Source organism: Ictidomys tridecemlineatus, chromosome 9 (genome assembly GCF_052094955.1).
Source record: "Ictidomys tridecemlineatus isolate mIctTri1 chromosome 9, mIctTri1.hap1, whole genome shotgun sequence".
NCBI lineage: Eukaryota > Metazoa > Chordata > Mammalia > Rodentia > Sciuridae > Ictidomys > Ictidomys tridecemlineatus.
Genome location: NC_135485.1, coordinates 51,016,269 through 51,088,357, shown reverse-complemented (window position 1 = coordinate 51,088,357; position 72,089 = coordinate 51,016,269). Strand labels below are relative to the sequence as shown.

The 72,089-nt window shown below is 34.3% G+C and overlaps 1 protein-coding gene and 1 pseudogene across 4 annotated transcripts; both read right to left on the bottom strand.

Annotated features, from left to right (window-relative positions):
* Positions 1-21,486: 21,486 nt before the first annotated feature.
* On the bottom strand, positions 21,487-51,841 carry Ythdc1 (YTH N6-methyladenosine RNA binding protein C1). Of its 4 annotated transcripts, none has more exons than XM_005331706.5 (17): positions 51,708-51,841; positions 43,957-44,058; positions 43,308-43,636; positions 42,760-43,186; positions 39,191-39,280; positions 38,674-38,727; positions 37,947-38,041; positions 36,438-36,546; positions 36,238-36,355; positions 31,822-31,906; positions 30,629-30,795; positions 28,044-28,126; positions 26,755-26,791; positions 26,619-26,682; positions 26,447-26,509; positions 24,680-24,814; positions 21,487-22,501 (listed from the first exon to the last, which is right to left on the bottom strand). In XM_005331706.5, the coding sequence occupies exons 1-17, from the start codon at positions 51,733-51,735 to the stop codon at positions 22,277-22,279; spliced, it is 2,211 nt and encodes a 736-aa protein (XP_005331763.1). In that variant the 5' UTR covers positions 51,736-51,841; the 3' UTR covers positions 21,487-22,276. The 4 variants fall into 4 exon arrangements, with proteins under 4 accessions (XP_005331763.1, XP_005331764.1, XP_021586329.1 ...); XM_005331707.5 differs by having other exon boundaries at positions 26,619-26,658; XM_021730654.3 differs by lacking the exon at positions 38,674-38,727.
* A 15,159-nt stretch (positions 51,842-67,000) lies between these two features.
* Positions 67,001-67,958, bottom strand: LOC101969788 (small ribosomal subunit protein uS2 pseudogene; annotated as a pseudogene).
* Positions 67,959-72,089: the final 4,131 nt, after the last annotated feature.

Genomic DNA, 72,089 nt, shown 5'->3' with positions numbered 1-72,089 from the left:
TATACAATTCAACAAGTTCATTTGAATTCTGTTGACTGAGTGCTATAAGTGAACAATATTTAATATTTTAATGCCCACAGTGACACTTTTATCCAGATTTATTTCAAGAATTTTCAGTGCAGTGCTATTTTCTGAATAAAAATGCTACTACATTGGTCTAAAAGTTACCTTTGAATAAGTGAAGACAAGAATAGAAAATGTCTAAAATTAAAGATGTTATGGAAAATCCAGGATGTGTTATTACTAACATTCATAACCATAACTTTCTTTCCTTATGACGAATGCTGTGTTTAAATCTGTAGCACTAAAATTTGAATGCGATTTATGGTTTATGTGGCTATATTTTCTACAAATATGAAAGTATTTGATATCCCACTGTTATTCTATGAAGGCAAAACAAGAAGTCTTGGATCCAGTGTTTTAGACTAAAACAATATCTTGATATATTCAAAATAGATTTAAAGATATTTTTCTGAATAAAGGAAGGGATAAGGCATAAAGGGTTTTGGTTAAAAAATAAAAAACATGGGATGTCACTTATTTGTATTATGCAACAAAAGTCATTACTTTATAAATGTATGACTTAGGGAAAGTTGTTAGGATTTTTTGTGAGTGGAACACTCATTGGGAATATCTGCAGGGCTGGGGATATACCTCAGTTGGTAGATTGCTTGCCTCACATGTACAGGCCCCAGGTTCAATCCCCAGTACCATAAGGGGCAAAAAAAAAAAAAATACACACACACACACACACACACACACACACACACATATAGGCAATGTGAACAGAAGCAAAGGACACCTTCTGACCTAATGGAAATCAAATGGGGAATTAAATATTGATATTTTAACAAGTTTAAAAATTCAGTTCATCCCATCTAACACAGATTCTTTCATTATTAAATCCCTACTATGTATATCTGTCATAGTCAAGGAAAACAAAAACATAATAAAAGAATAGTATTATACTTTTTCTTGAAGATTATTAAAACAAAGCTATTTTTTCTTAGTTAAAATAAATGTATTTACAATAATTCATTGTCTTAGCAACAAACTTCCATAACTTATAAGATAAAGTTTTTAACCTATCATCTGCAGAATAGGAAGGGGTAAGTGCAGGTTCATTACCAATAATGCCTTAAGAGCAAAAGTACAAATAATGATTCAATGCCCAAAAAAAATCTTTTAGCATAAATTATGCTGTTATTTTCAGAGTTTAAATGTAGATTTTAATTGGCCATTAAATAAATTCTATATTTTATTAAAACATTACACATTTAAGTATCTTAGTTTGCTTGCTTATTGACTGTGAAATTTCCTTATTGCCAAAAATAATAATAAGATATCTTTCTCTTTTTAAAGTATTTTTCAATCTGGAATAAATTTTCTATTCACATATTTGATTTGAGCAGAGGGACACGGTAAAAAGTAAATCTAAGACAATGAAAAAATAAGACAGAAAAATTTGTGTTTATTTGATAGGTAGGCAAATATGTAATATTCTAAGTTACAAATAGAAAAAGTCTAAATTATTTTTGGAATTTTAAACATAAAATATGGCCTTCTAAAATTTTAAAATTTGATGCAAACAACACTTTTGAAATAGATGAGACATCTGATTCCACATTAGAGGTATTTGATTAAGGATGAAAAAGAAATATATAGTTAAGAACAAATAAATATTGAACCTTGCCCAATGAAAGAAGGGAAAGATTTAGTTTCTCTGGCTTAAAAAACTTAATCTCAATTCCACAGCATGGATATATTCTTTCCCTTTTAGAATAACCCAAATGTAGGGTTTTTTTCTTCCTAGGAACTAAATCTCCTTAATAAGTTTACATGAACTCTCCTTTATAATATGATATTAACAGATAAATCATTTCCTTACTACTTTAAACATAATTGAGTAACATTCAGCCATTATTATAACACAATGAGAGAGCCAACACGTATTCTTTTACTCTATTCTCTATTCTACAAACAATAACTAAAATTAAACTACTGAGAAAAATATTTGACCCATCTCCCCTCAGATACAAGATATAAAAAACAAATTGTTCAGCTACCAATTCAATGTCCACAAAAAAATCAGGCACTGAAGCCCAGAGTAATTAGAGAACAAATCCCATAATGCCAGTATGTGAAACACGAGACAAGATCATGCCCCATAACTGTGATGATATAATTGAAACAAGAGGTTTTTTTTTTTTATCTTCAGAAGAGAATGTTTTGCTTTTATTTCCTGAGTGTACTAACTGAGCACTCAGACACTGCTTTTCTCCAACTATGACAGGAAAAGCAATAGACACATCCTAAAGATCTGCTTTGGTTTTGTGGCTTTGTAGTAAGATAATAACTTCCTTTTCTCTCTCTCTCTCTCTCAGTCCTCTATTCCCATTTTGAAAAGACTATATGAGTGGGCTATTTTCAATATTCTGGGAATGTTGGGTCTTCAGACAGAGAGGCTGGCTGGATCTTTGTCCACAATCTTTGTAAAGGGGGCATATTTCCTGGCCCAAAGGGACAAATAAAAACAGACCAAAGAAGCATTGCTCAACATTGAATTTGAAGGCTGGGCCCCCTACAGCAGATGGCTCTTCCCTTGCAGTAGGTCTCTTTTCATTGGTGAGTTTGGGAGACTAGTTACTGCTTTCTGCCTCACTGAGGTAGCTAAGGGAGACAAAGTTGTAGAGGTGAGAGAGACATGGTCTATCAAATCTTCTTCAGCATTTTGAAACAGATGCCATATTGATGATTAGAAGAGAACCTAGTAATGTTGAAGCTGAGGCACGAGGGCCTGTGGACCATGTAGGTGTAGAGCAGCACAGTGAATGTTCCTGCATATCTAATCCCATTACGTGAGCACCTTTGTTCAGCCAAAGCTCACAAAACTTCAATCATACTCAACAGTCATACCTCATAATGTGCCACTCAAAATCAGCCTTCCACTCAACCCAGTAAAAGGTGATAGAATTTCACTACCTAGTGAAGTTGTTTAGTATGGGATCTTTCATCCAAATGTGGTAGCTGAATGTGAGTAGAATCCCACATCCTGCACTGATAGCAATTCCTCAGCTGACTGGTGATGAGCAGTAATGCAGCTGGAGCACAGGAATGATCATTTCTGCCTTGGTGTTAGCAAGGTTGAGCCAGATGACAGATTTCCTAGGTACTCATGAATCAGTTCATGGGAAGGCAGCTGATGTCAGGCAGGAAAATGAAAGAATGCTAATGCAGTTCTTGGCACATTGGGGAGAAAGTTCTCAGGGCAGAACTGAACTTCTCTGACACATGTGATGTGGTAGCCTGCATTGTAGTAGTTTGTGAGCCTCTCAGAACCCTGTGGTAGTAAAGCTAGTACTGGACCTCCATGTCCAATAGGTAGAACCGCAGGCTGATGGACTCCCCCCAGTGCTCTCAGATGGTCTCCAGCCTCTGAGCCCCACTCATGGAGAACTGAGGTACTACAGAGCCATTCACATTGTCTGTTGCCAGTTCATATTGATATTGCAAGAAGTACAAGAGAGTACAGTGGTTGGTAGACTCAAATACTGGCAAAATTTTTTCATAGATTTTTTTTATTCTTCGTTCTCTAAAACAACACCTAGCACTTTGCTGGCTTCCCTAAACAGGACTTGGGATAGGGAATGGGATGAAATTCAAGCATTTTCCATAAGCAATGAGAAAGCAAGTTTTTCTATTGAATTGTTACTTTGAAATTCTAGCTCTATTGCATATAATGTCCACTTTTAAAAATAACTCTTTTATTTGCCTGCATTGAAAATCAGCAAAACTTTCCTATGTGCACAATTCTAAAAAAAAATATTAAAAGATGAATTTAACATCTAAGTACTCATAGAATTGGTTCACGGGCAGACAGTTGATGTCAAACAGGAATATTTTTAAAAATGCTAATGCAATTCTTGGCACATTTGGGAATAGGTCTTGTCTACACATGTGAAGTCATTGAGTACATGACCTTTCATCCAAATGTGATACCTGAATGTAAGTAGAGTGGGAAGCTCAGACTCAACTCACTAGAGGACATAAAAACACCACATTCCCCAATTTATTGACTTCACAAAAACCCTTGAGAACCACTACTTGTCTCAGCAATGATTTTGTCAAAGAAAGGTGGATAAAGTCTAGTTTTAATAAAAATAATATTGTGTAATCCTGTGCTTGAAAAGGTAAGGTTACAAACACACAACCTATACTTATGTCTCATCTGAAATAGAGCTTATTACCAGTGGGATTACCTACTTTCACATACTCTGGGAAAAGATGTTAACCTCAGAAACTCTGTGTCAAAAATACATGCTAGGAGTATTTCTGTCAGTAATGTACTGATAGATAATTATTTCAAAATCTGTCCCCATTCTCACAGATGTCATGAGAAGGGATAGAGATCAACTGAATACTGATGGGACACAGATTACTAAGAAAATACAAGGTCTGCATTATAAGAATGGTATGGATTGAAATAACAGTGTCAACTAGAGAGTTCTATAAATACATCTCAAGGAAAAGAAATAAATACCAACCTCCTTCTCTTAGTTAAGAATTTACTAAAGATTCATTCTGGAGAGCACTGAAAATGTGCATACTAAATATTTCCAAAAGAGACTCTAGGAGTGAAATCACAGTGAAATTATATAATAGCCCCCCTCACCAAAGATAACATCTTGAAAGCCACCATAGAAACACAACATTTACCTTCCAAATATCAGCAACTGAATTGTCAACAGACTTTTCATCAACAACAATAAGAGTTGCAAAACAACAGAGTAATACTTCAAAGTGCTGGAGAAAAGTGACTACCAAAACAAGATATGTACACAAAGATAACATTTAAAGGTACAGAAAAAAATGTAGACATATAAAATATAAAAAGAATTACCCCTTCCCTTACCTCATATTTTAAATCATGGTGCAATTTCAATGAGAAGAAAGTTAAACCTAAAGGGCAGAAGAAAGATATAAGAAGCCAAAATGAGAAAAACATCAATAAAGTAATTTTGTCTAATTATTGTAGTAGCATTAATCTTAATAATAATAATAATAATAAACTGCATAAAAGATTTAAAAAACTTGTGAAAGTTGTCAAAATCAAAATGGAGTTGTTCATGTCATGACCAACTATAACAAAAGCCGGGAAGTTATGAAAGAGGTGATGTCATGCACCTTTGCCTGATAGTAACAACTATGACAAATATTGCAGAACCATAACCTTGAGCAAAGGCTACCACAACATACTTTTGCTTTATATATATAACAAAAGCACCAATCAAAACTAAATAAGTGAAAGAAAAAGTAGTAGAGTAGAGAAAGGAGAATAAAGTACAGGAGGAGAGGAGGGAAAGTGAGGAACAGGGACTGAAATGGAGTAAATCAAATTACACGGATGTATGATTTTGTGAAAATGAACACAAATTCTATGTATAGCTATAATGCTCTGATTTAAAGAAATTACATATGATTTTTAAAAAGAAAAAAAATACTTCTGCAAGAATATCTGTCCAATGACTGATCAAACTTGGATTGTGTAACCTTGTTACTACTCATTGAGGATGCTGGAATTAAGATTTCACAATAAGTTTCATAATCCTCCTCGTTTTGCCTTTAAAGTTTTCCCTTTACCCTATGATTTTTTTATGCATATTTTAATATGCTTTCCATGTTGTTCATATTTCACATTGGATTATTCTCTGCTTACTTTCAAATACTATTTTTTATAGAGTCTTTATTTATTGTTTAGGTTAAAAATCTCTACATAAAGATGTAAAAAACAAAGAAGGGGAAGATAAGAATGTACTTATACCATGCTATTTGTCTAGCTATCAAATTATTTTTAATATCGATAAAATAAAATAATATTTGAATAAGCGCTGCAAAATTTAAAGGTCAACATTAAAAGTATAGAAATATTACTTGTTTTCCAAACTGAAAAAGTAAATATAAACTCTTTCCAAAACAGAAGAACACAGAAGATGAAAAAAAATAGATGAGTTTTATAAGACTGCTGTTAGCCATGTTTTGTTATCATATTTCCTAAATAAACAATACAAGCAAATAATAATACAAAATACAACAGCAAATTGGATAGGTGAAGAAATGTTCAGTATCAATTGGGATAGTGAGACTATCTTTTTTTTTCAATGAGAATAAAAAGTATCAAGATGTAAAGGATCCTAGAATTGACTTGAATGGGAAGAAAAATATTAGGATCTAGTCATTTTGAATGATTGTTTCACACTTATAAACTTTCTTACATAATAGATGGGCTTAGTAAGAAAAAGATGAAGACATACACCTGTAACGATAGTTGTGGAATGTTAAAATATTCTGTCAGTGTGTTAATTTCTAGGCTTTTTTAAACAGTATTTTAAGATTTTCTCCCATCTTCTTTAAATTAAAAAAAATCATTGGTAAATATTAGGTCTTTCTTTAAAGTATCATCTCACTGGGTAGACCAACCCCCAAAACCTTATTCAGGGTTAGGATGAGCTCTCAGGACAAAGAGGAAGTGCTCTCTGCCTTGCTTTAGTAAATCCGAAAGGATTAGGAAAAAAAAGAAACCAACACTTCTGCTTGCAAATTTCTTTAGTCAAGATCACAATCTCCCTAGTAAGAAACATGATTTTTTTTTCATATCTCTAGGGAAATTGTTACTAAAATAAGTGATTTGTAAAATAAGTAATTAGTCTCTTTCTTCAGAACATTTAGGAGACAAAGAATAGATTTTGCCACACGTAGGCTCTCTGTTGGTCAAATGATCCTCTTCACCAACTTCTTCAAATGGTACTAATAGAAACACCATTGCTTCCAGAGTCTATCTATTGTGAATTGTGCTGCTATGATCAGTGATATGTGGCAGTATCCCTATAGTATGCTCTTTTAAGGTCCTCAGGGAATAGACCGAGAAGGGCGATAGCTGGGTCAAATGGTGGTAACATGTCAGAAGAAGGGGTCAATGCACCATTCAGTGCCCAAGTTTCAAAACAAAGTACCTTAATAGTGTTACCCTCTATAAAGTCTGGTTATAGAAATTTCCAGAGTAAAAGGTGAACTGTTATGATAGCTCTAATATGTCTCAGAAGCCACTCTAAAAAATACACAGACTCCTACAACATGACACATGTCAAAATAAGAGTGGTTTTGGTTGATAATGACTTTGTCATTAACATCACTCTCAAAAAGAAGTATAATTGTAGGTGCAGTGTGAAGTTGGTAGTATACAGGTATTGCAAGTCTATACAAAAATAACAAGAACCTGCCCTGACATTTGCCCTTTTCCCTACAGGATTATCATAGCACTGTATACTTTAGAAACTTATTAGAAAAGCATTAAGTTTGGTGAGTAATTATACTGGCTATTACAGTTTGGATGTGAGATTCCCCCAAAAGCTCACATGTGAAACAATGCAAGAAGTTTCAGAGAAGAAATGATTGGGTTGTGAGAGGTTTAACTGGATCAGTGAATTAATAGGGATTAACTAGGTGGTAACTGAAGTGGTAAGGTGTGGCTGGAGGAGGTGGGAATTGGGGTTGTGGCTTTGGGGTACATATTTTTATCTGGCAAGTAGAGACCTCTGTCTGCTTCCTTTATCATTATATGAGCCACTTCCCTCTGCCACTCTCTTCTGCAATGATGTTCTGCCTCACCTCAAGCCCTGAGGAATGGAGCCAGCCTTCTATGGACTAAGACCTCTGAAATTGTGAGCCATCAAATAAACTTCTCCTTTCCTAAAATTGTTCTGGTTGGGTCTTTTAGTCACAGTACCCAAAAATCTGACTGTAACACTGGAACAATAATGTTGAAAATTATACTGAATTATATCATGCTCTTTAGGATTGATCAGTAATCCTAGCCATTTTTACATCACTTACATTTTGCTGTTCAGAAGCTTATTTAGAGATTCTTGAGTTTAGGTCCTGCCCAGTCAGTTAGCTTTAGAGAAAGCTGGACTTGGACCTGCCAATATCTAAAACTGAATGATGTAAGAGAAATGGTGGAGACAGGATTCTGCCTTTAAGATAGACCCTGTACATGGTAAAATATAGATCCATAGGACTCTCTTTCTAATCCATGAGATTTACAGTCCCCCTTTTAAGGAAGGTGAGAAAATAAGAAGTCTTATAGAAGTGTGGCATGGGAAGAAGATCAGATGCTCCTCACTGTTAAATATAGTGATAACTTATTTTTTAATGATACCTACACCTGAAGTCTTTAGGTATTTGCTATTTTTCAGTTTTCTTTATGATACCCCCTCCTAATTACATATGCCAATTTTTGTTTAGATTTGAAGATAGTTTAACACTCACATAATAAAAATATAAATTGATCACTCATAAGTGATCCTCCAGTTTAATAGGAATGCTTGAGAATTCCAAAATCATCAGTACCTCACTTTGGTACTTGGAATAGAAAAGTCTTGGTAAGGGCTGGGAATGCCACTCAGTGTGCTTGTCTAGCATGCTCAAGGACTTAGATTCCATTCCAGCACCAGGGGAAAAAATAAAGAAAAAAAATCTTGGCAATAAGGAACCATGCTTATTATTACTGTTAATCCTATGTAATACATCATTAATTGTTAAATGTCAGTTGAATAAAATTTAGCATCAAGATAATATTGGATTTTTTCCCCAATAGCTGTATTATTTATAAATTTAAAAATGGGGTCTATTTTACATTTCAAGGATTTATAAACCCAAAAATTATATTAATACACTATATTTATATCAAAAATTGTCACTTTCACAGTTTTTCTTAGAATTACCATTTAGTAATTTGTTTCTAAAAATAAGTTATTTTTAAACAGAATTAATTTTGTTCTCACAGATGGCCTATTGTCTAATAGTTTATTTGTAAATTAAAATTTTAAAAATAATAAATTAACTTATGAACAAGCAGGCACAAGTAAACTCCTTCCCCTGTCACTCAGAAAAAAGAAAGCAAGTTATTTTTAATTTGGAAAATGAGAGCTACCCCACAAAATAGATATATACAGCAAAGTGAATGTGTAAACCATTGGAATTTTTGTTTAGTTTTTTTGCATTGAAGTTAAAATGATTGGCTAACAATTTCTTTTTTTTTTTTTTTAAAGAGAGAGTGAGAGAAAGAGGGGGACAGAGAGAGAGAGAATTTTAACATTTATTTATTTTTTCTTAGTTCTCGGCGGACACAACATCTTCGTTTGTATGTGGTGCTGAGGATCGAATCCGGGCCACACACACGCTAGGCGAACACGCTAGGCGAGCACGCTACCGCTTGAGCCACATCCCCAGCCCCACAATTTCTTGAATATTCAAAATTTTCATTGATAATCTCATTTGCAAAAGGTTCTATTCATGAAGTTTTAAGATTGTATTCCACACCATGATTACATATAAAAATAGAGAGCTGGATATGGTAGCACACAACTGTAATCCCAGCAACTAGGAAGATGAAAAAGGAGGATTGTAAGTTCAAGGTCAGCCTCAGCAACTTAGCAAGGCCTTAAGGAAATTAGTAAGACCCTGTCTCTCAAAATAAAAAATAAAAAGAACTAAGGATGTGGCTCTAGGTTAAGTGCCCTTGGTTTCAATCCATATAAGAACTGAATATTCTTGAATATTTCCATTTGTCAATTTCATTAGTTCTAGTTAATATCTTAAACTCATTCCCTTATCTGTCATACTAAGTGCATTCACTATGTGATCTCTTTTTTTAAAAAACTGATTCTTTTTAGTTATACAACAGTAGAATCCATTTTGACATACAAGCATGGACTATATCTTGTACTGACCCTAGTACCTCTCTTTCCCCTCTTAATATCTTTCTTATTATCTTTAGAATTCTAACATGCTATAACTTGAAATTCAACTCAAATAATAAGATATTTTCTTTAACTGGTCATATCAAAGATTTGGTGGCAAGATACCTTAGGACCCAATACTCTGCTTTACAAGCAGATTCCCCAAAATTATTCTTTGTAATTCTCTAGAAATTCTGAAAACATAACACCATCGGACTGATAATAGTTCAAGAGAAAAGATTTGTTGAATATTTACTAATAGAAAATTCAAAAAGAATATTTAAACATTTTATAATTATTTTTCTAGTTCAATGGGGGAAATATAAACTATAAGAGTTAGTGTTCTTTATACACATTTACATTCCCTAGGATCAGAGTTCAAATTCCTTATTTTAAATGTAGTTACTTATCACAAAGAATTCTTCAAAAACTTCCTGGAATGTCTATCTCCTTGTTCTGCAACCTTTTACCTACCCCTTCTATGTACTGTAGGGGTATTTCAAATGCCACTGAAAAATAGATGTCCCTTTTTGTTATCTGTGACTTCATTTTCTATGGGGAAAAAAATCACAATCTTTATCATGAAGTCATAACACTTGACACTATGGAACAGCTTTTATCCTTCCTCTGATTCTGGCACCATCCTATTCCACTTCCCTGTGACTCAATTATTTCTTTAAAAGAATGCAGTTTAACATGAAGCATTTTTGTTTGCACGTTGCTTTTACCAGTATATGCTTGTCCATTTTTTCATCTACTAATCTTGTATTCCTTGTTCCAGTCTCATGTCACATATTACCTCTTCCAAGCAGCCTTCACTTTCCTCACAGTGGTCTTAGGCGCTTCCTTCTCTGAACTATGAAAGCAATTGTAATGCAGTTTTATATGTATGTTTTCTAGAAAAAAAAAAACTTGCCCCTTTTAGTGCCTTATAGTGTGCATCTCCTTTTATTTTTAAAGGCCCTTGATCTAACGGTCTTCTGAATTGACAAAGGAGGCAAACAGCTACAACCAGCAACCTATAGCCAAAAAAGTCTATGTGACAATGTTGCTGTGGACTGGGCAAGTTAGTGATTTTAACTTCTTTTTATAAATGGTTGTTTGATTCAAAAGTTTGTGAAGACAAGAAAATATAAATAGAACTGAGGTCAGTAGACATAATAGGTAAGACCTTTCCACTTAATTCAACAAACTTTCAAAGGGTGAAAAGATTATCTTTCAAGCTTTCCAAGACATGTGCCCTCTTGATTTCCCAAATGATTCACTCGTGGTTCAACATTAAGCAAGAGGAGTGATAGGAGGGGAGGGCAGGGGATGGGGGGAAAGGAAGGATAGTAGAATGAAAGAGACATTATTACTGTGTGTATATACGTGACTGCATGACCAATGTGATTCTGCAACCTGTACACTCAGAAAAATGAGAAATTATATCCCACATCTGATTCAAATGTATGATATGTCAAGGTCATTGTACTGTCATATGTAACTAATTAAAACAAAGTTTTAAAAAATCCTCAAGTAAATCTACTTTAATCCTGAAGTGTAATTTCATAACTTAAATGAGACTCACTGGAGCCTTAGCCTATTGATCTGAGACGATCATAAATCTGATGTTTTCAGAAACACTATTTCAATAAAATGCAAGTGAGTGTAACATGTTCCTGTCAAAGCAAAGCAGAGCATGACACTACTTAAAAATGGCATGAAAAATCTTATTCTGATTCTTGTAGCAGCAGAGAGACTCCTGTATAAACTGAATTCCACTCCAATTAAGACAAAGGCCACTGAGGTTTTTAAAGGGAGAACAAACAGGAAGCAAAATGAGACAATAGGTAAGTGAAGAGGGGAGACCAAAAAGTTTCTTCAGGATTTTTTGAAACGGAAAATTACAGAAGTGGTAAGTAAAAATTTACTGAAATGGCTTGACGAGTGTGGGTTGGACATTGTATATTTTGGGTTGAATCTCATTTGCTTGAACAAATATTCAGCATGGCAACTGAGGTCATCTTTAGGGCTAAACTTTGGTCATGCATCTTAGCATAGGGTTTAGTCAAGCTCTTTGTGCAGCATGGAAATTTACAGTTCACCCCTCATAATATACAAAATACTTTTCCATGGAAATATTATTTCAGAAATTCTGAATGGTCCTAACTAGCTACCTACCTAAAACTATACAACCCAATAAAATATTTAAGTAGAAAGACAAAAGATATTTTTACATAGTTTTTGAATATGCTGGAGTACTTCATTTAAATGTACAATTGTAATTGATTAATAAGACAACTTTAAAGAAGAGACTACTTCTCTTTAATTAAGACTGACAAGTGGGACCCAGCCAAGTTGAGTTGAGTTGAGTTCCTTTGGATCATAATGTAGAAGTTACCTTGTATTGTAGATGTCCCTCTTTCTGCGACATATAAGATGTCTCATTGCTTAACCTTATCTCCTCATAGGAGTTCCAACTACTACAACACCTAGGATCTTATAGCACACTGAAAAAATGAATTGAAGGTGGAATCAAGAAACAAATATCGACTGGGTATGGTGATGCATGCCTACAATTCCAGCAAGTCAGGACACTAAAGCAGGGAAGACAGCAAGTTTAAGGCAAACCTGTGCAATTTAGTAAGACACTATCTCAAAATTAAAAACAAAAAAAGGACTGGGGATGTAGTTCCATAGTAAGTTTCCCTGGGTTCCTTTCCCAGTACCCCCGCCCCAACACACACTCACACACGTGCGCGCAAAAAAAAGTCCCTAATATTGTGTGGAACAACTGTGAGATCCCATGATACAGGATGTCCAAAAGATCTCAAACTCTTGTCTTTAATAGCCTTTGAATTCAGAATAAAGTTTGTAAATCACCAAGAATAAAAGAAACCAAGAGCAAGTTTTTTTTGCTTGACAAGATATATGTTTAAACAACTGAATGGAATATAGACTTAATTAGTTGTTTTTGTAAGCTGGAAATTTTTTTTTAGAACTTGAGAAAAAAGGAATACTAGAGAATGACATTAGCCTATATATAGTTATATTGTATGCATGTATAAATATACAACAACAAATCCTACCATTGTGTGCAACTATAATGCAGCAATAAAAACAACTATGGAAAAAAGAAAAAAGAACTCTTCTTATGACAAAATTCATTTTAGCAATAATCATTAATGAAACTAATAATAAAATAAAAGGCATAATATCCAAAATATAATATAGATAATAATATACAAGAAAGAAATGCACTATTACTTTTTTTCATTAAACTTTAAACATGCAATCATGTCACCACCAAAAAATGAATAGTAAACTATAAAACAGAAAAAAAATATATGAGCCAGTTTTGGTGGTCTATAAGCAGGAGATTCACAAGTTCATGACCAGCCTTGGGAATGTAATGAACTCTATTTCAAAAATAAAAGGTAAAGCCCTTCTTAGCATATGTGAGGCCCTGGGTTCAATCCCCAAGAAAGAAAACAACAAAAAAATAATAATTCATGAGTGTTCAACTATATTATTATGTTTTAAAATAAGCAACTGGATATATACATATTAGTTTGAGGGAATAATGAATGACATCCCATGTTCTTAGTTAGGCAGAATCAATATTTTCAAAATGCCCATACCACTAAAAGCAATATACAGATTCAATGAAATCCCTATCAAATACCAATAACATTCTTTACAGGATTACAAACAAACAATCAAAAGACAATTCTTAAATTCATTTGAAACAACAAGAGACCCAGCATAGCCAAAGTAATACTAAGCAAGAAAATCAACACAGGAGGCATCCCACAATACCTGATCTGAAATTATGCTACAGAGCATAATTACAAAAAGCATTGGCATCAAAATAGATATGAAGGCCAAAGAAACAGAAGACACAGAGACAAATCTACATAGATATAGCCATTTGATATTTGACAAAGGTGCCAAAAATAAATCTTGGTGAAAATACCACCTCTTTAACAAATGTGCTGGAAAAAATTGAATAGCTATCTGTAGAAAAATGAAATTAGACTCCTTTCTGTCAATCTGCACAAAACTCAAATTGAAGTGGATCAAAGACTTAGGAATTAGACCAGAAACTTTACAACTTCAGGAAGAAAACAGAATCAACATTTCATTATTTAGGTGTCGGCACCAACTTCCTTAATAAGACCTCCAAAACACAAGAAATAAAACCAAGAATCAATAAGTGCCATCAAACTAAAAATTTTCTGCACGGCAACTAAAAAGTTTCTGCACGGCAAAGGAAGCAGTGAAAAGCGTGAAGAGGTAAATCTACAGAATTGGAGAAAATCTTGGCCAGCTGCTCCTCTGATAGGGGACTGATATTCAGAATACAGAAACAACTCAAAAAACTTAAGACCAATAAATCAAATCATCCCGTCAGTGAATGGGCAAAAGTACTAAACAAACTTCTCAAAAGAAAAAACACAAATGGCCAACAGATACATGAAAATATGTCAAATATCTCTGGCAATCAGGGAAATGCAAATCACAACTACACAAAGATTTCATCTCCAGTCAGAATGGCAAAGATCAAGAAGACAAACAATAAATGCTGGTGAGGTTGTGGGGGGAAAGGTACACTTGTACATTGTTGGTTGGACTGCAGACTAGTACCCCCACTCTGGAAAGCAGTATGAAGAATCCTCAGAAAAATTAGGCATGGAACCACCAGCTATCCCATTCTTTGGGTATTTTCCCAAAAGATCTAAAATCAGTATACTACAGTAAAATAGCCACATCAATGTTTACAGCAGCACAATTTACAACAGCTAACCTATGGAATCAACCCAGATGCCCATCAATGGAAGAATGAATTAAGAAATTGCAATTATACACACACACACACAAATACACACACACACATAAAATGAGTTCTACTCATTCATTAAAAAAAAAAGCAATGAAATTATGGCATTTGCCAGTATATGGGATGGAAATAAAGAATGCTCAGTCAAATTAGCCAAATAAAAAATGTTTTATCTCATATGCAGAAGGTAGAGTAAAATAAAGGGGGAAGGAAGGATAGGACAGCATAAAGAACTAATCAAATATAAACTAACAGATTCTACTAGAGGAAGGAGAATGGGAGAGGGGAGGGATAAAATGAAATTTAGCAGAAGAAAGAAAACAATAAAAATCAGAACAAAGAAATCAAAAGGAAAACTGCAGGAAAAAAATTAACAAAAGAGATTTTAGACAAATAAAACTGAAATTTAGCAAGACTAAGACTTAAAGGAAAGAGAATGCACAAATAGAATCAGAAACAAAAGTGGAGATATTACTAAGGATCATTAAAGACTATTATGAATAACATGTCAATAAATTGGATAAACTAGAGGAAATAAATTTCTAGAAAATGAACAAGAATGAAACGAGAAGAAACAGAAAGTCTGAATAAACAACAAACAAAGAGACTGAAGTAGTAATTAAAAATCTCAACCAGGAAATGCTCAAGATTAGATGATTTAATGGCTAGGTTTAACCAAACATCAAAATAATTAATACCTACAGTTCTTAAACTCGCTCTCAAAAAAAAAAAAAAAAAGGTAGAAGAAATAATCCAAATTCATTTTATGAGCCACCATAACACTAACCCCCAAAATATTAACAAATTCAACATGCCAAAAAGTTACAGTATAAGCAAATAAGATTTAATGCCTGGCATGGAAGGTTAACATATGCCAATATGATATACTGTATTTACAAAATGAATGATACAAACCACATGTTCATCCCCTAGATGCAAAGAACAAAGTTCACAATTTTTCAAGATAAAAATCTTTCAACAAATTGATATAGGTGGAAAGTTCCTATAAAGGCCATATATGAAAAGGTCACAGCTAACATCATCATAAATGAAAAAACTGAAAGGTTTTCCTCTAAGATTCAATGCAAGGCAAGAATGCCTACCCTCATTGCTTCTATTTACATGGTACTGGAAGTATTAAGAGCAGAATGACAAGGAAAAAATAAATAAAGGCATCTAAAATCATAAAGGAAAATACTGTTCCTATTTGCAGATGAGATGATCCTAAATATAGAAAAAACACACACAGGAAACCTCAAGTAATTCAATAAAGTTGCAGAATACAATATCAACAAACTAAAACCAGTTAAATTTTACACTAATAATTACTTACTCAAAAAATTAAATACAGGGAAGAAAAACACAAAATCACTTCTCCAAGAGGAAAACATAGGAGAAAATCTCCTTGACAATGATCTTGACAATGTTTTAGATAAAACACCAAAGCACAGGCCACAAAAGTAAAAATAAACAAGTGGCACTATATTACAGCAAAATAAACAATTAACAAAAGGAAAAGGTGGCCTATAGGGCAGAAGAAAATTAGAACCTGATAAGAGTTAATATCCAAAATATATAAGGAACTCACAATTCAATAGCAAAAATCATCATCCAATTAAAAAAAAAGGGGGGGGCAAAGGACCTAAATTCTCCAAAGACAACATAAATAAGACCAACAGGTACATGAAAAGGTGCGGAACCTCACTAATCATCAGGGAAATCAAAACCCAAAATGTGATACCACCTGTTACACAGCTACTATCTAAAAGGCAAAAGATATCAAGAGTTTGTGAAGGTATGTAACGCACTGCTAGAATGTAAATTGGTACAAGTATAATGTAAAAGATCATAAAATTTCCTGAAAAAATTAAAAATAGAATTACTCCCTTTCTCATTATATAACCAAAAGAAATAAAATCAGCAACTTGTAGAGATATGTGAACTTCCATGCTCACTGCAATATTACTCATAATAGCCAAGGTATGGAAACATCTTAAATGTTGGTTGACAAAGGACTGGATAAATTGTTACACACAAACAGAATGGAGTATTACTCTTTAAAAGAGGGCAATCCTGCCATTTGTGACATGGATAAACATGAAAGACACGCTAAAGGAAATAAGCCAGATACAAAAACACTGCATGATCTGTTATGTAAGAAATCTAAAGAACAAGTCTAATACATAGAAACACGATAGAATAGTGGTCACTGGAGGTGGTGGCGGGGGTGGGGGGGTTGATGGGAAATAAGATGTAGGTCAGAGAGTACAAAATTGAAGTTATATAGTCTAGAGATCTAAAGTACAGCATGAGGACCATAGTGGATATTTTATTGTATACAGAAAATTTTCTAAGATTTTGAGGAACTCTAATCACACAGAGAAATGAATGTTAATTGAGATGATGAATGTTAATTGGCTTTACCAATCCTTTCACTATATATACATACATACCAAAACCTTCTGTTGCATGGCTTTAAAAATATGTGGTTTAAAAAAATGAAAAAAATTCCTAAGTTTTAGAAAAAAACCTAAAATATTACAAAAATTCACTAAATAACAGAAACTATGAGCAAATAAAAATAACTACAAAAATGTATGAATTATTTAGAATAAAAGTTTAAAAAAAAAGATTTCCTTGAGAACATAAAGATGTGAAAAATTGGAAAGATATACCAATTACCTGGATTAGTAATCTTGACATTTAAGTTACTCTCTAAATAATTCTATGAGCTCAATGCATTTATTTAAAAATAAAAATATTTTCAAGAGACACAAAAGAATTACACATATTATAGAATTGCATTCACAAAAAAAAATAAGAAAAACATTGAAACTGAAGAGCATCCTAATAAACTATAGCTATTAATATACTGTAGCGCTGGTATAGAAACAGATGTGCACATCAATGAACATACTAACATCCAAATCAAACCCACATGAGAAACTGCATTTGTAAAAAGCAGGGGGGGGCATCTAAAATCATTTATAGAGACATAATTGCCATATTTATAGATATAGTTAGGGTACATTCAATAAGATCCCCATGTCAGATCATCATAAAAACAAGTTTCATACTGGATTTCACATTTAAATGTTAATACACTTTAAATTTTAAAATATCCATAGAACACTTTTCAGAATCTTGAAAATAGTACAAATCCTAAAAAACCATAACAATTTACATATTTGCATTAAAGATTCAAACTTCTGGTGGGAGGGTATTGGGGATTTAACCCAAGAGTGCTTTTGCCATTGGGCTACATATTCGGCTTTTTTTAAAAAAAAATTTTTTTAAATTTTGAGACAGAGTCTAGCTAAGTTGCTTAGGTCCTTGCTGAATTACTGAAGCTATCCTCAAACTTGCAATCTTCCTGCCTCAACATCCCCAGTTGCTGAGATTACAAGTATGGACCACTGCTTCCAGTAGAGGCAAAGTTTTATATGGAAGAAGATATCATAAACAAATAAAAAGACAACCCATACATTAGTAGAGAACATTGACAGCACATATTGCAAACCAATAATCAATATCCGTATCAGTCATTCATACGTACAAATTATAAAAAGTGAGCAAAGAAAAAGGCAATTATCAGAAAAAAAGAAATACCAATGATTGTTTGTGGGAAAAATACTCAAAATTTATAAATCAGGGAAATGCAAATAAATACAAAAAGCATTATGCTTCTGTCAGGTTGGCAGGAATTTAAGTGGTTTATAATTTCCCATGCTGATAAAGACTATACATAGTAAACTACCAAGGCTCACAGACTGCTAGTAAATTGTATGACTATTTGGAAGACAATCTGACAATATTCTGTCAAAATGCAAAATGACCAAACCACATTTCTAGATCTCTCCCTGACAAAAAGTGTAAGCATAAAAATACATGCACAAGATTATCCATATTAGCACTGTTCTGACAGGAAAATTTTCTAACTGCCCTAGAATCATTGAATGAATGAAGACATTTTGATACAAAGAGATGTGAGTGGAAAAAAGCTTTGTGTAGAAATATATTCATGTTCATGTGTTGCTTATAATAGATTAAAAAAAGCAATCAGGCAATTTTTTCATGGTGTGATCCATCATGAAGAGTATTTACATGAACTAAGATGACTACAACTTTAACAGGTGATATAACCTTAAGAACAGAGTCATATATGCAGTTCATCATTGACCAAAGATTCCTAATGTGGTGTATGACTGTATATGCCATATATATCACAAACATAACTATATATGCATATAATGATTATATAAGCTTAGAAAGAAATCTAAGGGGAAACCATCACATCGGTTACCTATGTAAATTAGAATGGAAAGTGAGACTATGACTTTTTTTTGTACTTTTTAATATTTGTTCAAGGCCATGTGTATTACTATCAAAATCTCAACAGGTATTGCTTTTGAAATTTTCCAAGGCATCACTTTACATAAAGGTAAGTAAAATCACAGCAAATAATTTCAGGCAATCTGGTCCTAACAGTTTAATTTCACTTTCATATACACTCCTTTCCCAGTCCCATTACCCCTTTTTTATCTTCAGCATCTCTAAATCCCAACGATTTCTCCAATCAATCTTGCTTCACCATCCAAATTAATGGTCACAATTGTCCATAAATATAAATCTCCATATGAAAATTAATCTTTAAAGGTAGAGATTCTTTTGTATCTATAATCTCCCCCAAAATGTCCCATTGGAAGTACTTAATACACTTGCTAAACTTAACATAAATTGACTGACATGCTTATTAAACATACTTTCAAAATCTGTATTGGTTCATATTTTTTAACTGGAAGCTTTAAGTTTAGCTAGAACCATTTTTAAAAACACGATGAAGCCAGGTGTGGTGGCACACACCTATAATCTCAGCTACTCAGAAAGGCTGCAGGATTTCCAATTTTGAGTCCAGCCTGGGCAGCTTAGTGGGACAATATCAAAATTAAAAAGGGGATAAGGATGTTGCTCAGTGATGAAGTGCTTGTTTGAGGTCCAGAGTTCTATCCCCACAAATAAACAATAATTGTTCTTTCCTCCTTTCCAGAACATCCCATCTAGAGTATTTCCTGGATTATACCAGAATACATACTAACAGAGAAGAAATGTTTTCTTTTAAGAAAATTGTGGACTAGTCAAGTAAAACAATGTGGCTCAAAGTCTGACTCCACTACATGCTAGTCTTTGTTAAGTCTACAAGCAACTACCAGAAAGATGTGATGTGACACCATAAAAGTTCTGCCCCTTTCTTTCTTCCTCTACTAGATTTGTCCTTTCCAACTCCAATATATTCTGAGCATCTTTCCCCAAGTCAAAACTAAAGAGTCAGAAAAATTCAGCTGCACTCTATATATCCCTGTGTGACTGAAGGGCACTACTTAGTTATAAAAAGATCTACTTGTCCCTATTGATTTTATTCAGATTGTTTTATTCAGATCTATGGTCTCCCAATGTTTTGCTATTATTTTATCAATGACTGTACTTATAGGGTCTTTTCTCTCCCATGAAGTAGAAAAGTGACCAAAAATATCTATCTATTCTATCATACAAGTACTTCTGGCTTTATCTATTTAATTATTCTTAAACCAATTCCCTGATACTTTGTATTCACATAATTTAGTGCCTGTAAGTGAAGGGAATCTCTTCTACTGGACCTCTTATAAGCAAGTAAAGCTCTTTTCCACAAGTCCTCAGAAAAAGTCTCCTAAAGTCTCATTAGCCTAAGTACCATAAACTTCCTAGTCTTAACAATCTTGCAAAAGATCTTGCCCTGACTGAATCAAAGAGTTCCTTAAAGGAATATGGATTAGTGGTTAAGTGATCCTGGTTGAATTCCTGGTACCTTAAAAAAAAAAAAAAAAAATCAGGATAGATGATCTCTGTGTCACACTACCCTTACTCTTGGGGTCAAGGAATTACTACTAGAAAAGTGCTCACAATTATTCACATTTCTTTCTTCATCTATTAAACACACTTGACATGTTCAAAAAAAGACTTTTTAATATTAAAACAAGAAACAATCTAAATGTCTTTCAGAAGAGTGACAAAGGCTTAATTTTACCACTACCAGCTTTCAAAATCAAACAACAAAAGGCAATTCCAAAGCTAGAACTCTAGTATTCTTAAGAAATAGTTAATGTACTTTCCCGAACCACACTGCACAGAGTTAACATAAATCTATAGGCTTTATTTTTGATATAGGAAAAATAAATTTACTCATTTTAAATGCAAAGAAAAATATTCTAAATGCTGATGTGAATATGAAGGCAGTAAAACTAGAGCTTTATATATTACAGAGTAAAGCTCCTATGTTCTCCTTTTCAGACCAATAAATACAGATTAAATGTAAAGCTGCATTATCATCTTGTGGCACAGACTCTAAATGTTTAAAAACCAAAACAAAGTAGTCAAATATTCAAATAGCCCTTACATTTAGATAATTCAACTTTATACAGGACAAAATTTCATATGTAACTCAAGAAATTGAAATGCAAAATATTCTTCAACAAACTGTTAGCTTATGTTGATCTATTTCTATTATAGCTTATTACCAGTGGGAGGGAGTGGCAGTTAATATATGGAAATAACTAGGAGGGCTAAATTTTAAGTCAATTTAGGAAGTAAAATAGAAAATTCTACGAAGTACCTCACTTATAGAAGACAAAAACAGATTGAAAATCTGAAATAAATAAGAGAACAAATCAGAGATCAAGGTAGACCCAAAAATGTTATCAGATGTATAAATACTTAACCAAAATACCAACATAATTCTACCTCATTGCATAAATTCTTAGAGAAAGTATTCTTTTATGTCCACTAATGCATGATAAGAAACTGGCAATCAGACAAGAAAAAAGTAACAACAGGTAAGTGTCAATCTTTACCAATTTATTTTATACAAAACAGTAGCAATGTAGAATATGGGAATTATCTTCTGCTGCCACACACGCCAAGTTGTGAACATTCCAAGCCAATGTATACAGTTTAGAGGGAAAGGCTAAACAATAGCATCAATCATGCTACTGAACATAGGAATCTTTTCTTTAAAAAGATTAAAAATTAGATAGCAATGTCTTCTTAATATTGCTCTCATCATTGAAGACTAAAAAATAAAAAGTGACTTTATAAGTTTTTTAAAAAAAGAGGGAAAAGGAGAAACCAAGAGGCTGCTACAACACTGCCATATAGTCAAACCATCATACTTCAATATTTGCATACTTGATAGCAGCATTTTTTACTGAACCGTGTGCAACTACATGTAGAAACACATCAAAGCAAAATACCATGGCAGTTATCAAGATCTGAAAGAAAACAAACAAAAAATATAACTCTAGATGAATAAGCTATAAGATGAACATTTTTGGAGAATAAATCAATATCTACATTCTTGGACTGTTCCATTCTGCCCCAATAAAAGTGTCAACTTAACTGTCAACTGTGCATTTTTGGAGGTTTTGAGATTTTCCAGTTCTTATTATACTGCATGCTTGAAACGATGGGGGTAATAATAAATCCTTCTACACAATGGACTTTAAGTAGACAGCTGAAAATAAATTTACTACTTGTAAACACACACCAAAAAAACAAAAAACAAAAAAAACAACAAAAAAAAAAGATTTTTTTTTTTGTATCTTCAATCAGAGCTTCCAAAAGCACATTATCTTCGATATCGACCTCTCTCCCCTCGGTCTCTGTCCCGATCACATAATCGCTCTCTTTCTCTTTCTCTATCACGTCCTCTATCTCGCTCTCTGTCTCTTCTGTTATCTCTAGGGCGATCTCGTTCTCGCTCCCGGTCTCTTTCACGGGGTCTACTTCTCCGACCACTGACAACAGCTTGTGTGCGACGAAGGAAATCATCCACTCTCATATCATAATCATGCTAAAAAGGGAAGAAAAGAAAGAAATGGGATAAACATGCCAAAATGTCTGAACAACACTTATTTTATTAAGTCTGGTAGAGAGGAAGACTTCAGAAAACTATAATAATTAATTCACAGAAGATATATTTTGACTGTTCAGAGAAAAAGAATTTTGATGGCTCATTAATTAAGACATTTACCACAGATAACTCAAGCCTCATCATTCAATTTCCTTGTATTCAAGTTTAATGATTCTTCCATCTAATCCCTTTAAAGAGATTTAGACCAAAGTAAACACCTGGTCATGACAATCAACCATCATATTTTCCCATTATGCGAAACACTGTCAATGTTTTTGATGCAAGACTAATACTTTTTACCTTCCTTCAACTCCACAAAATACAGCAAACTCTGCCCTCTTGAGGTGAAACTAAGAAGTCTTATGCTCCAGATTTTTGTTAAAGCATATTGCTAATGACAATTTACAGATAAAATTTTTAACAAATAATTTATGGAATTTAATGAACTGTAAGAAAATAAACAGTAAGACTGAAGTCTTGTCTCACACAGAGCTAAAAATGTACTTAAGGATGAAATGAATAAGGAAGGGTAAGGTGAGCAACTAAGTGAAAGGGAAAGCTGTGGTTGCTTTTAAAAGCTTAAACCTTGCTCTAGTTTTAGCTTTCTACTCTCATTTCTCACCTCACCTTTAGTTACTGAATTATGTTTTGTTTTAAAAACAGCTTAAATATACAGAACATAAGATTCAAAACACAATCCCACAGCATATGTATTCTATGCTTATAACATCAATATACCTTTCATATGTAAGGAATATGTGATGTTATAAGCATAGAATACACACACACACAAATTAGAAAACCTACTACAATAAAATTCCATGAAACAGAACTTGTTAAAAAGGTCAACTGTATTTCAGTAAAAGAATCAGAAAGACTTCTTGCTTTAAAAATTAGGCTATCACTTAAAAAAGGCACTTTTTAAAACACCACAACCCATCTAGTAAACTAGAATTTCATCCGACACAGGCTATATGTTTTTTTTGTGTGACTAACTAAAAAAAGTCTACCAGTTTCGGGTCCTTTTATTAGAATTCTCAAATTGATTTATATCATGTTAAAGAATACTAGTTAAGATTTTATTTTGAATGATTACTATTCTTATGAGAATAAGAAATAACAATACATGTCTATAAAGATTGCCCAGGAATCTATTATCCTGGCCAACTAGAATTCTTAGTGGGAAGATAAGAGATACTTGGTCCCTGTAAAAACTCCTCATCCTAATAAGACTTTTTATTGGGGGGAGGGGGATTTTAAGGAAGACACTGTTTTTGTTCTTTGTAAATAAGTATCAAACTTACAAGTATATGAATTACACTTCTAGCAAGTACCAGAAGACAATATCCACTTTTAAAAAAATAAAGAACTGAGATCCTAATTAGAATCAGATGTATTCCATGTCTGTATAAACATGTCAAAATGTACTCTACTGTCATATGTAACTAAAAAGAACAAATTTAAAAATTTTTTTTAAAAATCTAATTCTAAAAACAGAAAAATAAATTTAAATAAGCCTGCTATACAATAAAAACCTGGAAACTTCAAAAGTAGAAATTATCTTTCATTTATTCTGAAGTGATTAAAAAAATACCTTTTATATATCAAGTACATTGAATATTTATATAATTATTAGAACCAATTACTAAAGGGAGTTATTCTCTATTTATTAGCATCTCATTGCTGTTTCCTAATATCATAAGAACCAGATGCAAAGGAGATTAAACATACCTGGTTATTAATCCAAATAAAATTTGTTAAAAATTTATATAACAGATAATGAGATTATCTGTTAACATAAACCATCAATACTATAAAAATTGAGATAGAACATACAAAAAACTTAGAAATACCTAGTAGTAATATTAATTACATAGTTACAGTGAAGATTTTAGTACAGAAAGAAAATATCCTAGGTATTATTTATCTTTGATAGATTATCTAATTTGAGCAGTCTTTAATTTGATTAACAAAAAGAAATATCTGTCTACATAATCCAAAGGCTTAATCAGCCATTTTTAAAGCTCATATATTAAACACAATATGGTATCCCCATATTTAAATTACCTACAAAATTCTAAGTAGTTCCCTCACACCTTTGCATTCTCATGCACTTACTACTCGTTTATCTCTGTATCTTGCTTCATGTGGTACTGGATGATGTCCTGAGTAAGGGGGATGGGCTTGAGGAGGTGGAGCATGGTGCTGATAGTAAGGATGGTGTGGAGGCTGTTCCATTCCCGGATAGGGGGGCTAAAAAAGAAAACCGCTTCCATAAGATTCTGCCAAGTACCCTTGAATATAAGCCATTGTTAGAATTATCCCACCCAAACCACCAACCCTAAATAATTTAATCTTTTGTACTAGCCATTAAGGTTCTTCAAAATCTCCATTTTTTTGAAAACAAAGTATTTGTGATAGTCTCTCTAATCACACATTTTTAAAGATCCAACATATTTATACTTTTTAACTTATATCATTTACATTCTAATAGAAATAGCAAACCTGGTATTTACTGAGAGCCAGGTAGCACTTTAAATATCATTCATTTAATTGTCACAGAAAAACCCATGAGGCACAAATTCTTAGTTTATAAGATGGGGGAAAAATGAGGCACCAAGTAACCTGCCTACAGTCATAGTGCTAGTAGTTAAGGGGCACAGCAGGTATACAACATCAAGCATCCTGGTACTAAAAATCACTGATCATCACTTGGTAATATTGTTCATCATAGTATTTTTGGTGTCTCCAGTCCTGTTTGAGTCACTCAATTTTCAAAAGAATTTCAAATGTTAACTGTTTTTCTTTGTGAGCAGGGTTATGAGTAGACTCTCCATCTGAACACTTGCTTTCTGAGCATTCTCCAGATCATCATTAAGAGCCCCATCCATCATCACCTGCTTAAGTACTATGCACATATTTATTCTCAAGAAATAAAATAAATCCAGAAAATAATGAACCTTTGAATGCCATTACAAAATGAATAAAGTACAGAAGTTACTTTCATAGTATCAAGCTCATATATTAAATATTTTAGTTTTACATTTTCATAGACCCCAAAGGAAAGAAATCTCATAATTATCATGATCCACATATCTGTATATGTAGTAAAAAATTCTGTATCTTAAGTGGAACAAAAATCAGATGAAGAGGTCACATAATATAACACTTAAAATAAAATAAGAAACAAAAGCCACTTAAACTACCAAGTTTTCCTTTCTTGGAAATTAACACTTCAGTTAACCCTTATATCTTAAAATAAACTCTAAGAAGAATATCCAATTTTCCTAAAGAAAGGAAATGATTAAAAAACAGTAATTATCAGGATTTAATCAATCTTACTTTAAACAGAAAACTAAGTTTATATCAGACACTATACTAAATTTTAGATATCTCTGGCAAATTTTTCTTCTCAACAATCCTATGAGACTGATACTATTCAGTAAATGTTAAGCTATAAATGAACAGGCATAATGTCCATTTCATTCACCACTGTATACCTAAAGAAAGCTCTGCCATGTACAGAGTATAAAATATGTTTGATGAGCCAAAGAATTTTTTTAATTTTACAGATGAGAAAGAGATACATTATGAAACTTGTTCAAGGTCAGGGTTAGAGAAAAGAATATATCTGAACGTAGGCAGAGTTTATACTAACCATAATACCCTATTATTATACATCTCAATTATGCTTAGACTGTTAACACAAATCAATATACTCATTAGTCTACAGCTTTACAAACAGCATGCAATTTACTTATTAGCAAAAGTTTGTATTAAGTCTCTTAATAGATAACTATAACCATCATGTTACAAGTAAACACTCAAAGCATTAGGAACTGTAAATTAAATTCATTGAAAAAAAAAAAAAAAAAGAATACAAACCATTCCTTGCCATGGTGGTGGTGGTCCCATGTTATGAAATTCCCTCACATAATCATTGTAGGACTAAAATAAAACATGATAATGTCAATAATGAATAAAAATCATCCCAGGACTACAAAACAAACCAGACCCTGGTTTTATCTACATTAAATATATAAAAGGTAATGCTTACCCCATTTAAAAATACATCTCGGCGAACTCCTGAAAATCGTCTGTTGGGAATAAGATTTGTGAAACTAAATTCAGGTAATTCATAAACTAGTTCCAAGAATGTAATTCAAAGCTAAGCAAGAGTGAACCCAACTTACCTGTCTACTTCCTGGTATCGTGGATCCTTTAAATACCCTGTTCAAACATCAAGCATTTTAGTAAATCAAATTTATATATTTTTATTATGGCACTATAATTAAGCCTTCCTTACCAATTGTTTTAATTCTTTCCATAAAATATGTACTTTAAGTGATACTATTATTATTTATTCCATTTTCAAAATTTCTTCTTAGATAACATGATAATCTAGGCAGTACCTAATTTAATATCACAGAATTGTAAACTAGTGGAGGGGTTTTCATGTACATCTTCTACATTCATGGCCCAAATCCTGCTATAGAGAAAATTTCTTCATTGTGTACCACAGGAAAGGTAAAGAGAAGAGGAACTATCTTGAGGAAACTGTAACAGGATTTTTCTTAAAGCAAATGTTTACCTTTCACATTGAATACATACAAGTCTTGCTAAGTAAACCACAGATGTTTTAAAAAATGGGAACTCAAAAGGGGAGGGAAACAAATTGCAAAAGTTGCAAAAATGTATATATTTTAAATGGAAAAAACATGGTAGTAAGAGAAAAAAACAGCCTTTTTCCCAGCTTCTTTTAGTAAGAAGCCAGCAAAGTGAAGAATAAAATGTTGGAGTGGCTATGTTAATGGGAAAAAATTACTTGCACTACTGCAACACAAGACCCCATTTTAGGAAAGAATAAGGCTTGTATCAAAAGCCACTTGTTATAGAAGAGTACTATATTGCTAACACCAAGTCCCAAATTGCTAGTTTTAAAAGTGTACCACTGTGTTCTAAATATGATATCCTTTGTTGAATAAAAATTCTTTTATAAAAATTCCAGTGAAGAATAGACTAACTGAAAGCTGCATTTAGATTACAGACCAAGTATTTTCCATTATTCTGCAAAATCACGAAGTTTTTTTATTTAAAAAAATAAAATATAACTTCAGTTTCCGATTAAAGCTATAATACATAAAACACTAAGTATCACAGAAACAAAAAACATAATAAAGTATACAGTCACTATTTACCCTAACTACATTTAAATCTTGAACTTGTGTGCAGATATATTTCCATTTTTGCAAAATTAGCAATTTCGGATAATTAAGAGATTATGATGACTCACACTGGAATAGATTAAGCCATCTTATCAGAGCAGGGGAAGAATTACTAATGAGAAATATTTCCTAATGTTTAAGTAGTCATGTCTTAAATTTTCTTCATTTTTAAAACTACAGGATTATGACAGAAATTTTTTGTTTTGTTTTGTTTTAATAATTTAAGTCAAATATCTGCAGGATTATAAAATATTAACCTGGTCTCTGGTGAAACTCAGGGGGATAGTCAATCCTTGGTTTCTTTCTGCTGTTATGAATATCATAATCTTCTGGTCGACGCCTACACAAATTAGACACATTAGAAATTAAACCAAAAACTTCTGGGAGAACAAACAGCAAAGCAAGAGTTTTTGATAGAGATAAGTACAAAGAATAGCCCATTACTTCCTTTAAATAACATTAATTTTTGGCAATCAGATTATCTTAAAAATTCTTAATTTTAATTTCAAATTATGTCCTATAAACCAAACCTTGAAAGTACCACTGGAAGTAGGCATTCTCTGCAATATCATGCTATGATGAGACAGCCACAGAGTAATCTGATCAAAACATGTAAATCATATTTTAGATGTCTAATCAAATATATCCAGATTAACAATAAAAACACTTTCCCAAATAAAGCCACCATTCAGGTGAAAAAGAAAGGTGGGTGGGTGGGAGAAGCATACCATCATTATACAACAGGTAATTCTAAAATCTATATATTTAAGTTATTAATGTCACGTTAGTTTTAAGTCTAAACAAAATTAAAAACTGCATAAATATTTTCCCTCTGCCTTGCACAAAATTACACTTTTCATATGATCATACAGAAAGTTTGATATTTAGAAACAGCTACTGTACAGGAGTAAGTTTTAAATAAAATTTAGTATTTTGAAAAACTAATTTCTTAATATTTCTTAATAGCATTTATTCTATATTTAATAACATTAAGAAATTAAGGAAATTTTTTTTCCAGAAACAAATCGCAAGTAATGCTCATGAGCTTTAACAGAATTCATAAAACTAGTTCAAAGTATATTCTTTATAAGGTGAAATTGTACTGTTTGCAGAGGGCTGCTCTTTATTGTCTTTCATAAATCTTAATGGCTAATGTAACATAATAAAATACACTGCAATTTATTTGGCATTAATAAAGAGCTAAACAAAATTTTTAAAAATCCAAAATATTTAGTAAATTTGTCTTTTTAACATTAATGTCAAATAAAAATTGTAGTAACCTAGCATCACTAGTTTTTCAGCTATTTCTCTGAACACTGACTGCTTTTATTAACGTTTGCAACACAAGTTTACTCAAACTTCAGTTAAGTGCAATAACCCAACCCCCCCCCAACAGAATAAAAACAGTTGAATCTACAATAAATACTATGAAAATTAAAAGCTGGTTTAAAAAATAAACATACCGCTTTCTTGTAGTTTGGGGAGTGCATTTACGACCGGTATAAAACATGATAGTAACAGTTCATATAGTAGTCCAACTACTGACTTTAAGCTGTAAGCCACATACATAAATGGAGGCCCTGGCAGGCTTGAGAAGGTGTAGTGGTGTAATAAGTATAGTTTGCAGTCCATTGCAAAACTGAGGTAAAAACTTCACTTGTATAAACTGTATTGCACAGGAAACCTCTTAGCTTAAACTTCAAAAGACATCTTGGTGCTCAGTCCTTTTAGGCCAAAAGTAAGGGGCTCTGCCAGGTTTCCTCCTACCTACTCGACAGTGTCCTTTTTAAGCTCAAAGAAATGGGGCTCTTGTTGTATTATCTGTACCTACCGCAGGATGTTTCCACCAAAAGGAAACTTAACCAAAGGTTTCATCCCATCAACCACATATCCAATAGTCTTTAGCAGAATATTTTAGATTTAGCTGTATGCAAATCTATACAGGGGAAGGTGTTGGGTAGAAGGGCTTAAATCAGTCCTTTGCAAAGACTTCTCTCCAATTCTGTAACAAGTTAAACCCCCTTTTCCTGGAAAATGCTGTTAAGTTCATAAAGTAGTGATCAATAACCATGGCGATCCTCTAAAAAACACTTTAAGTCCACCGGTACTGCCAGCATCTGGAAAAGTTGTAAACAGACACAGCAACAGCCCTTCGTTTTGGTTTGTTGCCGGGTCTCCCAGGGCCACTTGATTCCCTTTGGAAAGAACCTATTGTTTTCAGAAGCTCAGCAAGATGTATGATTTCACTGGGTACATGTTAGAGAATATTTGGCAATGGGGTTAACACATCACGGTGACAAAATTTCAAACAGTCCCAATAATGCTCTTCTTGAATATCAAAATAACTTAAAAATATTTTATCCTCTAAATGAGGCGTCATCTTCTGAAAAAATATTAGTGATCCTTTATAAAAGTCCCATATCTGATAAGGATTATCCAGAGACACACCTGAAAGAAAAGGCTTTTTACAAAATATTAACAATTTTTGCAAATAAAGACTTCCGCCTCTTCCTCCTTTCTAGCCTGTTCTTAGCAACAAATGCCTACCTCATTTCACTTGTGTACTGTGTTATCAGAGTACTAACTAATCTAAACTGGTTATCACTCTTTAGCAAATAATTTTTTTCTGCATAAGGTAAGATCCCCATTTTCCTCTTGAAAAATGACTGAGACCAAGGTGACCATGTGAAATCCTCAATGAAGCCACAAACTAGTCCATGCAGCTTGATTTGAGGATTTTCTCTTTCTTCTTTACCGCAGGAAAAACTTTTGACGAATCATATTCCTCCATCATGTTATCCTGATACATGTGCCTATTATCAGTCCAAAGAACGTTTCTAACCTTCCCACATCCCGGACTGGTTCTCGACGGGATGGACGTCCTCTTGATCTGGGCTGAGAATGCATTCTTCTCTTGTGACGCATTTTATGAATGACCTGATACAAGTCAATACTTTCATCGGGGGGAAATAGAAGACAAAGCTGGGTTCCACATTCAAGTTCAATTTCCTGGAATAGGAAAGTAGCAATTTTTAAGACAAAAACAGGAGAACCCTTTTTAAGACTTGCATTTTCCTGATGTATAAGAACAAAACTTGACTTGAAGGATTCCTTCCCAAGGCTGATGATAATGAGATTCCAGTAAAATTTCAAAAAGTATTAAACAAAAGATTCAGAAAACCTTCTCAAGGTATTTCATGAAGGGTAAATTAAAAGTATAGAATCTTCACAGTAAAATACACAAATGCTACTGCTTAACTCTTTTAATAATCATCCTCTAAAATTAAAGGAATATTTCTTTGTGTAAAATACAAAGACATCAGGACAAAGCCATCAATCTTAATACAGTAAAGAAAAAATACATGTTAGTGTGTGTGTGTGCCAACAACTTTGATAATTATGCACTGAAATACATCAGAATAATTATAAAAGCGGACAAACTTGCAGGCTTTTAAAAAGTCAATGCTATTTTCAATTAATATACTGAAATAGACTAACCACAAAGCAGATTTAATCATAACTTCAAAACTTTAGTCTTAGTTTCAATTACCAACATTTTCATTTCTGAGGATGAAACATTCAGTATTATCTGTGAAAGCTATGAGGATGTCAAAGGTTTGTTTAGAAATCACTATTTACATCGCTACATACTCTTTTAGACTTTAACATCTGTGTCTTTGCAGAAGCCTACTCTCTATTCAAAAAACATCAGCAAAGATGTTAAATGGCCGTTCTAAAATGTGTTATACAAGTGTAGAATTTGTTTAAAAAATGACAATATTATAAAAAAATTAAAAACATGCCACATCAATCATTTTCCTTTTAATTTTATCAATGAAAGTACTACATAAAGCAACCTATATTTCAACATAGATGTCTTCTTAGTTAAAAATCATCATAAACTCCAAGTAAGATTTCTCCTTAATTTTTTATAGTTCATTTCTTTCAGAAATGGTTTTAAAATATCCTTCAATCAAGATTTCTAAAGCAGTTGGTTAAATTTATGTTTTTAAAGAATTAATCAAAACAACAAACCTGTCCATCACGTCCTATCTTTACTGGCTTATGTTCATTCCAAGGATTGGTGAGATGAGCCGACTTAGTAAAGGGTAATTCACGCCTAAATACAAAATAATATCAATTACTTTCTTTTGTGTAATCTAGTAAGGACCTTACACTACTACAGTAGTGAATCCCTATTTTAACTGTGACTTAAATGTGACTGAAATTTTTAAAAATCACAGCAGTTCTGCATATCCCCTTCAAAGAGCTCCAGTTTCCTCAAAAAACAAAAATAGATGTTCCTTGCCCTTTTTTTTTTTGGTACTGGGGATTAAACTCAAGGTGCTTTGCCACTGAACTACAACTCCAGCACGCCCCCTCTTTTTTTAAATTTTCGGACAGGGTCTTATTAAGTTTCTAAGGCTGGTCTCAAACTCGTGATCCTTCTGCTTCAGAAACCTCAGTCACTGGGATTATAAGTGTGTGGCCACCATGTCCTGCTACTCCTTTACCTAAATGAGATTAAAGCCTAATAACCCTGGTAAACTGAAAATATCTCAAATCAAAAATACATTTAATACTCCCGGTCTACCAAATATAGCTTAGCAATGAATATGATGTAGAGTATTAGTTGTTTACTCTTACAATGGCATCACTGGCTGGCAGCTCACCAACCTATCTAACATAATAAAAGAGTACTGAATATCACTAGACTGGGAAGAGATCAAAATCAAACTTGAAGTATGGTTCCCACTGAATGATTATCATTTTACAGAACTGTATCAAAAAATTCAAGCTACTGTAAGTCAAGGACCATTTGTAGAGTGTTTAAGAGCATGGGCTTAATTAAGAACCAAGACAATTTAGAGTTTAAATCCCAGCTCTCTGTCAACAGCCTGAGCTTCTTCATTTTACAAATGAGGATATAACTATTTGTATTATTGTTGCTTATGTAGTTTGCAAATGAAATGACATATAAAACAGTTAATATATCCCTTGTGTATTCAAAAACTTGTACTTAATAACTAACATGAAATTGAACTTTAACCTGGCTTTAATATCAAATGAAATACAAATTTCCCTCTCCTTAGTTCAGGGTTTCAGGACTAAGATGTCCTCCCTCATTAATAAGTCAGTATTCACAACTGAGAGAACGGTTTTTGAGTTGTACAACAAATTATTTATGAAGTTTCATATGCTACATTTGTACTTATGTTGTTGACTTAAAACTAAATGGCATTACCTATTTAAACACTAATAAGTTGGGGGATCTAAGCTCTCTCCATCACAGGAAGGTCCAAGGCTAAATAAAATAAGCCAATCCCAAAAAAACCAAAGGATGAATGTTCTCTCTGATATGTGAATGCTGACACAAAATAAGGGGAGTGGAAGGGGGAAATAGAAGTTCACTTGGATAAGAAAAAGGGGAAGAAAGAGAAGGAAATGGTAATGGAAATGGGAAAGACAGTAGAATGAGTCAGACACAATTTTCCTATGTTAACATATGAGTACATGATCAGTGAATCGCCATAGCATGTATAACCTCAAGAATGGAACCCTAATTAGAATAAGTTATATTCCATGTATGTATTTGTTAAATTACACTCTGTCATGTATATCTAAAAAGAACAAATTTTTTTAAAGTATAATTTAGTATTTTCATAGCTCTTTTTCAACCTAGCACAATGCTAAACACAAAGATGACATATAATAAGTACTTGTTATTTGCCAATTAAAAAAATCAGTTGATAAAGGTTTTACTCATGCATAAACAAACATCAAATTAATGAACTTTTCACTCTACCTACAATACAAACAAAACTGCTCAACAAAAAAGCATACAAAGATGAATAAGATAAATAGCAGATAATTCTCCCCAACCTTTATTCCAGGTAGAAAGACTATCTTTAATAACACATCAAAAGATCAAAACATCCAGAGGCAGAGCTCCATATTTATTTGTATTTTGTCCTACTGTTTTTTTTTAGATTATTCTTCTAAACTACCTACCAATTTAAAACAATTACAAGAAAAAAATAAATGAAAACCTAGTCAACAAAATATAGGAAGGTTACAGATTATTACTGAATGAAATTCTCAATTATTAGCAACAAAATGCCCAAGATCCAAAGTAAAAGCATGTGTCAACCCAGATGCATCATTTGGGTTGGAGATTCTTTGGTGGCATTGGCTCTAACTAGATTCATTTTGCTCATTGTTTGGACAAATTAGTTTAAATCTCAGCCAGTTTATCAATGAAAACGGCAAACCCTTATTTTGAGCTAAATCCAGGCAGCAACTTGAAGTCGGTCATTATTTATGCCTTTCTTATCTGGTCTGAAATTTATTCTGTGACTAGTATCTAAGCCATTAGGAATTTAACACATATCGGAGGTGGTGGTGCTCAGGACTACATTTTATAATCAGAGACTACTGATGCAAGTAGTCCCTGAACTACACCCCCCAAAAACTTGAGTTATGATTAAATCCACAAGGCACTTAAATAAAAGTCTAATGATTACCATAACTGAAAAGAAAGAATATTACTAGCAATCACTGTTATTAAAGCAAAGCACTGAGCATTCATACTCATGAAAGTTTAACTCTTTCATATCTGGGATAATCAAATGTAATTCTCATTTTATATAGAAAACTTAACTTGGAACATTCAAGGTACTTATACCAAGGAAATATCAAGTGCCATCCAAAACTGTTAAGTATTCAAATTACACTTAACAGAACTTAAGATTAAAAAATTAAAATCAAAGTCTTACTTACAATGTCATTTCTTGACAAACCTATAATTTATTATTAAACAATTAAGAGCCCAAAAGCTTTTCTATCCAAAATTTTACATACAATATTAGTGCAATGAACTATTTGGGCCTATCTTTATGTTTTCTGTTGCCCTATGTGTTTCAAACTAGTAAAATAGCCAATAAGTTAAGGAAGAGGAATAAGAAAGATTAATTAGTTAATAAATGAAAAGCATCTTCGAAAACTAAGAAATAAATATTTCCTCAGCAATGAGAAAATAAAGGTTAATACAAGTAACATTCAAACAAAACCTGCTCCAATCTATCTAAAAATGAATAATCATTTTTGACTCTTTCCCCAAGAAAGCACTATCTCCAAATATTTTACAATATCACCAACATTTCCTTTGGCTTTATAATTACTCTTACATACATACAAAAATAATAATAATAAAATATCTCTCTGCTAAAGAATCATCACTAACTCGTTTCTCCTGAAAATTGTCACATACTTTAGGATTACAAATCTAATTTCTAACAAATTATATATATATAAAAACCCAGGGAGGCAGTGGAGTACAGGGATATTGGCAAATCTCATTTTTTATTTGTTTTATCTTTCTATGTTGGTAAATGAACAATTTTTTCTATAATAATATTATATTTAAGAAATAAATCACAAACTTAACCAATTTCCTATTTATGAAAATTTAGATGACTTTAATATTTTTACATAGAAAATAAGATGGGATAAGTATTCTTTTGCATATAGCTTTTGGCTATTCAACAATCACCCTCACACTATTTCTATTCTATCATTACCCATGTATCTTCATCATTCTTCACTATACATAGCTGAGGATGGTCCATACTACTTTTCATCTCTATCCTTTGTTCTTCCTGTCTACCTCCCATACACATAAAAAGGTCCCTATCCAACTTCTACATTTCCCCCACTATTGTTTCCATGCTCATGCTGCTTTCCTGATATAAATAGCAATTTTTCCTCTTATTTCTTAATCAATTATTCCACTGTGTTTAATATCCAGGACCCTAGGTCAACTTATAACAAAGAACTCATATAGTGTTTTGTACCAACTTTACAGGTAATAAGATTTGTGCATGCCATGAAAAGCTGGATTACATAATTAGCTGTTTATGCGCAAAATAATGGTAAATAACTCAGTGTTCAAATAAGCCTTTTTCTCATAAATAGTTAAGCCTTACTTAATCCTGTTTCAAAAATATTTATTTTAGTAATTAAAGACTAAACAAGACATGGAAAGTTCTACCCACAAAAACCACCAATTGATCATAACTAAATCAGTCATCTCCAAAATTATTAGCCAAGTCAGAGTAATTATTTTTCCCATTCCACAATGACATGTGCATTAAATTTACAAAAACATGCCAACAAACTAAGCAACTGAAATACACAAAACTCTTCAATAAATAAATCTTTGCATTCGATATTAGACAATAAAGGCAGTGAGGTACAAGCAAGTTGTTTTTAATTTTTTTAACACTTCTAAAATTCATGGATTCTTATCAATCTAAGAAAGACACAAAAAAAAGGGGGTGGAGGAAGAATGAAAGATTAAATGAAATTACTATTGAATTTTAACATTCCCAACTGGTAGCCCATTCAAAACAATGGCAACTCTAATTATGTACACTAAACGATAAAATTTACCTGCAAATCCAGTCAATTTTAAAGACACCTCCCAGCATCTTAGCACTCATTCCTGCTGGAAGTACCCAGTGTATAGGAGATCCTCCATGATGTGATTCTGAAGAAAGTCTTGCAAACCCTAAGGGAATCATATCACAAAATAATATGAAGATGCTAATACAATTAATGTTTCTTTATGTCCAAATTATTTTTATTCTTACCTTGAAACTTTCCACTTTCTCTGACAGAAAATATTAAAATAACACTCCTCGCAGATCTGAATGCAAGATTTAATTTTTTCTCATTTACAGGGAGTGTAGACCATACACCCTACAAAAACAATGTAAAGACCACAAATTAATAGTAAATCCAGTTAGTTACAAAAGAGCAAGGTTACTGATTTCAATATGTTTTAAACTCAACACTATATTAAATAAAGAATTACTCACTAGCTGTCAAAATAATGTAGGAATAGATCATGAGAAACTCAGAAAAAATATGGATAAAACCACCAACTTTACAAAATCATTAAAGGAACTAGTAGATTTGGGGGACAAATTTTATAGGCTGGGAGTCTATATAATAAAACATCACACAAAATTACTTTAAAATCATTAACCATTTACTATAGTAAAATACATGACACTTTAAGGTTAATCACAACTTGTATGTTTGTCTTTCTGAAATTATGTACCTAAACTAAATAATTTCAAATTATTATCAATAAAACCATATGATGAAATTCTGTCAAAATTCTCATATTTTTCAAGTTTTTCTACCTAAGTTCAAATTTTTATGTATCAAAAGACTGAAGCCTATATCTTTACATACACCTAAAACAAACTGAATTCTGAAATATTTTAACCAATACTTCTTCATGAAAAATAAAAAGAGATAAAGTAAGACAAGAGCTAATTTAGCTCACACAAACTACATTTTCTAACTCACACTAAGTGCTTAATTTACTTTACCTTAATTCCACTTACACTGAATAATAGAATACATTATTGCTAGATGGAATATTTGGTGTACTCGCATGTGCTTACAAAGTTTTACAGGTAACCCTGGACTTCTTTTAGAAACAGAATATTAATACTAATAGAAATTCAGTTAGAAAAATGTTTATAATGTTTTGATGATTAGCTGAACATCTTGTTACTCAATTTAAACCTTGAACTGCAAAACATTACAATAGCTAGTGTAACACAAAAATATATTTTTGATTTCTTTAAAAAGAAGATTAGGTTCACAATATCCTATAGGAACCAGGCATATCTGTGTAAAGTCTTGGGTGGGACTTTAAAACTAACCCTTTTCTTCTAAATGCAAGTAATTAACTTCTAAGAAATAAAACAAATCTCCATAAAGGAATGTTTTCTTTATAAAGCTCAAGGTATATAACAAAAACATCTACAGAAAACAAAAACTATTAACTGAAGAAACTTTTACAAGTATTAGTACAATATATTAGCAACTGGATATAGAAATAAAAATAGTCCTTTAAGAGTATGAATTATACAGTCCTTCAACCTTGAATACTGTGCCTCCTCAAATCATTACCATTAGTTGCCTAACTAGCAATAAACCAGACCCCAGAGGCAAATGGGCTGTATATCTTTAAAGCTTTAATGAAAATCACAGTATCTTATTACACTGGAGATAAGTCAAGTCTACCTTTCAATTTAAAAATTTCAGGATTAGGACAGTTTAAGCAGAACTGATGACAATACCTTAGCTTTCGCAAGAGACACATTCTCATGGTTGTTACTCTTTATGAGGAAAAATCTTGCATCCTGAAGTACATATTTGAGTTTACTGGTTTGATCTGGGGGGAGGGGAGGAAGAAAAAAGAAATCCAAATTGATTACCCATAGATGATTATCATACAAAGTGATTTAAACTGTACTAAAATCAGACCTCCAGAACCCAACTAAACTTTTAAAACTCAACAATCACCCACTCAATCTGAAAAGCTCAGCCACAATACATAATACAGCAAAGCTAAGAAAAGACAACCAGCACTGTGCAAGAAGGTAAACCTAATCTAGTGATGTTCCGATATATCAGATCAGTAATTATAGTATAAAAATAGCTATTAAGTTATGATGAAGTTTTTATAAACTTTTTTATCAAATACTGATACCAATCCACTAAAGTTGTTAAATGTACATAGAAATAATAATAAAAAAAAAAAATACACACACCCACACACACACCCCCACACCATCTCACCATGTGTGTCCAAAACTAAAATATCCTTAGTTGTTTGGTAATATGCAGGAACATGGAGCTTTCTATGGACATGAAACATGGACCTTACTAGGTAAGATACTTTTTTCCTAACTCAATATATCGGAACATTACTACATTAAAAACAACTATTAATGGAGAACCAATAAGGCAAAATAATGACTTTATGAAGCATGCAATGAAAACAATTTCAAATTTAAATGATACCTTTTCGGACAGCACGAACGGAAGATGATAATTTCTCATGCTTCTTTTCTGAACCTGTATTTAGCCAAAGTACATTTGTTCAGATTGAGCTTTAATAGAGATAAGACAAAATTTCTACAGTCTTTGTCACATAAAATTCTCATTCAAGACAAATTATTCTTCCTGGCGCACCCACACACACAAAAAAAGTATTTCTCAATGTGTACGAGTGTTTTGTTTTTTTGGGTTGCTTGAAATTTTTTAAAAATATATTTGAACAGTTTCCCACTCAGAAAACTAGTCACTGAATCATCATCTTCCAAGGGAAAAAAAAAGTGAAAATTCCACTTAAGCAGTAACATAACAGGATTAAAATAAGAAAAAGCTTAATTTCCTCTAGAATTATTACACTGAACATGCCAAAAATCAATACTAATAGACATCAACAAGTTCACACTAAACTACAGCCTCCACACACTTTCTAAAGCAGATTACATTAGAATGGTCAGATATAATCACAGAAGTAAAATAATATTACCTGCATATGACTCTGATGCAGAGCTTCCACTTCTATCAAAAACAATTGGTGATATGCCTCTAGCTCTCTTTCTTTCCTTCTTTTTCTCATCTAAAAAAAAAAAAAATCCAAACAATAGTTTTTAAAAAGTCACAATATAAAATGAAAACTAACACAGGTATTCAAACAAGAATGTTATCCTTATATATCTGGTTTTCACAAAGGTCTTACATAATCCCTTCTGTTGCCAATGCTCATTACATTTGTTTCTTCAATGCCATTCCTTCTAACAATTTTCTCCCTGGATTCCTTATTTTCTCATTTAATTTAAAATCATGCTTAAAATCTGTGAGGTTTAGGGTAGTGGGGACAGAACTCAGAGGCATTTATTCCACCAATGAACTACATACAAGCCCCGCCCTCTTTTTTTGAGACAAGGTCTTGCTAAATTCTCCAGGATGGACTTAAACTTGAGATCCTCTTTTCTTGGCCTCCCCAGTTGCTGGGACTACAGGATTATACCACTGCTGCTGGCTATATCTAAAAATCTTAATGAAAGTAATACAATCTATGTATTACTATAAGAAAGGCGGGAATCTTCAGAGGACAGAAAAAGTATGCATAACCCATCCTGTAAGAACAATTTCAAGCTTAATTTGGAACTTTATAAGAAGACTTAAAATAGAAAGCTCTTATGTTTCTTGCCATTTTAACTATATAATAATAAGCTCCTTCATTCTTCAGTTGGGAGATAAGTAGTATGAAGAAAGAAAATGTACAAACAACTTTTATAAAAACAATGGGAAGCTGAAAAATAATTGTTGATCATCCATACAATATCCTACTATATAGTACCCCACAGCTAACTACTTTAAGCTTTAAATATATACTATCTCCTTTAATCCTCAGGGCAATCTCATGAGTTTCTCTCATTTATACATGAGGAAATCTCTTACTTGACCAGGGTCCAATAGTTCCTGAGCAGCTAAACATTAGACTCATGGTCTTTTGACTTGGGATTATAAGCCCTAAACTCTATTCTTACTGAGCAAAAGCAAAAGATACCTTACTACTATAGTCATAGGTTTATTAGCTAGCTTAGGGACTTCTTTAAACGATTATATTTTCTCCTTGAATATTTCCTTTCAAGATTCTAAGCATTAGGAATTAGTAAGTTTAAGGGTAATATTTCTTATTGACTTTTTAAAAAGAATGCCTTGTGGTCCCAAGTAAAAGAATTTCTTATTGATAATGAAGAACAAATATTGGAAACAGAAAATCCTGCCCTACTGTTTCTATACAATGTTAAATGTGGTAACAAATAAGAAATCTCCAAAGTACTTTCATCTTTTTTGCATCAGTAACTGAAGTTTACAGTCCTGTGCCTCAATTATTACTCTCAGATCAAAAGAACATTCATCTAACAATGCATTATCAACTACTGTGTAGTCTATAAATTACTAATAATTCTGAGGAAATACAGATAAAGTAACTGGTGTCTAGAAATGTTACAGTAACTACAAGTAAACTATGATACCTTGTATTTCATTAAAATCTGACATCTCCTAATCAAGGAGTTCCAAATCTATCCTTTATTTTGTTATAAAGAAAAACTATAAGAAAAATAACTGCCTGCATATTTATGTAGTATCTAAAACAGGTTCAGCATAAGGGATTTTCTAATTAGAATTTTCCAATAATAAGGAAAACAAGAATTCCAGGGTTGCTAGGAATTGAGTACGGGGAGCTTTATGAGTGAGGTACATTTCCAGTCCATTTTATTTTGAGATGGGGTCTCACTAAGTTACTGAAGATTGAGGCCAGCCTCAAAATTGTAAGCCTACTGCCTCAGCCACTCAAAATTGCTAAGTAACAGGTATACCATTGTTCAAGCCAGGTATCTTTTTTAACCAAATTTTAATAGCAATTCATTATAAAAATTATAGACTGCCATTCAATTTGAAAAGTATTATCAAACACCTAATATACAACTGGCTTATCTTGAAACTCATTTAAAATTCAAATTATTTCAGATATTACCCATTTAAAAATAAGTTCATATTATTTGACTTAACCAGAATTCAAGACTAAGAAATAAATATTCCTAACAGAGATGGCAAAAAGAAATTTAGAAAATATTCTCAGCTATGCGAAGTGGTACATGTCAAAGACTCCAAAAACTAAGGAAGTAGGATCCAAAGTTAGAGGCCACCCTTAGTAACTTAGGCAGAATCTGTCTCAAAATAAAAATAAAAGCGGCTGGTGATATATTTCAGTGGGAGATCCCCTAGGTTCAATCACTAGTACAAGCATATGAGCAAGCAACAAGCAAGAAAAGGAAGAAAGAGAAAAATATTGTCTACTTCTGTGGGTGATGGAAAACACACACTTGCCACAATAGGCCATTCATTCATATTACTGATGTATTATTTTATTCCCTATCCATTATAAAATATAAAATATGCATATTCCATTAGTTTGCAGATGCATAATGGGAAGAAAGATTCTGGAAATTTTTACATCAAATCCAATTATTCATCTATTTGGTTAAACTAATTTTTAACCCTTTAAAAATAAGTCTAAACTCTAAAACCTAAAACTCAAATGAATAAAAGCTGAAAACACTTTTAGCTGTCCATCGGCTCTAATATTTGTACCTATCAAGAGCACAACTTACTAACAATGTACTTATCAATGGCAAAAATTCTACTATAATGAAATTAAATACATTTCAAAAAAGAATTTCTATTATATTCTAATTGTTAGTACCTTTTGCTTATGTAGCAAATCTGATTACACCTGGCATAATACAACCATTAGGCCAAAACTATACAGTGCCCAGGGGTCTACAAGTACTCTGACCTTTCTTTCTTACTGTACCCTCTAAATTTCCCTCAAAGAAAGAGTCCCCTCAGCTTAGTGACTGCAACTATCAACCAGACAACATTTCTGTCTCATGGATCAATTAGAAGTAGAGGAAGGATGATACAAAAGAGCTTACCCAATCTTTTCACAAAAATTTTATATTCTTTTTTTTCCTCCATCATAAACCTTGACACCTCAGCCCTCTATAGCCCTGTCTCTGTCAACTCAGAGGTACAGATGAAGTTTGTGATCCCAAGGAAAAAAGAGGAAGAAATTGTTTGGTTTTGCTGCCGCATAATGGAAATCTAGGATCGATCTACCATGCAAATGTTGTAACACCTTGTGGGAGGCTTTCATGTAAATATATTTCAAGTACATCAATATTAAAACAAGTTGTTGTCAACTGTATTATTAATTATAAGAACACCACATTGAAAGCTGAAATAATTCTTCCACATAAACAACTGGATTTGTGCTAATTTATAATAAAACCAGTTTGTAGCTGAGAATACCTTTACTGATGCAAATCTTATTCAAAATTATTCACATATATTGCTAATACCCAATAATATACAATTAGCAACAATACAACAAAATCACAAAACTATCCTATTCATGTTCCCTATAACCTCAAAAACGCATCCTTTAATTTTAACACATTCAAGAACAAAACCAATCAGTTCCTTAAAAAAATTTTTAAAAATTTTACATATAAAACAGTGTACCTGATCCATCTGTGCCTGAGCCAGATCTGACAGAACCATCTGTAAAGGAAACAGATTCAGAACCAGAGTCACTGGCCTCACTTCGAGTATCGTAATCATTTCCCTCTTCCTTCTGGTCTCTCTCATCCTGTTCATATTCTTCCTCTTCCTCCTCTTCTTCCTCCTCTTCCTCTTCTTCTTCCTCCTCCTCCTCCTCCTCTCCATCTTCATCCACCTCCTCATCTTCCTCCGCATCTTCTTCTACCTCTTCATCTTCCTCTACATCTTCTTCCACTCCTTCCTCTTCATTTTCAGTGTTATTGCCTTGCCCATCAGAAGAACCACTGCTGCCGGTCTCATGGTCGGAGCCATATTCTTCAGAGTTCACTTCTTCCTTAGAAGATTGGCTGGATCGGCTTGGACGTCTATCAACTTCAAGCCCAATTCTCTGATGTTTAAAGAAAAAGGGAATCAGCAGTCACATAACAGACAAAGTCAAGATGAATAAACAGTTCTAAAGCCTCAAAAAGAACTGCTTTCTGTTTTATAATTGCAATAATATTTACTACCTCAGAACCATCTGGTGTAGGAGATTTGCCTCTCCTTTCAGGATCTCTTTTCCGTAGACAAGTTTTTTCAGGTTGACTCTTATAAGGTTCTCTGGAGGTACTGCTTGATAGACGAATTTTCCGGTCAGCATCTAGACGCTTGTTTCTTTCAGATCTTTGATATTCCTCATTTTTATACTCTGTGACTGACTTTCCTTTAGTACTAACTATTCTTTTGTTATTGCTAACAGATGAGCTTAGGGGTTTAGAAACCAATTGTCTTGAATGGACAGAAGGCTTTTGTCGTTTTGTGTCAGTAGATTCCATTCGGTCACTTTTTCTTTTTGACCCTTTAAAATACAATTTTAAAAGACATATAAAAGCATTCCATTAATTTCACCAAAGATTTACAGACTCACAATGTCTTCTGAAATATTTTTATTCTAGAATTAATCTAAAAGAAAACTAATTATTGAACTAAATTTGTATACTTAAAAAATATAAATTACTTATATGGAATAGGTTCTGTTATGTGGAATACAGTTTATGTGCTTTTATGAACTACAAAAAGAAGTTATAAAAGCACCTTCAGCACCTTCATTTTCTTAAGAAATTTTATTTCCTCTACTTACACTGTTGTTTTGACAATAATAATAGAAATATCACATACCCTTTTTTTCATTTTTATCTTGTTCACTCTCTGGATTATAAAGTTCATCATCCTGTTCTGGTACTTCAGTTAAAATATCATCTAGAACATTAAGTTCTCCATCTGCAAATAAATTTTAAAATTAGGGAAAAATCATTATCATTAAGCATTTGAGTACTTAAGAACATAACCCTTAAAAGAAAATTTTATTTCAGATCAAGACACAAAATAAATTTCTATAGAAAGCAAAGTATATGTACTTAGTACAGAGCTCTAGTCTACAAAGTTAGGAATATACATCTCATAAAGCATGAAAAAATGGTAAATACCAACTTGTTTAAGTAATCAAATTTGGCATTACTAGTAATGGGACAAATCAACATCATGAACCTTCTGGTATAATGCTCTAAGAATAAGAAAAACTTCTATGACATTCCTATACAAAATACAATATCTTAACCATGGGAAGAAGCATCAAAATAAAAGGGCATCTAGGGTTGGGGGTGTAGCTCAGTGGTACAGTACTTGCCTAGCACATGTAAGGCACTGGGTTTGATACTCAGTACCACATAATAAATAAATAAAGGTATAGTGTCCATCTACAACTAAAAATTTTTTTAAAAAGGACTTTCAAATACATTTACAGAGATTAAGAGACATAATTGAACACAGTCCATAATCTGAAAGTAACTGGAAAATCTCATGAAATCTAAACAGTTTGTAGATTAGATAATCAATGTTAATTTTGTAATTTTGATAATACTATAATTAAGAAAATTCTTAATTTCAGGAAATATACTCAAGGAAAAAATTGTGCTTGTGTGCATATATTCACAAATATACACGGAGAAAATGAGAGAGATGGAGGAAGACAGAAAGCATGAGATAAACACAAATGAGATAAAATGTTGACCTTTACAGAATGTGATTGAAGCTTATAAAAAATTTCTTTGTCATATTCCTATAGCTATTCTATTTATCTGAAATTATACCCAATTAAAAAGCTAAAAAAACCTACTAGTACACTAAACAATCAAATAAATTTAGATCCTGCTGGTATAGACTATAAAAGTACCATTTGTTCAGAAAAAGCAACTGTAACTACATTGACACAGTCAATGATCACAAAAAAGTGGAACTCAGTTTTGTCTCCCTACCCCATAATACAGTACTAAAATCAATATTAAAAATACATATAAGTGCCACCTTCAATTGATTTTTTTAAATATAATGCACTAAAGATAATGGTAAATGTTTTAACATTAAGCAGTGGCAAAAGGATGTATAAAGTTATGAAACTCATAAGACAAAATAAGTATATTTATGGCTATAGCCAAAAAGCAAAACCCATTCAAAGTCAGGTTTATTAGCTTGGACTCTATAGTCAAGTTAAATGGTTTTCAAATTTCCCCAAAGGGGAAATAAACAGTGACTGAAGATACCTCAAAAATTAATACAGGCAATAAGAAGAGAAACAAGGTTACACAGAAAATGCAAATGGTAAGTTTCTATTTAAGAAAGATATTTGAAAATTACTGTTTAGAATAGCATAACACATAATTTTTGGGGAGGTATAAATACTAATCTGTACTTCACCGTTTTCTTAAAATGTATATTTTATGAGTTGTATTTCTGTTCAATTATTTTTTAAATGCAATTGAAAATCAAGATAAGCCCAACAAAAAAAGGCTTTTCTCATCTGATTTGTATTATACTAAAAAAAAAATTCAAGATCTGAATGGTGGCAAGTACCATTTTTAAGCTTTATCTGGTAAAAATAAAAACACGTTAAATAGTTTGATAGCAGCAAAACAAATTTGCAAATGTTTAATAATTATTGGTTCACAGTTCTATCAGTAAAGAAAGTGGAATCAACAAGTCTTGACAGAATCAAATACATTTGTAAAAGACAAAAAGAAAAACTGAAAAACTATCAAAAACAAATAATACAGTGATACCACACATCTTTTCATGGAGTCATTGATTTCAATTAGAAATATCAACCCAAAAAGCCTGAACATTCACATGAAATTATATATTATGTGCTAAATAAAGAAAAATTATGGTAAATTTCAGCAGCATGTTTAAATCATTGTTATCCTTTAAAAAAGAGTATATTGCTCAAAAAAGTTTAAACATTCAAATTCAGATACTGGTTATAGTTGTAGAAAGCAACTACAGACTTTTTCAATGTAACGAATATAAACCAATGTTTACTTAATAAAATATCTTGTCACTTGAACTTTTAGCACTTTCACACATATCACATAGACATAATATGAAGCAATTAAGAACTGTTTATCATTCATTACTTTGCAGATAAAGAAAGAGCACAGAGGTTCAAGTTGACCAAATACAGTTGTTTAGTACAGATGGATGCAAGTTCAGGCTTCCAAAACCTATAGTCATTTATGAAGGAACATTAAACACACTTTTAAGAAACATATAAAGGGCACTACACAAATGCAAACATCAAAAGGTAGTATGCACCAGATTAATTTCAAATTAGAACATCAGAATGTTCTAACATCAGTATTTCCTACATTGTAATAGTTATGTTTTAATTTACTTAATACTAAAAAAATACTAAAAAATCATCAGTAGCATCCACACTCGATGGTGTACATAGTTTTATCCATGTTATTCTTAGATTAATAAACCTGTGTGGTTTTATCACAAATTAGCAAACTAAATCTTGAACAAATTTGGCCCATGACTTGTGTTTATGTATGTCCTGCAAGTAGAAAGCGTGTACTTAAGGTGTCTTTTTTTCTGAGCCATTTTTTTCAACCAGATTCTAACAAACCCTGTCCCTCTTGATTATACAATGATCAGGCTACATGATACATAAATCCTGGTCCAGAAGGCAAAACCAAATCCTCTTTCTTTGATAAAATAAGTGCATGCGTACCCTAATTATCTACGGCTGCATAAGATATCACCCCAAAACTTGGTGAGTGAAAACAGTAACAATCATTTTTCATTACTCGTGGTTTTGGAGATTAACTAGGGTTCTCTCATGTGGTTGTGTCAGATGACTGGGGATAGAAGACTTGCTCATTCACATGTCTGGCTAGGGTCTAGGCTGGGATGACTAAAAATAGGTAGAGCATCTTAGACATTTCTCTCCAATGACAACTCTCTATTATGAAAGTTTTAGGGTAGGGGTATTTCTTACATGGTGATTAAGGAATCTAAATGTCTATGTTCTAACACAGAAAAGACCAGACAGATCCCAACACTCAGAATAGTATTTTATTCACAAAGGTAATTATAAAAAAAGCCTATTAGGTTCAAAGATAGGGGGTTTACACATCCTTTATTATTGGCAGGAGTGTCCATCTTCATAGACTAAGGTACAACATCACTGATAGAATATTATGGAACCATCATCACATATGTGGTCCACTGTTGATTGAAATGTTATTTTAGGGCCAATGACTGTACTTTGTAAAAGTGGAAGAAGGCTAAAGCAGACAATTCTATTCCAGTGGATCTGCTGCACTAACAGAATGCAATCACTATTGTCACATTTCCAAATTTCTCAATTGAAACACCCAGTTCAGGGGCTGGGGATGTGGCTCAAGTGGTAGCACGCTTGCCTGGCATGTGTGCGGCCCGGGTTCGATCCTCAGCACCACATACCAACAAAGATGTTGTGTCCGCCGAGAACTAAAAAATGATAAATATTAAAAATTCTCTCTCTCTCTCTCTCTCTCTCTCTCTCTCCCTCTCTCTCTCTCTCTCCTCACTCTCTCTTTAAAAAAAAAAAAAAAAAAAAGAAACACCCAGTTCAGATTTTATTTGGAATTACCTGACTTTTAAATAATGCCTCAGCCAGGTGAGGTGGTATAGGCCACCTCATAGTCCCAGCAACTTAGGAAGCTGAAGCAGAGCACCTAAAGTTTGAGACCAGTCTAAGCCCTGCCTTGAAAATAAGACTGGGGTTGTAGCTCAGAGGTGAAGTTCCTTTTGGGTCAATCCCCAGTAGCGCAATAAATAAAGTAACTAAATTAAAATGTTGTTTCAATTTTTTAAAAAAGTAGACTGCTAGCTTTAATCTTTACTTTCACAGTATTTTATGCTTATGCGCTGCATTACGTTTACTGATAACAAGCTAGCAGAATCTTGGTTAATTTCACCAACTACTGGCAAACAGTCTGAGATGAAGATACTGATTTCCAAGTATAGGAGGTAAAACAAGGAAATAAAAAAAACAAAACCCATTATTTTTAGAGTTTATTAAGACTAAAAAGATACTAAAAGGTTTTTCTGTTGCTTAATTGTGGGATTTTTGTTTTAGGAAAACGTGAACTGCTTTTCAAAGTAGTATAGCCTTTAAGGCTACAAAATCTCATAACTCTGAATTCATATTTAATTCATTCTCCATTATACCAGAAATTTAGTTTAATTTTGAAATTCCTGGCCCAAGAAAGTCACAAATCTTAACTTCAAGTGTAGAAAATTAACCTTTATCTGGAACAAAGTCATTTTTCTAATCACTGAAGATTGTGGGTCTCACAAGATACGGGGTGGGGGAGACTATTTCAAGGTCTAGCATTAGATAGACCAAGATTTAATACTCAAATAAAAAAAAAGAGGTTAAATATATTACACAAACCAAAGTACATTATTTTGTTGTTGTTGTTTATTTCAATTCACTTACTTAGTTGCAGGGTCTGGCAAGGGGGCACGATTTCCTGGAACATTCCCTTGTATTATCTTGCAAAGTACATTTTACATTGGTTTCTCAGCTACTTGGGTACTAGGGATTGAGCTCGGGGTACTTGACCATTGAGCTACATCCCCAGCCCTATTTTGTACTTTATTTAGAGAGAGGGTCTCACTGAGTTGCTTAGCACCTCATAGGTGCTGAGGCTAGCTTTGAACTCAACATCCTCCTGTCTCAGCCTCCCAAGTGGCTGGGATTACAGGCACGGCTGAGAATGAAGTCCAAACTTGGATCTCCATCCCAATTCAAATTTCTAACTTCCAAAAAGGGTCAACTGAAGTTACTGGATAGACAATTGTATTTTAAGGATTTATATGTGTGTGTAACAACATACTTTCATGTGCTTTCCTGTTTTTGTAACAAACCTCAACTTTGGGCTTTATATTTCACACATCATATAACTAGTCATTTATTTTTCCTTTGTGATAATGAGGATTGAACCCGTGGGTGCTCTAACACTCACCCACATCCTTAGCCCTCTTCATTTTTTTTTTTAAGTTTTAGTTTGAGATTGGGTCTGCCTCTAAGTTGCCCAGGCTGGCCTTGAACTTGAAATCCTCCTGCCTCAGCTTCAAGGCACAATCACTGCATCAAAGATTCAGGGTAAACATGAGAAACATACTTCCTGCCCTCTTGAAGCTTCCACTCTAGTAATGTGGAATGCAAGTTACTTTAGAAAGTGGAAGGACATATACATTTTGGATTAATTTTTTAAAAAATGTTCTCTATAGAGAACTCTAAAAGTATATGCAATAAAATTTATACAGATGTTTATGGTGACAGAAAAGATGTGTATTTCCTCATTAAAGAAAAATGTATTTACTGTTAATTAACATCAACATGGCAACATCTTTCAAATCCACTTTTTTAACAAATAATCACCACAGGAATCACAGGGAGCTGACAATTTGTCCGGTTATATAGGATTCAGCTTCTAGGTATGAGTATCATAGAATCACTTTAGAAATTAATGTGTTTATAACATAGCTCATACACAAAGCTCAATAATTCAAGAACTCCATGACAGTCTAACTGTTCTGGTAAATAAAATATAGTTAGTGCAAATTTTTGCAACTTACACTCATTTTTTTTAATCAAATTTTAAACCATTTGAGGAATCATTTAAGAAGGGACTTAAGGTTTGCAGTGTTACTACGATTCTTAGGGAGTTCATCTTTTACAAATTTTCTAATGTTTTGTACAACTCATGACACTAAAGTACTTATATTCCCACTTTGCATTGTTTAAGAGACAGATGAGTCAAATACTGATCCTTTATCTATAATCATGGGTGTGACAATGATCAAGTGATGCATGTTGTAGATCAGAACTCTTTAGAAATTAAATAAATGTCACTTCCAGTAGGTATGTGCTATTTTCTATGTTGACCAGAAATAATATTTGTTATAAACTAAAAAATATAAGCACTTATATCAGAATTTTAAAAAATTCAGTTATGGAAATTAAGTTTAAAAAAAAAAAAAGAAACTTGATAACTAACACAAGGCAAAACCCTTTCCAAAAGGTGGAAAGTCATCATAGGTAGCACTGATAGATTTCATTACTATCTCTCAGTAATAAACTTCATGTATTTAAACTGCACCATCATCACTAAATCTATTTGTAAAATAAATCCTTTAAGCCAGTATCATTTTTCTTCTTCAATGTGCATTATTGTCTGCACTATGACTTTAAGCATCTTCAATTACTCATTTTTGTGTTTGGTTAATCTGGTCTACCACAACCACCAAACCTTCCATACATATAGTTCATAAATTACACCCTGGCCATCCAATGTTGAATGAATTCTTGTTGCTTAAGATCTTCTCACTTTACTATTAAAAAGAGGTTTCCTTTACTCACCCCATACCCTCCCCCACCCATGTTTACATTATTCTGAATTTCTCAAGAAAGTGGGAACTTTGGGGAGTTTCAAGGTGTGGGGGGGAATCAAATTGCTATAATCTAATTAATGAAATTATTTAGGACAAGGTCATTATCTTAAACATAATCCATTCTCCAAGCTTACTCTTCTTATCCAAGAACAATTCACTGAAAACAAAGACTCTCCTGAGCCAGCAACCAGAAAATTTTAGGAGGATCATAGGCTTAATGCAAACTGATTCTAGAATCCACTTAAAAGATACCCAGCCCAAATGAGCTAGCCATATAGAAGAGACCTGAGAGATACAGTACAGATACTCTGCAATGTTTTCATCAAGTAGAACTATTGCAAGGCTATCATGATAATCTATGGGTTGAAAATGATCTTCAGGCAGTATCCAATCTAGACCACTCTGAAGATGACATTCACTGGTTCTTCCCTCCAACTCTCCATTACTTGTAACTTGCAAATAATTTGTTCCCGGTTGTACCCTCCCTGTGGGAGCTACGCACGTTCTAGCAGAATGGTTGTCAGGGTGTTTTTTTTTTTTTTTTTGGAAAGGCTTACGAAGTCGCATAGTTATATTTTCAAGCATCATGCTTTCAAAAATAATAACTCTAGGAACAAAACGGGATTATCCTTGCCACTTCTCCTATTTAACAGTAACAGTCTTTAGTTATTTGTAGCTATTTCTGGAGAATAATACACCTGTACCACTTAAACACATTCATTTAACTAGACTACCAGCGTTGATTGTGGCATTAAGGGTTTTTGAAATTTGGCCTAACAAAAAGGTTATTCGGAAAATACGCATTACATCCGCATAACCCTACCAGGAAATAAGCCCAGGGGCCTGCAACTCTGAACAAGCCCTTGCTCAGCCACTCCCAACACAGCTAAAAGGAAAGTCAGGAGTGGAATCTGGATCAAAGAAAAATCCTGTGCGAAAAGAAGTGTTAGGCCATATGGAGACGGAGGACGAAAGGACAGGCCTGGTTCTCCGCCAATGAGTCCAAGTGTGTCGGTGGGGGGAGCCGGGGTGACCAGCTCTGCGCCAGACAGGCTAAACTCCCCACCCCCGCCAGGCGGCCACGACCACCGCTCCAGCACCGCACTCCCGACCCCGCCTCCGCCCGTCACCTTTCCCGCACTAACCTTTCTCCTCCCGGCTGTCGGCCGCCATTGCTCCCCTCCGGCTTCCGCTGCTGCCGCCGCCGCTACCGCCACCGCCGCCGGGACGCGACTCACGCGGGCGCCGCAGCCGCGGCAGCAGTCGCACGCGCCCGTCCGTCAGTCCGTCCAACGAGCTGCGTGCTTCGCACTTGGCCGCTACCACTCACCCTCCTCGATTCACCCTTTCTTCCCTCTTCTTTCCGTTCTCCCTTATCCCCTTCCCTTTTTCCAGCCTCCGACGGCCTAGGCCCAGCTTTCCCGTTGAGGCTCAGATACGGGCGGGGTAAGGGGGAGGGAAGAGAAACAGATGGCGACGGCGGGCGGCGCTAAAATGGAGCCTGCTTCCTGCGTGAAACAATCCCGCTCCCGAAATGCCCTGCGCTGTTTACGCTCCGTTCCTCTTTGGAAACGTCACAGTGCGGACAGGGGCGAAGAGGCAGGACGGTAAGGGAGCGTGGCGTAGCGTCAGCACGTCGCCCCGCCCACCGCAGCCCGGTCGTGCCTGAACCAGTCTTATTTCTAGTAATTTTAGACGCAGGTTTTATACGGGCAGGGTGTTGTGCTGCGTACCCCGTAGTGGTGCAGATTTCCCACCCGAAACTCTTAGTGGAGGCCCTGGTAGGCTTTGAAAGATTAGGTGAGAAGAGACTGAATCAAAAACAATGTCGTATGATGCTCTCATTCAGTTAACTATTTAGTTTTTATTTATTCCCAAATATTGATCTCACGCGGGTGCCGTGAGAAAATATATATACATCGTTTTTGTTTTAATAATCTGTTCCTTGCCCTTAAGGAAACCTAGTTTACAGTCTAGTTAGAGACAAGGTATAAGTAGACAAATTTAAAATCGTGAATTCTATGAAAGAAACAGATTAATATAGTAAGAGTAGAACCATATTTCAGGGTTATCGAGCAAGTCCTTGATGAAGAGAAGTGTCTATTGAAGCGTTACATCTAATACACGGTCAGAGCAATGCATTAACAACTAGGACATCACCATTTACAAACATTAATGAAATAAACTGATTAATGCGTTTTGGGGGAGGTACTAGGAATTTATCACTGAAGCACTCTAATACTGAGTTTCATCCCTACTTCTTTTTATTTTTTATTTTTTTATTTTGGGCAGGGTCTCTCACTAAGATGCTGAGACTGGTCTACTACCTGGGATTCACCTACCTCAAACTCCTGAGTCCCTGGGATTAAAGACATATTCACTGTGCCAGCTGCTAATTAATAGAACAAAGTCAGTCGGATGCTATGTTCCTCCTGATAGAAGTACATATACTATCTACAAAGTAATCTTTCCAAAAAAGTAAACCTGGATGTCATAAAGTCTGTGGATTCAGCTTGACATGATTGCAGCCATCGTGAGTCGGAACAACTGTATTTTCAACCACTCAGTAACTCTAGTTGGTTTCCTCTGTTTAGTTTCCCAGCACACTATAAATAGACAAAACCATTGAAGTAGAATGTAGAGCTTTTGTGACCATACCCTAGCCCCAGGAATGTACCTGATACTAGCTTGAAATTTGGCCTAACAAAAAGGTTGTTCGGAAAATACACATTACATCCGCATAACCCTACCAGGAAATAAGCCCAGGGGCCTGCAACTTGTTAAGCCATCTTTATTTTCTCTGAAATAGAATCAATTGCTAGATCTTTATTTGCCCTTTGTATTTCCACTTAAAAAATACCCAGCCCAAATGAGCTAGCCATATAGAAGAGACCTGAGAGATACAGTGCAGATACTCTGCAATGTTTTCATCAACTAGAACTATTGCAAGGCTATCATGATAATCTATGGGTTGAAAATGATAATTCTGGCTTGAATGAATTCACTTTTGTCCTGAACACTTCATAAGCCCCAAGTATACTGATCCAAATCATGAGAATCTGGTCTTGCCCAAAACCATGATTCTGTCAGTGAGTTCCTAATAACACTCTACAGTTTTGAATCTATCTGCCTCTTTTCTTTGGTCTCATTACACCTTAGGGCCAGTCCTCATAAACTGGGACTGAGTTGTTCAGAACAAAGACTTTAGGTTAGTGGGTCTAGAAGTTGTAGGTTAGTGTGAGTGTGAGAAGAGATGGAGGTTATCCTACCCCCAGGGGATATTTTACAATGCTTGGAGAAATTTGTGGTTGCCACAACAGGGGAGTGCTACTAGCATATAGATGGTAGGAACTATGGATGCTGTTATACATCCTATAATGCATCAGAAAGACCCCCATAAGCAATAATTATTTCACCACCAAATGACAAGTACCAGTGTATATGTTAAGCAATTCCACAGAAACACCATTAGCAAAATCCAGACAATAGAAAACCCTATGGGACAAATAAACAAGTGTCTTTAAAAATAAAATGCCATATAAAAAGATGGAAGAAGGTGGGTGCTGTGGCACACACTGTAATCACAGCTATTTGGGAAGCTGAGGTAGAAAAATTGCGTATTTGAGGTCAGCCTGGGCAACACAGTGAGACCCTATCTCAAAAAGGGCTAGGAAGGCCAGGTACAGTGTGCATGCCCGTAATCTCAGTATTTTGGAAGCCTGAGACAGGAGGATCTCAAGTTCAAAGCTAGTCTCAGCAACTGTGAGGCGCTGAGCAACTCAGTGAGACCCTATCTCTAAATAACATACAGAACAAGGCTGGGGATACGGCTTAGTGGATAAAAAGAGCTAGGAAGAAGGTAGCTCAGTGGTAAAGCACCCATGAGTTCAATCCCCAATATTGAAAAGAATGTAAGGATAACCTATAGATTAAAATTAATTTACTAGAAGATAAAAGTTATACACCAGTTGTAGTGCATGGATGTCATGTGTTGCCTTGTTCTCCCAAAATAATATGTTGAAGTACTAACCTGCACTACCTCAAAATTAAACCTTATTTTGAAATAGGTTTTTTTCAGATATACTTACTTCAGATGAAGTCATATGAAATAGGGTGGACTCTTAATCTAACAAGACTGGAATCCTTACAGGAGAAGAGACAGGCACAGAGGGAGAAGACTGCCATGTGACAACAGCATTAGATATTGGAGTGATACATCAAAGAAACACCAAAGGTTGTAAGTAAAAACCGGAAACTGAAAGAGGCAAGTAATGATTCTCTTTCTTAGTAGATTCTGAGGGAACATAACACTGTGGACAACTTGATTTCAAACTTCTGGCCTATAGAAATATCAGACAATACATTCTTGTTGTTTTAAGGCACCCTGTTTCTGGTACTGTTACATCAGGAAACTAGGGCATTGTTTGGATACTGACTGGAATATACGACCACACATTAATAAATACATATATATTAAATGCTGAGTAAATACCTGATGGTTTCAAGGAATTATTTTTAGCTATTTTTAATAGTAACATTAGTTTTTTTTAAGTTCTTATAATTTCAAGATACACGCTGAAATATTTGCAGATGAAATTATATGATAACTGAGATTTGTTATAAAAAAATTGGTAGAAGTCAGAAGGGTATGGCTGGAACAGTGGCATATTCCTGTAATACCAATGACTCTGGAGGCTGAGGCAGGATTGCAAGCTCACAGCCTCAGCAACTTAGCCAAACTTTGTCTCAAAATAAAAAATTGAAAGAAAAACAGAGGCTGGTGATGTAGCTCAGTGGTAGAGTGCCCTTGGGTTCAATCTCCAAGTCCCAAGGCAAAATAAAAAATAAAAAAGGAAGGAAGAAAGAAAGGGAGAGCTTTCCTTTCCATACCTTTAAGGAAGGCACCTTATCATGTCCACAAAACAGGTTAGAAGACTAAGTCTTGTGTGTTTGACCCAGAGACCATAAGCCAGCCACACCAGCTTCAGTTTCTAGAGTACTTGAACTAAAAAACCTGGCTAGAGCTGTTGAAAGAAATATCAACAGTACTTGGGGGTTTTTGTTTTTGTTATTGTTTTTATTAACAGAGAATGAAAATAGTAAATATCTATAGACAGGTCTCTGACTGTCCTGAAACTATGGTACCCTTCAATTAAAAATCAAAGTGTATAGATGGAAATCACCTTAATATTGACAGGTTTTAAAGTCTCTCCAAACCAGAGTTATCTGGTACTCTTGTTAAGCCATCTTTATTTTCTCTGAAATAGAATCAATTCTTAGGTCTTTATTTGCCCTTTCTATTTCCATTGTTACCACTCAAGTTGATTGCCTAACTGGTTGTTCTGCTTCCTGTTTGCCCCATACTATCATGCCTAAGACCACCAGATCAATCTTTTTGAAATATTGCAATCATGCTACTTTTCTGTTCAATATATAGATAGCTCTTTTCTTCCAAATAAATTATTAAACCATAAATAGACTTTCCACCTAATCTTTTACTCTTGTCTCTCAAGTCTAATCAAGGAATGTAGTCAAAGTAACTTTTCTCTGTGCTCTCTTTTAAGTACACCACATCATTATTTTGCATATGTACAAAATTTCTCATTGACTTCTACCTAGACCCTCATGTCTCCTATTTTTTTTTGCCTGGGGTGGTTCCTGGGGATTGAACAAACTCAAGGGTACAAGGTGCTTTACCACTGAGCTACATCCCTGATCTTTTTTATTTTTTATTTAGAGGTAGGGTCTTGCTAAGTTGTTGAGTCTCACTAAATTCCTAAGTGTGGCCTCCATCTTGTGATCCTCCAGTCTCAGCCCCTCAAGGAGCTGGGATTACCAGCCTGTACCATAGCGTCTGGTTTGGGAGGTATTTTCTAGGATTGATATGAAGTCAGCAAAACTCTTGTGAGATAATCAAAAAATTCTGTATTGTAAATTATCCTCCTGTTTATTTTTTTGTGGCACTTGGCTAAAAGGCTGTGAAGTAGGTATCTCACTTTTCCTTGTAAAGGAGCCCAATCTGCTTCCTGATATTTAATTTTAATCAATTTTCTATAATAAATATGTATACCTCGCACAAAACTTTTTTTGAAGATATCATTCAGACCCGTAAGTGAACAGTGCCTCCTCTATATTCTCAAGACATTTGCTTTCTGGTCCTCTCAGACTGTTCTTATGGCTGCTTGTATACTGGATATCCAGACTGATATCTGTCTTGACAAACTTGGGTTTATCTTCTGGTGGACAGTAACCTCTCCGAAAACTGCCATTCTGCTTTCTGACCAAAATTGGGATACATGTAATCTGAGTCTCAAATGGTACAATTTCTACAAAGTATTTATAAGAAAAAAATGGTAAATAATTTTGAAAGTCTTTAGGAAAATAACAAATATGTGATCCTTATACTAATGTTGTTTTATTCTTTTCAGTGCTAAACAAGGCAATAGCTGCTCAATAAATATTTGTAGAATGCAAACATGAGAACTCCATTAAGGTGCATTTTTTGGTAAATAAGTGCATGAGATTCTAACCCTGAAATCTTAATTAGAGTACTGGCCTATTAAATTGAGGCTATAGGTTAAGTGAAGGGTATACATTTATATACACACCCACAAACACATGTGTGGGGAGAATTAAGTAAACTAGAGATGAAAGAAACACACAGAGACAATTACATGTTAAAGTAACTAGTTAATATTTACTGAGTCTTCCATATTATTTTTTTGGGGGGTGGGGGGATGCCAGGTATTGAACTCAGGGGCAATCAACCACTGAGTCACATCCCCAGCCCTATTTTGTATTTTACTTAGAGACAAGGTCTCACTGAATTGCTTAGTGCCTCACAGTTGCTAGACTGGGGTTTGGGGTTTTGGTGTTTTTGTTTGTTGTTTTGTTTTGTTTTGATACTAAGTTTCACTATGTTTTCCAGGCTGGGCTCAGTGATTCTCCCACCTCAGTCTCCAAAGTAGCTGGGATTAGGGTGTTTTGGTCCACTTTTTCGTGGCTGTGACTAAAAGACCTAACAGGAACAATTTTAGAGGAGGAAAGTTTATTCAGGAGCTCACAGTTTTGGTGGCCTTAACCCATAGACCACTAACTCCATTCTTCAGGACTTGAGGCGAGGCAGGACAACTTGGCAGAGCAAAGTGGCTTCTGATAGGGCCATCATGAAGCACAGAGAGAGACTAAGCTCCTCAATGACCCATTTCCTCCAGGCACACTCTACCTGCCTTTAGTTACCACTCTGTTAATCCCTATCAGGGGATAAATTCACAGATTGGGTTAAGGTTCTCAACTCAACCATTCACTTCTAAATCTTCTTACATTGTCTTATACATGAGCTTTTGTGGGATACTTCACATCAAACCATAATATTCCACCCCTGGTCCCCAAGTTTCATGACCTTTCTCACAATGCAAAACACACAGTCCATTTCCAAGAGTCTCCATAGTCTCAGCAATCTAAGAGTGTTCAAAAGTTCAAGTCCAAATTCTCCTCTGAGACTCAAGGCAAACTCACATTGTGAGCTCCTGTAAAAATCAAAAGCAATTTACAAGTACCTAAAATATAAAGATACAGAGCAAATATTTCTATTAAGAAAAATAGGGGCATAGAAAGAAGGGATGGGACCAAAGCAAGACCAAAATCCAGCTGGGCAAACAATTCCTCTAGTTCCAGGTTCTCTGCAAAGGGCTTATATACTGTGTACCTCCTGGGTTTGCTGGTTGCAGTCCACATGACCTCTCTCTTGGCTTGTCTGTGCTCAATTCCTGCAGTTTTCCTCCAGAGACATTCCATGGTACTGCATTTCTTAATCTTGGGAGTTTCTACTACAAATTTGGCTTCCTCCTCACATCTTCACACATTGCGTGCTCAGGGGAAGCCTGCGGGGACTTAGACCTTGCTGCACTTTACCTGGCCTCCCAGTTCTTCCTTTTTACCTCCTAACTCAAGCACCCTGCATTCCTGCAGAACCAGCACCACTTGGTTCACGCCAGAGTCTGTCACTAATTCCAGCTGCAGCCAATCCTCCAGAACCCTGGCTGTAGAAGCCTTTGAGTGCCTAGGTGGCTGAGAATGTTTAAAAAAATTCTGAGGCTCTCTTCTAGGTAAGCAGGGTTCCCCACTAATCTCTTCCCAAAGGAAGTTTTACTTTTACTTCCTTAAGCCTGAGATAGGTGTGATCTCGCCAAATTCCTGAGATGCCTTGGAGCCATTATTCTTGTTGTCTCTGAGCAAAGTCTTTAGCATTTCTTTAGTGTTGTGAATGTCTTTTTTAACAACTGCAACTTTCTTAGCCTCAATTTTACTCCCACTTTCTTCTTGCATTGTTTCACACATGAGATTTTAGAGAATATCTCACATCAACCATAATAAATGGGTATGAACCATGATGCTGTACTGAGTCTTTATTAACTACTAAACCCTATGAAAAGAGTTTTCTCTATTGTCTCATTTAACTTTTGTTTTATTTTATTTTGTTTTATTATGTTTTAAATTAATTTGATACTAGGGCATGAACTCAGGAACACTTAACCACTGAGCCATATTCCCAGCCCTTTTTTTAATTTTGAGACAGGATTGCTAAATTGCTTGGGGCCTTGCTAAATTACTGAGGCTACGGTGCCGGACTTAAACTCCCAACTTTAAAGTAAATAAACTATTCTAGATTTACCCATGTTTTCACCAAATAAATAAATAAATAAATAAATTACTGAGGCTAGCTTTGAACCTGTCTGTGATCCTCCTGCCTCAGCTTCCTGAGCCACTGGGATTGCAGGCATGCACTACCACACTTGGCTAACCTTCATTTTAAAGATAGATCCATTTCAAGAAGGAATGCTACCATAAGAAATACATTTGTATGTGAGTGTATCTTAGTTTTTTCAGACTGTTAAAACAACATACCATTGACTACATAACTTATAAACAATAGACACTTATTTCTATCAGTCTTGGAGATTCGGAAGTTCAAAATGAAGATACTACCATATTTTGTCTTATAAAAGCCCACTTTCTCATAGAAAAAATCTTCCAGCTATGTATTAACATGTCGGAAGGGGCAAACAAGCTGCCTAGAGCCTCTTTTATAAGTCACTAATCATATTCTTGGGGTCTCTACCCTATCATCTAATCACCTCTGAAAGGCCCTACCTTTTAATATCATTGTCTTGAGGGTTGGAATTTCTATATATGAATATTGGAAAAACATAAACATTCAAATTATAGCAAAATTTCAAGAATGATATAATTAAATATCATGAAGAAATAAATTTTCATGAATAATTCAATTCTACTTAGGTCAGCCTGGGAAACTTAGCGAGACCCAGTCTCAAAATAAAAACTAAAAGGGCTGTGAATTGCCAAGAGTGAGCTATGTCATTAACATATACCAAAACATGTTTGTGTCTTTCCACAGTGTCAGAATTTATTGAATAATAATAAATTTACAGACTACACCACTTTAATCAGTGGCAGTTCACTGATGAAAGTCAAAAGCCAGGCAAACACATATCCTTTTATTAATTACTAACATCTGTAATATTCAAGTAACACATCACACTTCACACAATTCATATATAAGTTAAAGAAAGGCTAAGAAAAGGTTTTGGCAGCCATAGTAGTTCAAGAGGCTGAACTGAGAGCAAAGGCAAAAAACAGATAAAAATGCAAAGAGTCACTGTAGGTAATCAAGTAAGATTATGAACCAGCCCAAGAACTTGTTTGGCGTGCAAAATTGTCAAAGCACAGGAACTTATTCTAGGCCAAAGTCCAGAAGGATAAGTTTCACACACTCAGCTTGAGATGTCAACTTAGAGAAAGCTGTATGTGTTCATCACAGGCAGGAGAAATAGCACTCTGCTAAAACCCAAGGACAGCGATTTGGAGGTTAGTCACTGTTGCAATATTCCTGGGCAAGGTTCATGGTGAGGGACCAGGTGATGCAGTCAGGGCACCACCATGAACAGTCTGGTGTGTGGGGGGGTCCTTCTTTTATGGGCTCTGAGTCAAGGGTTTGCTTCATTCAGTAGTCTGGTGTGTTGGATAAGCTCCTGGGCTTAGCTTTTCTGAACATGAGTTTAATATGCCCATATATCCATGTATTTATGATTAATTTGATAACTTCACAGGTGGTCATTTTTGTTTTGTTTGGTTTTATTTATTTATTTATTCTATTTATGTATATATGACAGTAGAATGCATTTTAATTCATTGTATATGATTACAGCACAACTTTTTTTATTCTGTTGTGTCATAGCTTTTATTGCATATGTTTAAGGAGTACAATATTATGTATGCATATCTTTTCTTTTTTCTTCATTTTAATTAGTTATACATGACAGTAGAATGCATTTATATACTTTGATATATCATACATATATGGGATATAATTTCTCATTTTTCTGAGTGTACTTATTGCAGAATCATATTGGTCATGCAGTCACATATATACATAGAGTAATAATGTCTGTTTTATTCTACTATCTTTCCTATCCCCACATCCCATCCCTTTCCTTCCCATCACTTCCCTCTACCCTAGTGCCCCTGGCCTTATTGTGAATTAGCATCTGCATATTAGAGAAAACATTCAGTCTTTGGTGTTATGGGATTGGATTATTTCATTTAGCATGATATTCTCCAATTCCAACTATTTGCTGGCAAATGCCGTAATTTTACTCTTCTTTAAAGCTGAATAATATTCCATTGAGTATATATACCACATTTTCTTTATCCATTCATCTATTGAGGAATACCTAGGTTGGTTCCATAGTCTAGCTATTGTGAATTGAGCTTCTGTAAACATTGATGTGGCTGCATCACTATAGTATGATGATTTTAAGTCCTTTGGGTATAAACCAAGGAGTGGGATAGCTGGACAAAAGAAAAAGACAGAGAAGAAGGAGGAGGAGGAAGGGGAGGAGAAGGAGGAGGAGGGAAGAGAAGAGAAGAGAAGAGAAGAGAAGAGAAGAGAAGAGAAGAGAAGAGAAGAGAAGAGAAACACATACATACACAGAGACACATATATTTGTACCTGTGACTCTACATGCTTCTAAAGGACTTCACTGCAAGTGTGTTCCTGCAAGTTAATGCTCCTATCTAAACTGACTCATTTGACCAGAACAACCAGTTCACAAGCCAGTGCAAGTGAAGAAAGAGGCGATAAAAAGAGGGAAAGAGAAAACGGCATTTAAAAGCTGACTAGTTACATTTATATTTAGTTAATGATTGCTTTTGTTTTCCAAGGGCTACCTAACTTTTTGGAGAAAGAAAAACAGAGTCGACTGAAATATGAAATTAATATTTCTGTAGAAGATCTAGTCTGCCCTCCTTGCCTTCTTCTTAAGACTTAATTTCATCCACAATTTTAGTAGCGTAACTAACCATCTTCTCTTCCTTCCCTTCCTGCCCCTTCATTTTTCCCCCACTAGGAGCATTTGTTGAACATTTGTTACATGGCAGGCACTTGTTGTTTTTATGCCAAAATAAGTTAGTTTATAATTGATCCTCTTGATCAAAAGTGCTCAAACTATAATGTTTAAAGATTCATGAAGAAACTGTTTTGAAAATGCCCATTCCTGGAGATCGGATTCAGATGTTCTGGGTCTGGGAATCAGTCATTTTAACAAGCATCTTAAATGATTCAAGGGAATAACTTAATTGGATTTGCATTTTGTGTGATACTTCTATCAATCTCTGTAAAATTATTAGAACAACTTGTTATTAGATTTGTGGACAGCTCAACTCGGAAAGATTTTTCTCTCCTTAAGAACTTTGAAGTTAGGCTTTCTGTTCAAAGACAGACTCTGCCACTTAAAAGCTGTTTAGTTAGCTGAGAACCTCTTTTTACCTGTGTCCTCATCTGTAAGGGTGTGTGGGAATCAGAGCCTCTTCCTTAGGATTACTATGCAGATTTAGCAAATAAAGCATATGTGTTATCAAGACAGAGCAGTAAGTTCTCAAAAAATGATAGCTGTAATAATACTAATTATTATTTTTATACTTAGCATTATAATATAGCTCCATTTATTATTATTATTTTATTATTATTATTATTATTATTATTATTGTATTGGAGATCGGATGTAGAGGCACTTTACCACTGAGCTTCAATCCCAATCCCTTTTATTTTATATTTCAAGACAGGACTTCACTATTTTGCTGAGGCTGGCCACAAACTTGTGATCCTCCTGCCTCAGCCTCCTGAAACTGTCCCATTTTTAGATCGAAAATGGGGGGGATAAAAAGTGATCAGATTCTTGAAACATGACGAGCTGCTTCAAAAGGAAGAAGCATTCTGAATGCTAAATTATCTTCTTTGAGGCCAAAATTTTTATTTTATCATTAATATTTTATTTTATATTTCATTAAAATTTTATTATATAATTAATAATTATATCATTAATAATCATTTCATTTTTTAAATTTCCATAGGTCTACTTATTGAATTCCTGAATAGTAAGTACTACTATTAATGCTGTTCTGAAATTTTCTCCTCATTGCTTATTTTAAAAGAACCAAGTTTATCTAGTCCAAAGAAAGAAAATAATTTCTGCTCTCATCAAGAATCTAAAAGATGTCGTTAACAGAGATAAGGAATATAGAAGGAAAGTCAGGATTAGAAGGAGGTTCAATTTCTTCATCACTTACATACAGCTAGGGTGTTATACTTTTATATACCAGACTTTAAATGTATTATTTCTACTGCATCTTCATAATCACCCAGGAGAAAGTACAATTATAATTCCCATTTTTAAAGAAGTCTTCATCTTTAAAAATGAAAGTTTTCAATCAGGAACCCAGAACTATTTGCTCTCAAATCCCACTTAGTTTCCATACCAAACTGCCCCCCAGACACTTCAAAGGACTCAAGTAAAGGTGGTTTCCTGAGAGGACTAAACAGGACTTCAGATTAGCATTTCCACTTCTCCTGAGCACAAAACACACTTATCTAATATTCCAAAATCTTGAAGAAAAATTAAAAAAAATTTAGAAAATGTTTTCCAATCCTTCCTCTGAATGACTGATCTTACCTTTGATACACATTCCATATTCTTTACACCAAAGGTTCCACAAATACACGAAGAAAATACTGAAATATTCTCTGGCTTACAAAGTGTTTCCAAATGAAAAGTGGCAGTTTTGGGTAATGGAAAATTGAAATCATTTGCAACTGAAATCAATCAATTGTGCTGCTTCTACCTGCTAAGGAAAGTGGTGTATTTTGGAGCAGAGGGGAAAGAAACCTCTACTCTTCCTTTTCTCTTTTGTAAAGTATAAGGACAGCAAGCAGATGACTCAGATTAATGATCTACTCACATGTGTTTGTTTGCTCTAAAAGATGCAGAGGTCCTTTAAGAAAATAGTGATTTGACAAATTTTAAGTCCATAAATAAATATGAGTCAGTAAAAAGTTGCAGAATTTACTCCTGTGCCATTGAGTGTTATTTGATAGTGTGATTTTCAAATGGATGTGCCATATTCTATCATATAGATGCTCTGTTGGATATGGCTCTTTTGCACACCACCCTAGAGGAGACATAAACAGGAATCTGTTACTGGGTATTAGATGTCTTACAAACTCTATGAAATTGTACTTAAGTGAGCTTTTGGGAAGAATTTCCACAGCCAGAATCACATTGCCAGTTTTTTGATCCCGAGTTATCACTGCCACAGGAAACCATCAAACTTGAAAGACAGTGGCAAGCAGAACAAAGCAGCAGACTGCCACCTTGAGTTTGCTGCACTGAAAAGGTTCACTGTTGAAGGTCCCGTGAACACAGATCCACTGTGTTTGATTAGTGGAAACCCAAACTGTCTGCAACCCTGTGAAGGCACCTGGGAAATGTAATTTTTTACTCTCCAACATCCAAGACACAGAAACAATAAGTAATTAAAACAGCATAATATATTACAATTTATTTAGACATACTTTGAATTTTAGATTTTTAGGTTCCTTGCACATTTTTTCTCTACCTTAAATAAATACAATAAATTCCTTAGTCAAATAATATGAATACTTTTCAAGTTTTTGATGATTGCATAATTTTCCTCTTGAAAACGTAATACAATTTTATGCTCCTCCCAGTCAGTCTTGTTCCATATGGTCAGTCATGATTAATATATTTGTTAGTACTTTTAAACTATAAACTGATGCATTATTTTAAAACTTTGAGTTTCTTTTGCTAGTAAGTTTGAAAATTGTAATTCTCACAACAGGTGAATTATAATTAAGTCTTTAGCCTACTGTTTTTCCTAATATTTCTCAGCAATACTGTTCTAGTCAGCTTTTTCACTGCTGTGAATAAAAGTCCTGATCAGAACAATTGTAGAGGAGGAAAGTTTATTTGAGGGCTCACAGTTTCAGAGGTCTCAGCCATAGAAGACCAGCTCCATTCCTCAGGGTGCAAGGTGACACCGAATGTTATAGCAGAAGAGCAGTAGTAGAGAAAAGCGGTAGAGAGAGACTCCACTGTCCAGATAGAAAATATATACCCCAAAGGCAAGGCCACAGTGACTTGTCTCCTCCAGCCACACCCTACCAGCCTTCAGTTGCCACTCAGTTAATCCCATCAGGATATTAATTCACCGATTGGGATAAGTCTCTAATAACCCAGTCACTTCTCCTCTAAACCTTATTGTGTTGTCTCACACTTCAGCTTTTGGGGGGCACCTCACATTCAAACCATAACAAATACATTTATAAATAATCTCATAGGGTGGGAAATTAACATGGTTGTTTTGTTGGGTCATGTGTAATTGTTACTAATGAAATAGATAAACTCTAAGATCTAGTGACACCGGTGTTTGTAGCCCTGTAACAATCCTCTTTAGCTCTTTCATGTACATATCAAGGAAGTTTTCTTCTCTTTATGGACTCCATAATTAAACTTGGTTGAATTCTGTAGGTCTTAATTTAAAAGCAAGATTATATAACTCAATTATGATACAGTCAGTTGGATTTAGATGGAAATTGTAGATTTGCAAATAAGTATTTGGATATCTATCAGTATAATTTTATGCGTTTGGATTTACTTGTGGTGAGACCCAGGCTATAAATGTCTAGATATTCATAGAAAGACCGTAGGAAGAAGGAAGTTCTGTAAGGAAGAGCTCTATGACTCCGGGAAGTCCAAAAGGTCTAAACATTCAGAGCTACCATGGAATAACTATTCTTCCCTGATTTAATGAGACCAGATGAACTCTCTGGAAAACTTCACACTGTGAGTATAACACCTCCTAGATCCATTTCTTCTAGCAGGTACAATATACAGCACCCTGTCAGAAATGGTGAGATGACGATGATAATTTCTGGGGTTAATCATCTTGCATTTCCTTCCCAAAAAAGTATAGGGAGATTTAGAAGAGATACATATGAAAAGCCTTGTTTCACTCCTATTTAGTGATTTAGAAAAAAAGGAACTTGTTCTAAAATCACTTTTGAAACTAGAATACCTTTTACCAGATTAAGACAAAAATCCTGAACATACATATTATACTTGAACAGGTGTTTTGAAAGACTAGGTTAGCCACAAACACACAAATTGTTGTTATTCTCCATCTAGTGGCAAGACAAGCTAATTGAAGCAAGCCACTAAAAAATATTCTTACTCTTAGATGTTGGACCCAGTATTTTAAAAGATTGATTTTATAGGACATATTATAAAACCTCACCACTATTTTGTTAAATGTGATATAAATAAACTCTATGTAAAATAATACATTATTATAATTAGGTTCTATGATTTTTCTTTTAAAAGATTGATTAAATTTCTGATAAAACTGGAAAAAGGAAAGAAGGTGCCATGAAGTTTTTATTATATTGCTGAAATTAAAAACAGGAACACACAAACAGCTGCTATGCAAATGAAGAGTTACACACTTTTGCTATTAGAGTATTAATGAAAATTAAAACAACAATTAGAAAGCTTAATCATATTAAGTAGGAGTAAGGAAGTTAAGACATAAGAAACCTGTATAACTTAAGGGAAAATAAGCTAGTGCAACCATTCTAAGGAAAAACCTGGAAAACTTGATAAATTAACTATACCTATACTTTGTATATGATGTAGCAATTTGATTTCTTGTGCATGTTTATAAGAGTATTTTCACAGCAATGTCTGAAAGGCTACATGTTCATCAGAAGAGGAAAGGGAATAAAATGAGGGATAGACACAAAAGTTATATGCAGCACTCAGAAATAATTTTCCAGATTAATGTATACCTGGATGACTCTTAAAATATCATGATAATGATATGAGATGTATAAAAGAATACGTATCAGTGTGATAAAATGTACACACATAGAATACAACTTTACATTTAAAAAAATATTTTCAGTTGTAGATGGACACAATACCTTTATTTTTACTTATTTATTTTTATGTTGTGCTGAGGATCAAACCCAGTACCTCACAAGAGCCACTTAAGCACTCTATCACTAAGCTATAACCCTGGCCCACAACTCTCTAGTTTTTTGTTTTTTTTTTTTCCAGAAACTGGTGCTTATTTCTGTAACTTTATTGCCATTTTGCTTAAGTGTTTCCAGAAAAACAGCCCAAGACCATTCTGTGGTTGTTCCTACCTGCTCAGTGGCTTGAGCAGTGGGAGCTGCAGACCAATCTTCAGTGCTTGACTAGTTACTCCAGGTTTCAGTAGGGAACTGCTGGTTAGGCACAGAGGGCACCTTGAATGCCTTTAGAGCTGTGTCTGACTTCAGATTGAGTATCAGTGAACAATGGAGCTAGAACATTTCATATACTCAGAAATCCCTCCTTGGTCACAGCTTTTTTAGCAGCTGCCTGCTTTTCCTGTTCGATCTTTCAGAATCTCTGTGAAAGTAGAGATCAGGCATAGTCAACCACGGGTATTTGCGGGAAATGATGCGAGGCATGCACAGAACTTCTTAGGCCAGCATCCACCACATCAGACCCACAGAGTGAACTATTTTGCATGGAACGGCAATGTCCTCATAGCACAAAGGAGAATCTGTGTTACCCAGAGCAGTTGTAGCCAGGTTTACAAAAGCCACTTCTGTGAGAGGTCAGAAGACATGGCTCCCAGGAGGCTGCCTGGATCTGCTTAGTGAAGGTTTCAAGACTGAAGCAGCCAGAGATAGGAGTGCCTCTGTGGCAGCAGTAAACTTCATCACAGCCTGTTGGTCAGTGTTCCTGGAGGACATGACACTGATATCAGCAGAATTTTCACTGGCAACCCTGGCATCAGAAGCTCCTCCCAGGTCCTCTTTAGATCTGTGATGTAGATGCTATCTCCTTCCCTTTTGTAGATATATTGTTCCATCTGCAAATCAGGGTTGCTGCCACTTAAGCGGGTTCCTGGTGCAGAAATTTGAGGACATCCTCTTCCTTCATTTGCAGGACATCAAGGGCTCTGGACATTGTGACACTTTGCCTTTAATTTATGATAGGAATCAAGAACAACAACAGCCGGAGCAGTGGTGTAGGCCTGTAAGCCCAGTGGCTTGTGAGACTGACATAGGAGGATTGTGAATTCAAAGCCAGCCTCAGCAACTTAGTGAGACCCTAAGCAACTTAACAAGACCCTGTCTCTAAATAAAATACAAAAAAAAAAAAATAGGGCTGGGGATGTGGCTCAGTGGTTGAGTGCCCCTGAGTTCAATCCCTAGTATCAAAGGGGAATAAAAACAACAGCAACACCATATAGACCCCTCCCTAGGTAGCACATCAAGACTATACATTTTTGAGGATATATGTGGTCTAAATAAACATAGAAATGATAGACTGCAAAGACATGAATACACAAATGTTGGAGCTGGGCTTAGTGGCACATACTTTGAATCCCAGAGACTTGGGAGGCTGAGGCAAAAAGACCAAAAGTTCAAGGTCAGCCTGAGAAACTTACTGAGACCCTGTCTCAGAGTAAAAAATATAAAGGGCTGAGCTAGAGCTAGAGCTCAGTGGTAGAGCACCCCTGGGTTCAATCTCCAGTAGGTTGGAAGGAAGGATAAAGAAAGCAGCAACTATTGCAAGGGTGCTGATAGTGTGAAATGAAATGGAAAGCAATTAATTCAATTTTGTGTTCTTAGTCTATAAGTTAAAAATACAAAGTAGAATCTGAATACAAAAAGCATATCTGAAGAACTTATTAATCTTATTTTCTTGATATTGCATTATTACAATCATAGCAATAATCTCAATTTTGAGATCATAGTGTTTTTTAATAGAATACTATTCATTCACAGAAGAGTATGAAATCCTGTCTTAGTGACAACATGATGGACCTGGAGGGCATTGTGTTAAGTGAAATAAATCAGGCACAGAAAGGCACATACTGCATGATCTTATTTATGAGAAATCTAAAAAAGTTGATCTCATTGAAGTTTACAGTAGAAGAGTGATTGCTAGAGACTGGGGAAGGATGGGGAAAAGTTGATCAAAAGGTATAGATATGGGGCAGGTGGTACACACCTGTAATCCTAGTGGCTCAGGAGGCTGAGGCAGGAGGATGGTGAGTTCAGAGCAACTTAGTGAAGTGCTAAGCAATTCAGCAAGACCCTGTCTCTAAATAAAATAATTAAAAAGGGCTGGGGATGTGGCTTAGCAGTAAAGCGTCCCTGAGTTCAGTCCCCAGTCCCCCCCCTCCAAAAAAAAAAAGGTTACGGTTAGGGGAAATAGGTTCTTGTATTCTATGGCACAGCAGGGTGAACATAATTAACAATCTTGTATTATATAGCCCAGAATATTTTTAAAAGAGGATTTTGAATGTATTTTTCATAAAGAAATTATAAAAGTTTAAGGTGATGAATATGCTAATTACCTGAGTTCATGTCACCCAATATACAGGAATCAAAACATCTTATTATATCTTATAAATATGTACAAATATTATGTATCAATCTGGGCACTGTGGTGCACTCCTGGATTTCCAAGGACTTAAGAGGCTGAGACAGGAGGATCACATATTGGAGGCCAGCCTGGGCAACTTAGTGAGACCCTGTCTCAAAATGAAAAATAAACAAAAATTCTGGGGATGGAGCTTAGTGTTAGGGTGACCAGGTGTGCTAAGAGCCATAGCCAAGTAGTATGATGCATGGCATTTTTGTTGAAAGGTGACGCCAGCAAGCCATTGAAATGATATGATTATGTTAAGATCTGCATTCATATGGATATTAGACTCCTGCTGTCCACCTCGGCCTGCGGGACTCCTAAAGAGTTCCCATTGGTTGGGGAAGTGCGGTAGGAGGGAATTCCGGAGGAGGGACTTCCTGTTGGAGGGGTCCGGAAAAATGCCGCATGTGTGGGTCGGTCGGCATTTTTCCCGGGAGCATACGGGGCATTGGTGGCAGTTTCAAAAATAAAGTTTGTTCCTGCTTGAGTGGCTTGTGATTTTGTGCCCAGCCAGACTGTGGCACAGGTGCAATCTTCAATAAGAAAAAAGTCCAAAAAACTATATAATGTATTGATAACAATTTAATTTAATATAATTTTTAAAAGCCCACTACAACTTAATGATTAAATAAAGGTACAGAAAAGATCAGTTTATGGTATGTTCTCTATATATCATAACAACCATTAAGTAAAAAAAGGAACCATGATCCAGGTATGGTGGCTCATGCTTATAATTACAGCAGCTCCAGAGGCTGAGGCAGGAGGATCACAAGTTCAAAGCTTGCCTCAGAAACTTAGCAAGACCCTAAACAACTTAGTGAGACCCTGTCTCTTTTTAAAATATAAAAAAGGGCTGGGGATGTGGCTCGTTGTTAAGCACCCCTGGGTTTAATCCCCTTAACAACAACAACAACATAAAGAAGAACCATGGAGTGAAGAAGCAACACAAATCTCATTGGAATCATTTCAAGTGGGGAAAAAAACTACATGTATAGTTACAGGCACATGAATCTGATTGGAAATAAATAGAACTGCACATTGATTAACAACAGGGATATGTTCTGAGAAATGCATCATTTGGAAATTTCATCATTGTGTGAACATCACAGAGGGTGTGTACACAAACTTAGATGGTATAAGGTCAATCACTCAACATGGATGGTTCATTATGCTATTAGCAAGAGACACAAGCTGAGGCTGCTGCCAGGATATCACAGCATGCTGTCTCATAGTAAATTTTTTATGTAAGTTGAAGGAGTACACTAAAGTATAATATAGTAAATATGTAAACTAGAAATAATAATTGTTTATTTTAATTATCAAATATTACATATTGTGTATAACTGTATATGTTGTACTTTTATACAACCACAATGTAGGAGGGTTTTTTACACCAGCAACAACACAGACATGTAAGTAATGCATTGTACTATGATGTTATAATAGTTACAATGCCACTAGGTGGCATTTCTGCCAGTTCCATTAAAATCTTTTAGGATAACCATCATATGCAGGACTGATTAAAATGTCCTTATGCAGTGCATGACTATAGATTGAAAATTGCCAAATTTTTGAAGAAATTATTTTGGAAAAGAGAACTATGAAGCTGCAACAAAAACCACTAAGAATATTAAGATTTAAAACAACCTGCATGTGCCCAATCTTCAAACTGGCTGCAGGCTTTTAAATATATAGAGCCATTAAAAGGGGCATGTTCCTCAGTGTCCACACCAGATGTGGACAAGGAGAATAATGGGTGAGTGGGAGGAGGTTAGAACATTGAACAAAAGAGTTCAACTCAAAAAACATAATCAGGATGTAATCAAGAAATTTCTTCGGTTCCCAAGGCCATCCCAGAAGGATTTCAAAGTTGTCCCCAAACAGTTTTCCAATGAAAGTATTGATTGTGATTATCTTATCCCAGGTCCATCATTATAATGAGATATGTGTTGGGGAACAATTCACTTACTTGTCTTTTTATTTCTAGGATCTGCAGAACCTGAGGCATCACATCTTAATCAAATGGGAAGGACCATATAACAATTGGAGAGACTGGATTGGGGCTAATGTAGTCAGTGATTGCGGTTTGGTGTTAGTGATGGGATGAATGTGGCCCATGTGTGGGAGTATGAATAAAAGGGATAATGAGTGGCCAAAAAAGAGGACTGTGGCAGAGACTACCTAGATGCTCACCAATCTTATTTCCACTTCCCTTTTTTTTCACTAATCAAATATATTTAATATACTGATTAGAGAAGCAATGTTTATACAACTCACAATAAACGCTGATCATTGAATTATAAAATTTTTCATAACAGTTAAGTTTAATTGTAATCCCACTATTATTAGTTAATCTTGCATTTGTTTGGGTCCCAAACCCCCACAAGTGGAGTTAATATTTAATTAGTTCATTCTATAAAATACCCTCTCTAGTGATATTTATTTTCTTCTTTCTTGTGTGATCTCACCCAAGTGGCAAACATCACAGGGGAAGTAAAACTACTCCTACTAATGTAGAAATTTAGCATCAAGAAATTAGCAGAAGTCTATGTTCCATTGATAGAGGAGAAAATTATTTAACCTTGCCTTCTACATAGTTGATTTTTTTTTCTTACCAAGACAAATTTGTTTTTTAATTTGTTCTTTTTAGTTAGCAGTAGA

Excerpts from the sequence above, each read along its gene's own strand:
- Ythdc1 (XM_005331706.5), bottom strand. The coding sequence starts at position 51,735 with ATGGCGGCCGACAGCCGGGAGGAGAAAG. Across the intron at positions 26,510-26,618 it reads GAGATGTATTTTTAAATGGG|TCCTACAATGATTATGTGAG; the intron begins GTAAGCATTACC and ends GTTTTATTTTAG. Across the intron at positions 22,502-24,679 it reads GATACAGAGATAAACGAGTA|CATGATTATGATATGAGAGT; the intron begins GTAAGTGCATGA and ends TTCCCTTTTTAG.